Source organism: Corylus avellana, chromosome ca1 (genome assembly GCF_901000735.1).
Source record: "Corylus avellana chromosome ca1, CavTom2PMs-1.0".
Taxonomy (NCBI): Eukaryota; Viridiplantae; Streptophyta; class Magnoliopsida; order Fagales; family Betulaceae; genus Corylus; species Corylus avellana.
The window spans coordinates 20,506,320-20,577,305 of record NC_081541.1 but is presented as its reverse complement, the minus strand read 5'-3'; the positions used below and the strand labels follow the sequence as shown (position 1 = coordinate 20,577,305).

The 70,986-nt window shown below is 36.7% G+C and overlaps 2 protein-coding genes across 2 annotated transcripts; one reads left to right on the top strand and one right to left on the bottom strand.

Moving 5' to 3' along the window:
* Positions 1 to 22,696: 22,696 nt before the first annotated feature.
* On the top strand, positions 22,697 to 31,420 carry LOC132167087 (uncharacterized). Its single transcript, XM_059577983.1, has 6 exons — positions 22,697 to 22,837; positions 22,936 to 22,975; positions 23,487 to 23,567; positions 25,623 to 25,809; positions 30,022 to 30,289; positions 30,890 to 31,420. The coding sequence occupies exons 1-6, from the start codon at positions 22,781 to 22,783 to the stop codon at positions 31,094 to 31,096; spliced, it is 840 nt and encodes a 279-aa protein (XP_059433966.1). The 5' UTR covers positions 22,697 to 22,780; the 3' UTR covers positions 31,097 to 31,420.
* A 3,653-nt stretch (positions 31,421 to 35,073) lies between these two features.
* LOC132175205 (tobamovirus multiplication protein 3) lies at positions 35,074 to 48,722 on the bottom strand. Its single transcript, XM_059587079.1, has 11 exons — positions 48,356 to 48,722; positions 48,111 to 48,201; positions 47,956 to 48,008; positions 47,756 to 47,848; positions 47,555 to 47,626; positions 38,152 to 38,224; positions 38,014 to 38,059; positions 36,492 to 36,555; positions 36,350 to 36,403; positions 35,919 to 35,996; positions 35,074 to 35,619 (listed from the first exon to the last, which is right to left on the bottom strand). Exons 1-11 carry the CDS (start codon positions 48,518 to 48,520, stop codon positions 35,527 to 35,529), a joined length of 882 nt encoding a protein of 293 aa, XP_059443062.1. The 5' UTR covers positions 48,521 to 48,722; the 3' UTR covers positions 35,074 to 35,526.
* Between the last annotated feature and the right edge of the window lie 22,264 nt (positions 48,723 to 70,986).

The following is a 70,986-nucleotide window of genomic DNA, read 5'->3' as shown; positions in this document are numbered from 1 at the left end:
AGAAGTGAAGTTGAGCGAGAGGGAGATTGTGAAATTACAGAAGAGAGAGAATTGGGCTGAGAAGTGAAGTTGAGCGAGAGGGAGAGAAGTGAGAACCAGAGTTGAGAGAGAAAAAAACGAGACAGAGGGATAGAGTTTGGGCGTGTTATACTTGTGAAGCCTTTCCTTGTCCCACATCGAAAAAGAAGCAAACACTATATCATCTCACTTCTATAAATTGAATGGCCCAAGTGCCCAATGTTTTCTAAGCCAACCATCTAAGTCTTTGCCACCTAGTGGGTTGTGAGTAAATAACTAAAATGTCCTGGGTGTTCAACCATTTGAATTTTAAATGGTGAAAAGAAATCAATTTTTTAAGTAAAGTTGATTTATTAAAAATAAAATTTTCAAGCCAGCTTATTAGCCAAGCTTGAGCTTGCATGAGGTTCTTACCTAACAAGAATGAGGTGCGAGCCCAGTCGAGCTATTCAAGGGCTCGGCTCGCTCGAAATCAAATTTGAATCGATCTTGAGCTCGATCCTGAGCACAAGATTTTTCCAATGAGCTGGTCTTGAGCCAAGGGTTCTCAGCTCGGCTCGAACTCGAGATTGGCTCGATTAAATATTTTCTTAAATGAGCCAAGCCGAGTTTGTTAATACTCGGCTCGTCTCATTTACAGGCCTAGAAGAGCTACCAAGGATACTTCCGAACAGGGAGATCGAATTCACCATTGACTTATTACCAGACACCGCACCCATATCCAAGGCTTCGTACAGAATGGCACCACTGGAACTCAAGGATTAGTTACAAGAACTTCTGGACAAGGGTTTTATCAGCCCTAGTGTTTCTCCATGGGGAGCACCGGTCCTATTCGTGAAGAAAAAGGATGGGTCGATGAGACTATGTATCGACTATCGAGAACTGAATAAGGTGACAATCAAGAATAGATATCAATTGCCGAGGATTGATGACCTCTTTGACTAGTTCCAAGGGTCACAGGTGTTCTCTAAGATTGACCTTCGCTCTGGCTATCACCAACTCAAGATTCAGAAGAAGGATGTGCAAAAGACGGCATTCCGAACAAGGTATGGGCATTATGACTTCTTAGTAATGCCTTTTGGGCTAACTAATGCTCCGGTAGCTTTCATGGATATTATGAACCGAATTTTTATAAAGCTTGTCGATCGGTGTGTAGTGGTATTTATCGATGACATCTTAATCTACTCAAAGAGTTGGAAGGAGCATGAGGAGCATTTGCGGACAGTGTTGAGCGTCTTGAGGAAACACCAACTTTACGTGAAATTCAAGAAATGCAAATTCTGGTTAGACAATGTGGCATTCTTAGGGAACGTTGTTACCAAGGATGGAATTGCAGTAGACCAAGGTAAAGTGGAAGCAGAAGTCAATTGGGTGAGGCCGTCGAATGCCCACGAGGTGCGAAGTTTTTTGGGTCTTGCTGGCTATTATAGGAGGTTCGTTGAAGGATTTTCTCAATTGGCGGCACCATTGACCAGACTTACAAGGAAGAACAAGAAATTCCAGTGGTCGGACGAGTGTGAACAAAGTTTCCAAGAATTGAAGCAACGTTTAGTCACCGCACCGGTCTTCACTCTCCCATCAAGATCGGATGGATTTGTAATTTATAATGACGTCTCACACAAAGGGTTGGGTTGCGTACTAATGCAGCAAGGGAAAGTAATTGTCTATGCCTCGAGACAGTTGAAGACTTACGAGCGCAATTATCCAACTCATGACCTTGAGCTTGCTGCGGTAGTCTTTGCTCTTAATATATGGCGACACTACTTATACGGGGAGCGTTGTGAAATCTACACAGATCATAAAAGCCTGAAATACTTCTTCTCCCAGAAAGAGCTCAATATGCGCCAAAGACGTTAGCTGGAACTCCTAAAGGACTACAACTATACGATCAACTACCACCCAGGGAAGGCGAATGTAGTTGCTGATGCTCTCAGTAGAAAAACCATAGCTAGTGGCGTATCTACCATGCTCACTATGCAAAAGGAACTACTCCTTGACCTGGAAAGGGCCGGAGTAGAGATGATGGTGGCGGAAATCCAGTCTTACATGAGTAGCCTAACCTTGGAGCCGACCTTAATGGAGCAAATTAGAACCGCCCAGTTATCGAACAACGAATTTATTAGAAGCCATGAAGAAGTGGAAAAAGGGGTACAATCGGATTTTCACATAGGTGGAGATGGGATATTAAAGTTTTGCAACCAAGTGTGCATTCCCAAGGACACAGAACTGAAGAGAGTCATCTTGTCAGAAGCCCATCAGTCCCTATATACAGTCCATCCTAGTAACACCAAGATGTATCGGGATTTACGTAGAAATTATTGGTGGAAAGGAATGAAGAAGGATATCGTACGGTATGTAGAACAGTGCCTCACTTGTCAGCAAGTCAAGGCATAGCACCAGAGACTTGCAGGACCTTTGCAACCCCTACCTATTCCTGAGTGGAAATGAGAACGTATTTCGATGGATTTTGTGTCAGGCTTTCCTCGAGCTCTTAGTGGCCAAGATGCAGTATGGGTCATTGTTGATCGGTTAACTAAGAGTGCGAACTTCCTACCCATCAAGATGACCACCGACTTACCAAGCTTTACATCAAGGAGATCGTACAATTACATGAGATTCCTATGTCGATTGTATCAGATAGTGATCCAAGATTTACCTCTAGATTTTGGCAGAGTTTACAGGAAGCATTGGGAACAAAGCTAACCTTCAGCATAGCGTTTCACCCTCAAATTGACGGACAGACTAAACTGATGATTCAAACCTTGGAAGACATGTTGCAACTATGTGTTTTGGACTTCAAAGGAAGCTGGATTCAGTACATTCCGTTGATAAAGTTTGCTTACAACAACAGCTATAACGCTAGCATCGAGATGGCACCCTATGAAGCCTTGTACGGGAGGCGGTGTAGGTCGCCATTATTCTGGGACGAAGTAGGGGAGAAAAAACTACTTGGACCAGAGATCATTCAAGACACCTGTGAGAAGATAGCAGTGATTAAGCAAAGATTAGCAGCAGCTCAAAGTCAACAGAAGAGCTATGCCGACGTCAGACGACGAGAACTGGAGTTCGAAGTCGGTACAAAGGTCTTTCTCAAGGTCGCCCATATGAAAGGAGTAATGAGGTTTGGAAGAAGAGGGAAGCTGAGCCCCAGATTTGTGGGTCCCTTTGAGATTCTCGAGAAGATTGGCACGGTGGCATATCGTTTGGCACTACCACCAAACTTGATAGGAATTCACAATGTATTTCATATATCCATGCTAAGGAAGTACGTACCGGACCCCACGCATGTATTAGAAAGCGAGCCCTTGCAGATTCAATCCAACATGACTTATGAGGAGACACTGACAAGAATACTGTATAGAAGGGAACAAGTCCTCAGGAACAAGACTATCTCATTATTGAAAGTCCTATGGAGTAATCACTCCGTGGAAGAAGCATCATGGGAATTGGAGGAGAGCATGCAAGAGAAGTACCCATATCTATTTGAGTGAAAGCTGACAAGGATAGCGAGGTGGACGGGTCTCAAAGCAACTCTGGCACATTAGGTACATTCCATAGTCGGTTGGCTAGTTTGTTTACCAAATTTCGGGGATGAAATTGTTATAAGGGGGGAGGATTGTGACAATCCTAATGTGTCATTTTTGTGTCCAAAAATATCAATAATAAAAATAACCACTCGCAATAGTATGAATCCTGTAGGATAGGGCTATATTGAGGGTGTCGACCCTCAAGGACTGCAGGGGTTTTGTTATCAAATTCGAAAGATTAAATTTAACTTAATTAAAAATATATTTGATTTGATTTTCTTTAAAAGTAAAGTGCATGAAAATAAAAGAGATCTTAAATAAGAGAGAGAGTGTAGGGTATTGACTTCACCTCTATCCGCACAATAATGGCTAATCATAATTAATCCCAGAAATTCATTCTATGCATGTTATAAATAAACAAGAAACTACCTTATTAAAGAATAAGCATAATCTATCTTCGGTTGGCACGGATCGTCCACCTAACCACTAAGATATGGTACGACCCGTCTTTCCTAGGTATAAATTATCAAATTCTTTAACAGGATACATACAACCAATGAATAAGTGTAACCCATCTTCGGTTGGTACAGATTGTTTACCTAAATTACACTAAACTAGGGTGTAGTACAATCCGTTTTCCCTAGGCATGGCTTATCAAATCCTATTGATCATATGTCAATTAAACCCATTGTATAACCATCATCCTCATAATCACATAAAACAAGAATGATTTGAGATCAACAAAAGTAAAATACTTTCTAAGACAAGAGAAGAATTTCACAAATATTGATTTTGGAATTCAAGAACAATTGCATTTAATATGAAGAACATAAATCAATTGTAGCAATCCTCATAGTTATACAATCAACATCCATAAATTGAAAATCTTGAAATTAAATACAATCAAACCATTGTGCTTGGATAGGGTTACATCAACACCCTACAAAGGGGTTTAGCCGTTCATGATTTTCTAAGCTCCAAAGACAATTTACTGAATTTTTACTCTAGAAAGCGGTGTGTCTGTTTACAATGTTTAGAGCCCTATTTATAGGGAATTGGAAAACCCTAAAACCATAAAAATCCTCAGAAAGTCGGAAGTCAGTCTCCTAGTCCAATTGGGAGACTGAAATTCAAGTCCATGCTGGAGAAGAAAACCTAAGTCCAAATCGGAATAGGATTCGCCCAGAATTGCATTCCTATCTTGCGGGGCGATTTTATCATTACAGTGCTTCGAATTAGGAAAATACTATTTCATAATGATTTGTATAAATTTGAGTTAGCTTTCTAACGCTGCTTGAATCACCTTAATCGGATATTTGATCTGAAAGTTATGGCCAAAATACCAAGACATATGCAGAATCCAAATTTGAGTCAAATCCGAGTTTGACTTCAATTTGAGAAACTCCGAATTAATCCCTTCCTTTATTTAATTAAACTTAACCACAACATATAGGTCCTCTGTTATGATTGGCTAAGCTTAATCATCTCAAAGTGTGCTTTTAAGCCCAAAATCAATGGAATTAATTGCATCTTTATTTATAACCTGAAAACACAAAAACAAAAGAAAATCAAACAAATAAGAACGCTAAGGAATTAACATATGCAAATTAAGGGGCTTGAATGTGCAACATTCGGCGTTTATCACACCCCTAAACTTACATATTGCTAGTCACTTAGCAATACAAAACAGAAAATAAACTGAAAAACAAAAAGATAAGTCCATCTTTCGTGGGATGTACGAGTGCATTTAGCGTATGCAACAAGCCTTTTAAACCCCTAGGCATTCCCTAGTGGATGAGTGAAGTCTCACGAGGGTTTTCCAGGAATGATACCCACAAACATTGTCATCATTATGTCATTCAAAAGGATAAAGTATCACGAAAATAATGGTTCTCATTCATTAGCAAGCTTAAAATTATAAACTCCATCTTCAAAATTTCAAGGAATTCACAAGTCAAATCACTTACCAATGGCAGATTGAGATACAACAAGTTTCAATTAGTGCAAAGTGAACTAACACATAATCATGAGGCTTCAAAATAATTCCAATATGAATGAATCAATATCTCAGAATTTATTGGACTTCATATGAAACAACCAAGGCATACTTTTTTTTTTTTGTAGGCTTTGCAATGCTTAGCTCCCTTAAGCTTTCTAGTTGACCCATGTATCGAGTATTAGGCCAATGTCTCCCAAATCAAATGGCTTTAGGGCACTAGGTGTAAAGACACCCCTAAGGACATACTAACTCGAGTCAAAAAGGCTACGAAGCTAGGCTAGCCATTTTATTAATCAACCCAAAAATTTCACTTTTTGACGCGAACACTCACTGCTTAATGAAGTAAGAGATCCGGTTACTCAGTGAAAAATTCAAACTTGATTTTTTAAAAAAATAAATAAAAAAAAATAAAAAAAATTTATACATGTATAGCATGCCAAAGTTATTCATCCAATATGTCACCCAACAGAATTCAAGACATTGAAAACAAACATAATTAGTCTCAAAATTCATACCTCACAAACATGTGCTAGTGTACTCAAGATAGATTTAAATTGAAACAAGAAGCATCTCATGTTGCTAAAAGTAAGTAATAAGACTCAAAATTCCTAAGTCATATGATCATGTGTTCATAACTTTAAGCCTATCAATGAAATTTAAACCAAAATCAAAGCTCAACCATATACTTAAGAATGACATAACAACAAAAATGGACCATGTTTTATTTTTCCATACCCCCAAACTTGAATCGTACATTTTCCCCAATGTATGTATAGAACTAAAGAATAAGATCAAGAGTATAGGAATACCTAAATGAGCAGATGGGGGCATATCATACCCCCAAACTTGTATGCAAAAACACATCCCTAAAAAAAAAGTGATACTCCAACCAAATACCAGTCAAGTGCAACACATTGTTGTATAAATATAAACAAAGAATGAAACAACAATGGATAAAGTAAACATGCATGGAGATCATGTACCCTGGTGGAATGAGGAGTCAAGCGCACAGTGCCTGCACTCGATCTTATGAAACTGACTCATCTAGTCAAAATATATGGAATCCGCCAAGTCAACGGAATCCACATCCTTGATGCACGCAGTGTTCTCTGACCCTTAAGTTTAAATTTGAAGCACCAATCTTTTCTTCTCTTGGACCAAAGAGAATAAATTTTACCCACAAATAGGTAATTCCAAATGCCATCATATCGAGGTAGATCCTTCTTGATGGTCTCTTTTTGCTCGTCTAACAGCCCTAATAGACTACCCTCCTGGCCTCTTGGTAAGTCATAAGAAATAATGACTGGGATAGTGTCATCTAGCCCTAAAAATGAAGATTTCAGATTACCTGGAATAGGGGCTTAGGGCTCATATGGCATCTCAGGAATAAGAGGTGATGGTGAAGAAACCTTAGTGCTTGCTTCCTTGCTTTTTTCCCGATGTAGATCCTGCGGGACCTCAATTTGCTCCTCCTTTCGCTCTTTTCGTTTCTTCCACGAGGTTTTCGACCACCTCTCCACTCCTCAGTGTGGTGATAGCTTGCTTATGACAAGAAGTACTTTCTTCCTCCATGTAGTGTCCATCAGGATTGGCCACTAGATGACTTGGAAGCTTTCCTTCATCCCTCCTGTTGAGGGCATTGGCAAGTTGTCCTACTTGAGCTTCTAGCTTGGCAATGGATTGGGAATGTGAGTTTAGTATTTCCTCTCGAGATTTGACCGTCTGCTTTATCTCGCCCGCCAGCTGACTCATCATTTTTAGCATCCGATCCTCAAAATTAGAATCTGAGGGAGGTGGTGCGGCCTGGTATTGTTGCAGTGGAGTTGCTTGATATTGAGGGGAATATGATTGATCATTGAACTGTGGATAGGCCTGATGGTACAATTCATGACGTTGTGGAGCATAATTCCCAGGAGCTTGAGCTTGCCACAAGAGATTGGACTGGTTGCTCCATGCCGGGTTATAGGGATCAGAATAAAGGTCATTCCCCAGTCTAGAGAACAGTTTGTTCATATGCTCATAAGAATAACTAGAAAATTGTCCGGCTGTAAGACAATCTCTACCATGATGATAAGGACTATAGCAATATGAACATGGTCCATGGGGTGTTGGAATGCCTCCCCACATGAACTAACTAATAGAATTAACATAAAATAACAACAAAAAAATAAAAATTAATAAAAATAAAAACTCACAAACGGCCCTTAGGTGTGTTGGAAATTTGGATGCCAACTACTACTATTGCGCTCGATCGCACGGCAGGGTACGCTCGAGTGTACTGCCATCGATGGGTGCGAGCGTAGGCATGGAAGGATCGAGCGCAGAAGATGGAGTGCATACGCGCGCTCGATCGCATGCGGGCTGCGCTCGATCCCAGTCACAGAGATGGGCAGCTACAGACCTGTTTGAGAATTCTAAAAAATTAAAAAAAAAAACACAAAAACATAATTAAAGTTAGCAACGAAAAACAGGAAATTAGATTATTAAGCTAAAATTAATCCTTAAAATTTGACAATAAAACTGTTAAGTAGTCCCCGGCAACGGCGCCAAAAATTGATGTGGCATTTTTGTGTCCAAAAATATCAATAATAAAAATAACCACTCGTAATAGTACGAATCCTGTAGGATAGGGCTATATTGAGCGTGTCGAACCTCAAGGACTGCAGGGGTTTTGTTATCAAATTCGAAATATTAAAATTAACTTAATTAAAAATATATTTGATTTGATTTTCTTTAAAAGTAAAGTGCATGAAAATAAAAGAGATCTTAAACAAGAGAGAGAGTGTAGGGTATTGACTTCACCTCTATCCGCACAACAATGGCTAATCATAATTAATCCTAGAAATTCATTCTATGCATGTTATAAATAAACAAGAAACTACCTTATTAAAGAATAAGCATAATTTATCTTTGGTTGGCACGGATTGTCCACCTAACCACTAAGATGCGGTACGACCCGTCTTTCTTAGGTATAAATTATCAAATTCTTTAACAGGATACATACAACCAATGAATAAGTGTAACCCATCTTCGGTTGGCACGGATTGTTTACCTAAATTACACTAAACTAGGGTGTTGTACAATCTGTCTTCCCTAGGCATAGCCTATCAAATCCTATTGATCATATGTCAATTAAACCCATTTTATAACCATCATCCTCATAATCACAGAAAACAAGAATGATTTGAGATCAACAAAAGTAAAATACTTTCTAAGACAAGAGAAGAATTTCAGAAATATTGATTTTGGAATTCAAGAACAATTGCATTTAATATGAAGAACATAAATCAATTATAGCAATCCTCATAGTTATACAATCAACATCCACAAATTGAAAATCTAGAAATTAAATACATTCAAACCATTGTGCTTGGATAGGGTTACATCAACACCCCACGAAGGGGTTTAGCCGTTCATGATTTTCTAAGCTCCAAAGACAATTTACTGAATTTTTACTCTAGAAAGCGGTGTGTCTGTTTACAATGTTTAGAGCCCTATTTATAGAGAATTGGAAAACCCTAAAACCCTAAAAATACTCAGAAAGTTGGAAGTCAGTTTGTCAGTCCAATTGGGAGACTGAAATTCAAGTCCATGCTGGAGAAGAAAACCTAAGTCCAAATCGGAATAGGATTTGCCCAGAATTGCGTTCCTATCTTGCGGGGCGATTTTAGCATTGCTATGCTTCGAATTAGGAAAATTCTATTTCACAATGATTTGTATCAATTTGAGTTAGCTTTCCAACGCCGCTTGAATCACCTCAATCGAATATTTGAGCTGAAAGTTATGGCTAAAATACCGAGACATATGCAGAATCCAAATTTGAATCCAATCCGATTTTGACTCCAATTTGAGAAATTCCGAATTAATCCCTTCCTTTATTTAATTAAACTTAACCACAACATATAGGTCCTCTATTATGATTGGCTAAGCTTAATCATCTCAAAGTGTGCTTTTAAGCCCAAAATCAATGGAATTAATTGCATCTTTATTTACAACCTGAAAACACAAAAACAAAACAAAATCAAACAAATAACAACGCTAAGGAATTAACATATGCAAATTAAGGGGCTTGAATGTGCAACATTCGGCGCTTATCAAATCCTAAGTCTTTTTAGGGTATTTTTAGTTGACTAATAGGTGGTAATACTAATAAATAATAATAATAATAATAATAATAATAATAATAATTTTTTTTTTTTTAAAAAAAAAAAACTCTAAAGCCTAAGCGCCGCCTACCCTTTGAAAACCTTTCCTATCTTCTTTTTCTCCACTTGCCAAGCCTATTTAACCAAATAAGAAAAACTCTTACCACACACCGAAAACAAAATTTTTGTCTCTCCACTTTATCTCCACACGTCGCTCTCCCTGCATTGCATTCATTCAATTCTCAGTGTGCGTCAGGTATGGTTTCTTTTGCCTCACAATTTGCTTTTACTTCTCCTTATATGTATATATATAATAATAATAATTTGTAGTATTTTTTATATACGTATATTTGGATTGCTTCAAAATATGTAGATATATAATGTTTTGAAGGATTTATAAATATATACATGAGGACTACTTTAAAGTGTATATATAATGATGGAAGTATTTATAAATACACGTACATCTGGAATTTTTAAAGATATATAGATATATATATGATGATTCAAAGTATTCATATATATACAGATGTAGTACCTCGGTGTGTATATATAGGCACAACAAGGTTTAGCTATATATATATATATATATAGAATAAATGAGAGTAATTTTTATAAACAAAATAATTTAAAGTACATTAAGATATATTATATAAATATATGTATATGAATCCTAAGGAATAAAATAATTTCTGGAAATTATTGGGAAGCATACCTAAATGCCTAAGTAAGTTCATTCTCAATTGATTAGCAAGCCAACTCATAATAGTAATAGAATGCTTTGATGTGACGTGTATGAGGGTAGTAACATGCATGTATTTCCTTTAGGAGATTAGTTAGCAGTCAAAGGAAATTTTTACTGCAGTCAAGAGGTAAGCGAATTTACTATCCCTTCCAGAAAAATTATCATTTCATGCTATTTATGCAATTTCGTTTCAAACTGCAAATGATTATTTTGTTTATATTATGGAATTATGTTGCATGCATGACAAGTTAGAAAAAAAGAAACATTGGGAAAATATTGATGTTTATAAAGAGAATTTTGAGAAAATGATAATAAACTCTCCTACATGTTGCCCTAAGACGTACCTAGAAAAGTACAAGAAATGAGAAAAGAGTGTTATAAAATGAGGGCACATGTAGGGAGGAGTGTGTTTCTTTTTTTGCCATGCTGAGTGCACCCAAAGTTAATCAGCTGGCCAGGGGACTGGGTTGCGGCCACAGTATCTCATCCCAGGTCGCAAGGACCACACAACCCTAGTATGAGATAAAGACTATCAAAAATTTTATTGATGATAATATATTTTATGTGCTTTCTGTTTTCTTACAAATATACTGGGAACATATGTAGTTATGAGTTCCAATTTTCAAAATGGGACAAGGAGTAAAACTACGTATGGTTGTGGATTTCACTTACTGGGCCCCCTTTGGGCTCATCAGTTTTATTTCTTGTTTCAAGTGGTGATCATGTTGCATTAGGAGGCCGGAATAGGGGCTGGCGTATTTAGGATTTCATGTGATTTCATATTAGTCAAGTTAATAAGTGCATTGGCACAGTTTTCTTTCCGAGATTGAAGAATTTATTTTAATAAGGAACGTTATTATCGTTTGTGAGACATATTTTTGTTAAGCATAAATATTTCAGTTTATTTTAAGGACGTGATATTCTAGAGTTTCATGCATTCATTTTATACTAGTCTTTTAAAATTGATAAACCTTATGGATCTTTGCGAGTAAGAAAAAAAAAAGATTAACAAACCTAACCCTAACGGGCTAGGGATGTTACAGCACCCATGACTATCTTTATAAACCACCCACTCTATGTGGGCTTCTTCTCATCTTCTCAATATGGGACCGAGGTCTTACAAACTTTCCCTCTTAAATTCTTGACATCCTCGTTAAGGCCACGTCATATAGTGCTCCAATACCACATGACCTGGCATTACTAGGTGGCTATGATACCATTTTTAACGACCTAAAGAAATGCGCTAGCCACATCTGCGCTATCACCCAAAAAGGACAAGTCAATTTGGAGCTTCCCTAGAATTCATTATAAAACCCAGTTTCATCTAGTAACTAGACAATGTCAGTCTTAGCACCCATGACTATTTTTATAAACCACCCACTCTATATGGACTTCTTCTCAACTTCCCAATATAGGACCGGGGTGTTACAGGTTAACTTTATGGTCAAGTGTGTGTGTGTGTGGGCCTTGGATCCAGTGGTTTTCGTGACCGACGCAGCCATTGCCAAATGGTTGGTCATTATAGTGCCAACCCTATTGAGAAGAGGTAATATCTCGGGTAGACCATACTGTTGAACTATGACATGATTCTCATATTACAACATATATTATATCTATATTGCATTTTTTTATAAACAGTCATCTCATACTATTGCATGTGTTAATAAACAACCGAGTTCACCATTTAATGACGAGTACGTCATGTGCATTTATACTCACTAAGTTGTCGGATTTACCCATGTATTCTTTCCCCTTTTTCTCCATATGTACAACTGCTGTTATAAATAGTTTAGCAGAAGATGGATACCATGAAGCATTTGGTTATTTTGGAGGACTTGATCCGAGTGACGCTTGAAGACTTATTGCGAGATTAGGCGGGTGCTCATGGTAACTAGTACTTTTGGGTTATACTATGGACTTAGGAGCTTTTATGCATACTTGCATATTAAGATATAGCATGGATCCCTTCTAAAAATGACTTGTATAGTATGATTTAGCTATTTTGATGATCATTGGTAGATGCTCTAGCTATAATGATTAATGTTTATAGAATCTTGATATTTCCGCTGCTTAGTATCGTCTCTTTTCGAGGAGTAGAAATCCCTGAGTCTTGTTTCTCGCGGAATAGGGCTGGGAGACGAATCGTGGAGTTAACTACCAATTAAATAATTTCCGGGGCGTTACAGCTTTGTGGTATCCATATTCTACTAAACTATGTATAACAATGCAAATATACGTATGGGGGAAAAAGAGGAATAGAATACAAGGGTAAGTCCGACGACTTAGTGAGTATAAATGCACATGACGTACCTATTATTAAATGGTAAACTTAGTTGTTTAGAATGCACATGCAGCATTATGAGATGATAGTTTATTATGGATGCGATATAAATATAATATATGTTGTAATATGAGAATCATGTCATAGTTCAAATAGTATGGTTTACTCGAGATATTACCCCTTCCCGGCAAGGTTGGCACTGTTCCAATGGACTTGTAATATAATACTGGTGCCCCAAATATTATACGCTACCATCCATCACTAGCAGCTCGACCGAGTCCGACGTCGGGTGGCCTACTAATGATGTTCGTCCTATAGTGATCATCAAATCAAACATGGCTGCGCCGATCACAAATAACCATTGGATCCAAGACCCATATAAACACACACATTTGACCATAGAGTTAACCTGTATAATAAGCCCGTAGCCATTATCCCGCTGGTACTGTTATTCCATGTCATACGATACAATTAATCTTATTCGTCTTTTACATGCATGCTTTTTCAAGCTTCATCATTTGATTATCTTGTTAATCAACATATGTTTTCACAAAATAGAGTTCATAGTAATCCAAAATGTATTTCATGAGAGTTGTAAATATGCATTTTTGATATATATAAATTAGTTGTGCAATGTGGGAAAAGTAACAACAAGTATTCATGTGAGTTTGTACTCAACTAGATCGTAAGGCTCCTCCATAAAATCCTCGTGAAGCTTGATAAGCGCGAATATTGCACATTCAAACCCCTTAACTTGCATATGTTAATTCTTTAGCATTGTTATTTATTTGATTTTGTTTTGTTTTATTGTTTTCAGGCTTTAAATACAGATGCAAGAAATTCCATTGATTTTGGGCTTAAAGCACTCTTTGAGAAGACCTAAAAGATATGGTTAAGCTTAACCAATCATAATAGAGGACTTATATAATGTGGTTAAATTTAATCAAATCAAGGAAATGATTAAATTGGATTGAATTCAAATTTGGATTCTGCACATGTATCAGTATTTTAACCATAACTTTTGACTCAAGCATCGGATTGAGATGAAACTAGTGGCATTGGAAAGCTAACTCACAATTATATAAATCATTGTGAAATAAGAGTTTTCTAATTTGGATGTTTCTTATACCAAAATTATCCCGATAAGAACGCGAATTTGGACGAATCCTATTCTGATTTGTACTAGGATTGCTTCCTAATTTGACTAGGAGACTGTAGTACGATTTTTTATTTTTTATTTTTTATTTTTTGATTCCTATAGCTTCTATGGTTTGTTTCACACCCTATAAATAGGCCTCTATGCCTTGAAGAGACGTGTGCTTGGTTTTAAAGAAATAATTCAAACAAAGTTCTTCTTAGAGGCTTGAAGAGTTGAAGAGCAGATGAACATGGCAAGAGGCCATCCCAGCACTAGCATGAGCAACTAAATTCGTAATAGGGTGTTGATATAGCCATTTCCAAGTAACAATAGTTTAATTGTATTTTGATTTGGAATTTTCTATATGCATGATAGTTGTATAACTATGAGAATTGACCTTAATGTTTATATTCAATCATTATGAAATTCTTCTCTTGTCTTAGAAATCTTTTTATATTGATTGAATTCAATCCTTCGTATTTTTTGTGATTATATGAATGATTGTTATACAATGATTTTAATTGACATATGATCAATAAGATTTGATAAGCCATGTCTAGGGGGAAGACAAATTTGTCTACACCCTAGTTTAGTGTAATTTAGGTAGATATTTCATACTAACCTAAGATGAGTTATGCTTATCTATTAATTGTGTGTAACTAATTAAGATATTTGATAGTCTATACCTAGGGAAGACAGACCGTACCGGATCTAGAGGTTAGGCAGACGGTTCATGCCAACCGAAGATAGATTATACTTATGTCTTAATTATTGTATGTTCTTGATTACTCGAGTGAAACGAGCCCTATATCATACATAATATATGAATTTTCCTTGTTAATTTATGATTAACCATTGTTATGCGGTTTGTGGTGAAATCAATTCCCTATTCTTTTTCTCATCACAATCTACTTTTGCTTTATTTTATGCCTTTACTTTATAAATCCAAAAACAGACAATCATCTTTTAATTAAGTTATATTTAATTCAGAAAAACTTGACAACAACACCAGTGTAGTCCTTGACAACAACAACAACTTGACAATAACAACACTCGACACCCTCGATATAGCCCTATCCTACAAGGATTCATCCTATTACGAGTGGTCATTTTATTATTGATTATTTTTGTACACAAAAAAAACTACATCAAGGCTCCACAACCTTGAATAGTGAGAAAATACCTATCATTAGTTCTAAACTTAAGCTAAAACAAGCCCTAGACTTAAAAATGTCCAAAACAAAGTTCCTGCCTGGCTAGCAAAAATTCTACCAAACAAAGCGAACGTTTGGCCAAAAATGTGTGAACATTCTCTCATAGGTAGAAAACTCATTTCGAACCAAACAGCCTTCTAATCACTTATAAGCAAGTTCTACGGATACAACAAGGTTCCTAATATATTCCAAGCCCAAAATAACATCTACATGCAGAATAAAATACGTCCAACAAAAATGAAATGCTAACCCAAGCTTAAAGCAAGATCATGGGCAATAATATAACTAGAAACTCAAAACTACCAACCAAACTAACTATGAAAAACACTTAAACATCATAATAACTAAGAAAGGAACAAGCTAGGCTTAAAAGATTACCTCCTTGAAGCAAAACCTCCAAAAAAATCTCTCATTCTCCTTCAAAAACTCTTACAACTCATAAAATCACTCAAGCAGAGGTTATGGAGGGAAACATGGGCAGAATGAGGCTTAAAGGTCGAGTGGGGAAGGTATTTATAGGGTAGGAAAATCTGTGGGCGCTGCTATGATAGTTCTACACGTCACCGAACGTTCGATACTTATGGGCGAACGTTCAGGTACTATGCACAGCTTTTGTCAGGCGTTTGGTTAATATCCAGCTGTCCAAAATTGGTCAGCAAACATTCAGGTGGTCCCACAGCAAACGTCCGGTGTACTTTTAGACTTAGGCTGAAAATCTCGTATGTACCTTCCTGACACACTGTCAGTGAACGTTCACAGTTGACTTTTTTAGTAGTTTGACCGATTGTGCAGTATTTAGTAAAACAACCATAACTTTTGCCACTGGTCTCAAAATTGCGTGTACGACCGCATTTCGGAAAGCTCTTTCCGATATGAACGTCATGGTATTCATTTCAATATTACTGAGTGTCTTCTTAATATTAAAAAATTTAAGATTTCTCTCTTAAGACGGTGTTTGCAATGCTTTCTCGTCCTTTTGGACTTATGCCTAAAAATCTTGTATGTACCTTCTTGACACACTGTCAGCGAATGTTTGCAATTGACTTTTTCAGCAGTTTGACTGATTGCGTAGTGTTCAGTAAAACAACCATAACTTTTGCTACAGGTCTCGAAATTGTGCGTACGACCCCATTTCGGAAAACTCTTTTCGATACGAACGTCATGGTATCCATTCTAATATTATTGAGTATCTTCTTAATATTTGAAAATCTAAGATTTCTCTCTTAAGACAATGTTTGCAATGCTTTCTTGTCCTTTAGGAATTATTGCTTAACCTTGACACTGTAATTGATCCCATACCCATTATCCTAAGCATTTCCATTTGGTTACTATGTATAAGTTGATTCTTAAGTATTTATTACAGGCATCGAACATTCAGTATCTTTGTTGAACGTTCGATGCAACAGTAAATTCTTAAAAAAATTTAAGGTTTTACACTTTACCAAATAAGAATCAACCTTAGCATCATAATTAGTGTACTTAACCCTAATCCATTTTTGGGGTATTACAAACTACCCTTTTAGGAAGCTTCTCACAAGCATCATTTTGTGGGAAGACAGTCATAGGGATTAGGTTGATAAACAAAAGGATCTCTCTAGAAAACTGTAAAAGTTCTACAAGAATCACTCATATGTGTTAGAAGCTTCTATTTGGATTTGGATTTTCCTTCATTGACATGATCCTGTACAAACCTAAGAAAATTTAGAACATTCACATATAGGCAAGTGAAATCTCAAATTCACCTTTGAGGTTTCTAGAAAACAAACGAATACATTTTTTGGTTTCAATGAACTTGAAAGAAATATTTGTAAAACTCAGTAAACCTAATATAACTCTTTACATTTTCCTTTATTCTCTCTCTCTCTCTCTGTGAAAATTAAGTGCCTGTTGGATTTAAAATGTGTAAAAGCCCTGCTCAAATAAATATTTTTAATGCAATTTATACACTCAACAAAAATTTAGAAATGTAATAAAAGCCAATTAGAAAATGCACCTCAAAATGTGGATCATTGAATTTACAAAATATATCTTCAAAAGAGAATTCATATATATATATATATATATATTTTCCATTTTGCTCAGCAAATTCAAATCTAATACCTATGATCAGATACAACTCTAACTTCTGACTGCCCATCCCAAAACAAGGTATAAATCAAGGAAGCTTACAAGTCATTTTGATTGGAACCTCTACCTAGGAAGTATACAAAAGAACCTTAATGTATAGAAAAAGAAGAACAAAACTCATAAAATTTAGAGAAATTATAAGCAGGCAAGCTGTTGAACACTATTATGCATGAGTAAGGGAATTGGAATAACAACTTCAACTCTAATATTGAAGTCTCATAGTATTCAAATTTCCTTGCGTGGTTCTCTCCAAAGACACCACATTAAACACAAAAGAGCCAACCTCCACACTTCCAAAGTAGTACAGTGTCTGAATTATCCACTCGAACTCACCAACAACTCTCTCATCCATTTGAGGCATAACCCATACAACGCCAAACAATTAGAAAAGTTAACTCCTTATCCTCCTGCTAAGAAAGAGGTGATTAATAAATTCCCCACTTTTCTTGCACACACAACATCATTCCACCACAACAACATTCTATTGGGAATATGATTGCAAATTAAAATATTTGAGCAACAAAATAATCAAAATTCTCATGCCAAAAATCATTTATGAAGAATATGTGAAGAAAAATTGTTATTTGAAATTAAATTGCAACAATGAAAAACACTTACTTGGATATCAACAGCTACTCCTGACTTTGAGTAAAAATCATTTTACTTCTTCAAGAACATGTTCTTTCTTGTTCAAGAACATGAAGAACAAGTTCTTCATTTTGTAAGAACACGAAGTACAAATTCTTCTTTTCTCAAGAACAAGTTCTTCGTTCTTCTGGAACACGACAGATCTCAGGGATGAAGAGACCTCTAGATCTTCTCACTAATGATTAATAATAACCAAGAGAGTGTGGACTCTTACTTGGCTCTTCAAATCTTAACTTTTGTTCTTCATAAGTTAACACAAGTACTATTAATTCTCAAAGAGTTTTTAAAAATTATTCATCAAGAGAACTTGATGGGAAGAGTGAGTGATTTGAGAGCTCACGCTCTTCTCTATTTATAGGCTTAACAGGGAAGCAAAGATTTAGATTTAAGCAATGTGAGACTAGGATTTAAAAAACAAATCCAAGGGTAGCTAGGAGAGTAACATGGGCGGCTATGATTAAATCCTAGCCTCCATGTTGCCGTGAGCCTTGGCCTTGGCCGCATGGGCCAGGAAGAATCTTCCCTAGGCCATGCATTCCCATCCTTGAGAATTGGGCCTGGGTTTTACCCTAGGCCTTTCTCCTTGTCTCCAACACATAGGCCCAGTGAATATTCCATGGCCTTAATTATGTGTTCCCCTTATACTCATTGGGCCTCTAGGTTTTATCCCATGCCCAGCTGCACCATATCTTTTTAGCCCATGTTTTAAATAAATAAAACATTTAGCCCAATAAATAAGAAAGTCTTATTATGGTTAAATAACATAAGCTTGGTGATGGACCTAAAGAAAAAATATTATTGGCTTAAATATGTTCGTAACCATGTCTTCTTGACATTTATTATGCAACAATATTTTAATCACAATTAATTTCACTAAATAATTGTAAATGCACTTCAATAAATATTTTTAATTAAACAATTAATCATTTTTACTTGCTTAACGTTGACTTATGATTCCTCCATGAAATATTCTGTAGCATAATTAAGGCTAAGGATACGGCTACTTAATTCTCTACTTCTTTATCCTTAAGTCACTGATTTTAGGTTATACTCATACTTGTGCAAAGCACATGTATATATTTTACCATTTTGGTATGCCAACCAAATGTTTCGATCGAAGACTTTAAGAATAATATCAATAAAATCTAAAATAAGGGAAAATTTCTAATATCTTTGTTCTCCAACAAAAGATTTGGATTCCTTCTTGAAAAAATGATTTCCCACAATGTTTCATGCGATTACCCAATGTATTTAGGTTAGTCACCGCTTCGCCTAATCAAGCCAGATCATCAACATTCGATGTGTAACAGTCTTACTCTAAATGGAATGCCAAGTTCCATTTACCGAATGCAAACTTTATACATTTAAGGATGTTGGGTAATGGATCAGTTAAAGACCAATAAAACACCCCCAAAGCAAGAATATTTGTGCAAGTCCATAAGGACACGGCCCATATAAAATATTTATGCTAGCCCATAAGGACACGGCCCATATATCCTGTTGTCCGCAAAATATAGGCCACGTGTTGCAAGAACGTGACCAAGCTTCTCAAGCCACTATCACAAGAATTCCCCATGATGACCATAATCCACGATCTAATAGCATTCGCACTGGACTCCTTAGGAACATGGGTGCCAAGAATTTAAGGATGACACCTGAAGATAACCATCATCTAGGCCTATAAAAAGGAAGCTCTGTAACGACTCCGATGGAAAAATCAATTAACTGGTAATTGACCCTACAGTTCATTTCCCAGCCGTATCCTTCATGGGACAAGACTCAAGGGTCACAACCTCTCCTATACGAGAGACCTCAGCGGAAAACTTTTAAACTATAGGAACAGAAAGCAGTAACTAAAATAACAACACATTCATACACAAGAGTAAACATAATACCTCATAATATAAAGATAAGTCACCAAATGTATCGGTCATTAGACCATCATCAAAACAAAATCTTACATTCCCAAATCATAATTGTCTCACAAAAGATCCACAAATCAAATCTTAAGCTTAAGTAGGGCTAAGGAGATAATAATCTCGATCATGTCTGCTCAGGCGGTACCTCCATCATCCCACATGGACTTCAACCACTTAGAGTCCATATCTTCAAAAATGACTCGGATCAGGTCCAGTGTAATCACCCATGTCAGATCCGAAGGCATCCTCGTCTAGGCTGGCTAAACCGAGCAATTAGTCATAGTGGAGGAGGAAAATCATAAAAACATGGGGTAAGTCTAAAGACTTAGTGAATGTTAATGCACATAATACCCATTCCAGTTTAGTGATGAATTCTATTTGATAAAGTATGCAACAATTTAATCATGACGATTTTCCATAAGTGCGATATAGATATAATACATGCTTATAATCATGAGTAACTGTGATAGTTCAACAATATGGTCTACTCAAGATATTACTCATTCTCAGCAGGGTTGGCGCACTCTCGAGGGACCTGTAATACAATATCAGTGCCCCAGTTATGGTACGCTACCGTCCATAACATTAGTTGCATGACCGAGTCCGACTTCGAGTGGCCCAGACCACCAATGATGTTCATTCTGTAGTGACTACCCGTTAAGGCTGCACCGATCACGAAACAACCATTGGATCCAAGGCTAATATATCACACACACATTTGACTATAAAGTTAACATGTATAGTAAGCCCATGGCCGTCATCTCACACGTACCGGTGTACTATGTCATACGATGCAATTTATCATATCCTTACTTTACATGCATGCTTTTTCAAGTCTCACTTTCGTTAACTTGTTAAGTACAACGTTTTTCACAAATGCTAGAGTTCATGTGTAGCGAAAAATATGTTTTCATGAGAGTTGCAAATATGCATGTTTTGGTATACAAAATAGACGTGCAAATGTGAGAAAATAAATTGTGAGCATTATGTGAATTAAAACTCACCCGAGTCGATTAAATCCTCCGAGTAATACTCCAACAAGTTTGGGTTCTCCAAATCTGTGGAAAATCCTCCCATTAGTCCTAAGTTCATTTAAACAACCCTAGCTTAAAAACAGGAGGCGTTGAGTGCTTAACCAAAGAGGCCATCTCCTAGATGTCCATTGGCAAGAGCTCGTGGTACTACGGGGAGCGAGCGCTTGTGTACTGTTGCTTAGAGGGGTCAGGTGCCTGGTGACACAGGCGAATAAAAACCAGCGGTCAACAAAAGGTCAACAAACACTTGACCTGGTCCCCACATGAGTGTTCGTCTACTATAGCTCCGAGATCCAAAAATTTCAAAAATGCCCCTTCAGGTGTTCCTAGTGACCCAAAGCTCAATTAACCTTCTAATTAAGCTGTCTTGAGCCTAATTGATTATTTGGGTCACCACAAGCTTCTATCAAGTATCCAGGTTGATTTTTTTAAGAGAGAAATTCTACTTAATCTTCGTAAAACCCCTACTAACTTAAGCATCAGCACTATCCCAAGTCAAAATTTTCCCTAAAGGTGTCGTCCACACAAAAATCGCCACTCTCAATAACTTTTCTAAGGAAGAGGAAAACTTACCAAAGTGGATAACACATGATAGTAAGACTTCACTTCAAACAATTTCCTTTTAGAAGGATACTACCAATTTTATCCCCACTTCTTTTCGCACTCAACCAAAATCAAGATGCTCAAGCCATAAAGAAACCATATACAGTGGCTGTGTTACACAAGACATTGTGGCCTTCCCCTTCTTATAACCCCCCTCCCCCACTTCTTCCAGTCCTTGGTGTGATCAGGACTCTATTCAGGTCTCAAGTACAACATCTAGGGACTTTATGAGCTCAGCTAGCTAGCATACACTAAAGATATCGTATTAGATACAAATCATTAATACCCTTGTTCGCTCTAAGTACATGTTTGGGATTATGTTATGAAGTAGAGCTTTTAAAGTAAAAAAAGAGCTTTTTTTTAGAAAAAGATTCAATTTTAAACTTTTTCCGAAAGCGTGTTTTAGCCATTTTTAGAGTAAAAGGTGTAAAAAAAAAAAAAAAAAAAAACTTTCGAAATTTTTTACTAAACATGCCAGCTTTTTGTTTAGCACAACTATCTTGGTATTAAAAGTACTTTTTACCCTCCCTCACGCAATCACGAAAAGGCTCTAAGTTATGCATCATAAACAAACTAAAATCAAGAAACTATTTTATAATAAAAATCTCATAACCAAACGTTCAATTAAAAGGTCAAAATTCTTATTTTCAATGAACCCTAATGAACTTAGCAAACCCATTAGCCTTTCTTAAGCTAACCACAGCCTCAATAAACACTTGGGGGTACTACATACATAGCCAACTCGTTTTTCGCCTCCTATAGACCTATTATACACTCACAAGTCACAACACAGAGTAGAGCTTTCTTTTTGGCAAAAGAAGCTCAAGTCTTTTCCATAAACTCTTCCTAATCTTTCAATACTTAACACAAATACAATAAAGTATTTGCTAACTGACTCACATACATTGCTCCCAAAATAACACATGCACACACCCTATTTAACTTCTTAACAACAAGAGGAAAACTAAGCTTATTTGGATGCTAATTATTTTCTTTGTTTTTTTTTTTTTTTTTTGGAAATCATGTTTGGAAGTCAAATGGGCTCACTCGATTTTTTTCAACCCAATATCCAACCCGACTCAAAAAATCCCAATCCGATTAAAGCATGACATTCTCCAAATAACCCAAACTATTATTTCTTGATGGGGTATATGGGGAAGTTGCCAAATCACATGGTCCGAGAAGCCCAGGTGAGCCCAAATGACGTTGTGTTGGGGCAGTTCATCTCAGCCCATGTCTGTATCAATCACTTGACACTGACGTCACGTCTCTCCCATCACGACCAAATGTGAAAAAAACACACTCGCACGCGTATACGTACACACAGGGGAAGAGGGAGAGGGAGAGGGAGAGGGAGAGGAGGCAGACAAGGGAGAGAAAAGATGATGTCAGGCAAGTACACAAGCATAGACAACCAGAAGGTCTCAGGATCTGTAGCCGTGAGTAATTTTGAGCTCTTTCTTGATCCTCAATTGGCTAAGTGCTATGTGTATGTAGCATTTCAGATCTCAATTTTTCCTTTCTTTTCATCTTGCAGTCTGTGCCAGATCCAGGCCACCTCACCGTCAACTTCGCCGGTATTTTTTTTTTCTTTTTCTCGCCAATTCCTTTTCCCTTGTTTGGTTCCCGAGAAAATGCCCAAGAAGGAAAAAAAAAATCTTGTATTTAATCTCATGTGTGATTATTCTTTTGCGTTAGTCCATTGTTCGTTTAGTTCGGCGAACTGATTGTTTACCAGGTGGTAATTATTTGTGGATCTAGGGTTTGCAATACTGTTTGGTTTTGGTTCCTGAGTTTTTCTCTGCAACCAAACATAGCCTGTTGATTAAGGCAAGGAAAGAAAAAGAAGGATTGGATTTCTTTAATTTCAGCTCCTCTCTCTCTTTTTCTTTTCGGAAGCAACATTTTGTTTCTGAAACTCAAATATGTAGAAAAGAAGAAGAGAAATGGGATCACAGTGTTGAGTCTTGGAGTCTTAGGTATTTCATTTTAAAAAATGCATCAAGATTGTACTATTTTTTCATTATTTGTTACTATTTGCTTTTCCTCATTGTTTTCAAATAACAGTTCATGAATCTATTATTGTAGATTCCACTCTTCAGACGTTTCCTCCACCCGAAGCGCAAGGGAAGATCTCAGGTGTTTCTCGCCCTCCTCGAGATGCCGACGGTAAATGCAATTTGAATCTGCTTTGTTTGAATTAACTTATTTTATTTTAGTTATGGATATGGGAATGTTAATTTTGTTAATCGTTTTTTTTATAGCCAGAAATTGCATTAGACATTTGTCATCCAATGCATATGAGTTGTCAATCACATGCCTATGGTATCCAATTATGAATTGCCTTTCTTAGTATAATTTTGTTCAAATATAATTGAATGGGATTTAGATGCTTGTGCCAATGGTTTTTGAACCAAATGGCACCTTCTCCTGCATAAATAAGGGGTTGCATTTGCGTTCATGATCTCATTGCTGTAAAGGTGCTTGAGTTGTAATTATTTGTGAAGAAAATGAAGAAGCTAGAAGCACAAACATGAACAGAACACAAACATAGAACTAGGACATGGCAGACATCCACGGTGGGGGGGACTCTGTCAATCATTTCTTGATTCATAATCTATGTAAACTCTCTGTTATTCATCACTTACAAAATGAAGACATGATAAACCACAAATACAAAGCAAACTTCACTTAAATAACCATTAGTTAAGTGGCTTATTGATGTTAGGAGTGTGTTCTGACCATGTTTAAGGATGGTTGCTATGTTCAGCTCATTTTCAAAATTTCATCTTTATTTTAGGGTGTGTCTGCATAGTTTTCGACTAGGGTCATACATGGGACATGGTACCTTTATGAAGTGGGCAACGCTTCAATGGAAAAAGGTTTAGATGGTTGGGTTTCACCTTGTAGAACCTATTGCTAATTGTTCTTTATAGTAGCAACTGCTTTTTAGAAGCATTTAGATGTTCTGTTTCTTTGTTTAGGAATATAATTACAATCATTGAGCTGGATCTGTGTGGGAATGGGAAGAAAACTCTTACATGCAATTAAAATGCTTCATGTTAGCCAACAATAGGTTGAAATGGAAAGAATAATTTTTCAATGTTCTAGCTCAAAAAGCACCTTCTCACCCTGTAAGAATGGGAAGGAGGGTGAAGCTATGGGTCCAAAACCACTGAGGGCATGGCTAACCTACCAATAAGAAAAATAGGGACACTAAATCCGGAGAAACAGAGGGCCGGTTGTTGAAAAACCATTCTATGATGTCCTTATAATATAGGATGTCAGTGGGAATTCTAGGGTTCATGAAATTAAGGTTAGAGTTTAAATAGATTTTTTTGCTAGGAAGGTTATAGCATATTGCCGTAAGGTATGACATATTTAGAAGAAATAAAGTCTATTCAGATCTGATTATGCTTATTGAAATTGTGAATGAAATTGAAGGATGAGGAAAAGTGAGAAATAACCACTAGCGTCATGCCAAGGTCTTGCTCCTAGAAAAGAATCATTGGGTTTTCAGGGATTTTTTCTTTTGTGGGCAACACCCTATTGAAATCCAATCTGGAGCTCAAAGTAACATATCTGGACCATACATTACTAACTAAATAGGCCATCAATAAATACAGAGAAGTCCCTAATTAGCCAGACATGCAGCATTGTGCTTGCTATAGTTTTGTGAAGCAGTAATGCTACTGTATCATTATTATTAAATGTATTAAAATTTAATTTAATTTCCACATTGGGCATTCCTCACCATCTTTCCCCAGTATTGGAACTTAAGTCTGACTGGATATGATTAAGATCAATCCATAATGTGTATTGGAATAACAAATCTCTCATAGCAGTAGTGAGATTGTTGTCAACAAGCTGATTAAAAAAACAGGGTAGAAGTTGTGATTTTTTGCTTTTAATGTAACAAACCAATGAAGAAATAACCTTAAATGGTGTAGGTGTACAGAATAATCTCTTGCAATTAATCCTGGAAAACTATGACTGTGATGACAGTGACGGCCTTGTTTCCTTTCATAATTCTTCCATGCATAATTTACATGCATCTTCTACTTCAGTGCGAAGTTAATAATACTTTTGTGTAAGAGGTGTTAAAATGGTTGATTATATCTTCTCATAGACTTTACAAATTTAATTCAATTTATGAAATCGAAACAACTTGTAAATATTGCATTTGTTGTCATAGTGGCTAATAACTTGATTCAACTGGTGCAGATACATTTTCAAAACCTGTATCTGGTTCTGATGAACCCCAGCAGAGTGGTTGGTTTCGGACATTCACGGTTGCTGCTTACAAGCCATACTTTGATGTTGACACTTCAGATGTTTTAGAGAGGATTAAAGATTCACTCTTTCCATTTAGGGGAACTTTTAATGAAAAAACTGCTAGCAATCCAGATTTGTAAGTAGATTTTTCTGTAACTTATTTGATGCTAATGAATTATCTGTGAAAAACAATCTGAGTTGGAATCTAATGCTTAATTTCTTGGTGAAGATGTGGGGTATTGTTAAAATAATTATTAATTCCATGAAACAATGAATATATAGAGGATCTTGTTCTATAATTTTGTGAATTCGTTAAATGTTTAAGTTATATTGGAGTTATTAGGGGCTTCTTTACACATTGATGGGTATATATACAATGCTGCAAGATTATGATATGGGATTTTCCAAATATATGTGATTCTTGCACATACTTTTTATGGGTAGAATTTTTCTTGGGGCCAGCCCGCCAGCTAAGCCGAAGTATTACCCGATCCATGTGGAGGGGGTGTTTTTCACTGGTCCAAGATTTACCTGAAACGGGTGGGTACACGAAGTGCCCTACCTTAGAGGGGTTACTCGTCATAAAAAACAAAAAACAAAAAACAAAAAAATTATGGGTAGAATTGGGATTGATTTTAAGTTCTATTTAGTGATCTGGTCAAGAATTTATAATCCGATGAAATGAGATGGTTTGGAGGTTAAAAATATGATTCAGTTTAATTGAGCTCTTTTTGGAAAATGGTTGTGGTTATATGCCAAGGAGAGAGAGGCTTTTTGGTGATAGATACTAAATACGGTTGTCTAAAGGGAGGTTGGTGTTCTAAGGAGGTAATGAGGCCATTTAGAGTGGGCGCATGGAAATTTATAAGAAGGGGGTGGGAAATGTATTCAAAATTTGTTAGATATGAGGTGGGCAATGGGTCAAAGGTTAGCTTTTGGCATGATGTGTGGTGTGGGAATCGACCATTGAAGCCCCTCTTTGGTTCTCTTTTGAGTGGAGTGGGTGGCAGTATGGCGGTAATAAAAGACCAGGCTTCAATTGAGGTAACCAAAAAAGGTTGTATGCGGAGGCTCTGCGAGGGTTGGGGCGAGCTTCAGTATTTGAAACAGTGTGTAGGGGCAGTGTTGGTACTTCAGGTGTCAGCGGAGGGAGAAAGCTTGGGGCAGCATTGCAGTTTTCCAGAATTCACGCTGACCATCAGATCAGAAGGTACTAGACATTTTGGGTGAAAACTTGGACTTTTACAATCTCAGGAACATGTTGCTCCTAAAAATTTTACCCATCTAGCCTAACAGTTTCTTTAGATTAGGTGGTTCTGAAAGTTAAGAGTTTCTATCATGTTGTGGGGCTATCTTGTGAGGGGTTTGAGGATGATGCCTTTGTTCTCGGCCATTGAGGCAATTTGACACCAAAATGGTCTGGCTAGCTCTCCTAGCTCTCTTTTTAAGTCAGTGAACAGAGGGCATTGTGTACTTAACAGATTAGTTTGCTCCAATTATGATATTCAGGGAGGTCTTTCTAGCAGAGGCAAAGGCAAAGGGAGGGAGGGGAGGGCAGGAATCTTTTTCAAGGTTGGAAAGTTGACATTGTCTGTTAATAAGAAACTAAACTGGAGATTGTCTCTAGGGCTGTTGTGCACAGTTTATAGGGCTCTCAACATGTGGATTGGTGTTATTTGGGTTTGAGAGGAGCATTTGAAAGGATTTTGTTAATGTGGGATAGGAGGGTCGTGGAAAAGATTTGAGTGTGTGGGCATTTTCTGTTCCTTGCTCATTTAGAAGTGTAGACGATAATTTTGATTGGGTTTCTGCGGCAGTTTATGGTTGTAATGTAAACAATGACAGAAGAATGTTTTGGGATGAATTGGCTAGGTTGATTAGTTGGTGGGACTTACAATGGTGTATTGATCTGTTGAGGAGATGTAGTTTTGGGGAGAAATTGTGCGATTGGATTGCTCATTGTGGCTACACGAAGTGGCCAACGAGATTAAATATGATAGCATGTGGGGAGGGTGGTGCTCCAATGAGATTGTTGGGCCCTTTGGGGTTGGGGTGTGGAAAAACATTAGAAGGGGGTGGAGAGTCTTCTCTAGATTTGTCATATTTGAGGTAGGAGCTGGTCTAAGATTAAGTTTTAGCACAATTTGCAGTGTGGGGGTCAGACCTTAAAGACAATTTTTTCAGAATTGTTTAATATTGCTCTTTGTAAGGAGGCTTTGGTGGTTGATCATGTGCTGTTTTCCAACAACATTCTATAGTGGAATATTACCTTTACAAGATTAGTGCATGATTGGGAGGTGAAGTTGGTCACTTTGTTCTTTATTCGCTTGTACTCTCTCAAGTTGAGATGAGGTGGCGAAGATAAAATCTGTTGGATCCCTTCCAAAATTAGGATGTTCGAGATTAGATATTCTTATCATGCTCTCCCCACGGGTGCGCTAGTTCTCTATTTCCTTGGAAAAGTATTTGGAGAGTTAGAGCTCCTTTGAGAGTGGCGTTCTGTGCAGATTGAGGCATTGGGGAAGATTTCAACTTTAGATAATCTGAGAAAGAGGCATGTAATAGTAATGGATTAGTGTTGCATGTGCAAGTAGAGTGGGGAGACCATAGATCATCTTTTGCTTCACTGCGAAGTGGCTAGAGAGTTGTGGGTATCAATTTTTCATCATTTTAGTGTAGAGTGGGTCATGGCCCAAAGGGTAGTAGAGTTGTTGGCTAGCTGGAAATGTCAATTTGAAAGTATGGAGGATGGCTCTTTTGTGGTACATTTGGAGAGAGTGTATTGTGCCAAATTTTGAAGATTGTGGAAGTTTGGCGTCAAAGTTAAAGGCTATCATGTTCAAAACTCTTTATGTTTGGACGGTGGCTTATAATAGTTCTCGCTCTCGCTCTTGGACGGAGACTTCTCAAACGGGGGTTTCTTAATCCTAGTTCGTCAATGAAAGGTACTCCGTCCCCATCGACTGAGTCGCCGGTCAAGTCGTCGTCAACTATGGTGGTTGCTGAAAAGGGGTGGGATTCCAGTTTGAATGGGTTGACCCAATCCCAGAATTGACCGGTAGGCTTTGGTCCGTCCTGGGAAATCATCGTTAGGGATCAAGGAAGCGAGCTTTGGGATGGTGTGGACGGTGATTCCCCCATACCTCTTAATGTTTACCCTCCTACGGGAATTAGCTTGGCTGAGGCAATTGTTGAGTGGGACGACGGGGCAGATGGCATGTTTTCTGACCCTCCATATTGGATATATAGTGATGAAGATGAGGAGCCGACTTTGGCGTTGCTGAAGGCCATTGACAAGGACCTTCAGTGGGAAATTAAGGTTGCTCGGCCCAAGTCTAAAGGCAAAAGGAAGTTGTTCAATTTGAAGAGCTCCGTTAATTATGGCGATGCACACACCTCCAATCGGCGAAGGAAAAGGCAAGGCCTGTGAGCGGTAGCGCTGGGCTCCCTTTTGGGTTTCGGGTGGGAGGATTTCTGGTTTAGTCCTTGTGGGGTTGCGGGTTTATGTGGGTTAGGTTGGCAGTTGCGGCATTCTTGTTGGTGTTGGGTTCCACGGGTTCTTCTCTTTGTTCTTTCTTTTTTTTTTGTTTTATTGTTCTTTTTGCTTTTTATATACTTCCTGTATGCGTAGGGTGCCTACGCTTTCTATAAAGCTTTCTTGATTTTACCTACCAAAAAAAAAAAATTGCTAGAATTTCTAGCCTTGTACACTTCTAATTCTCCCTAATTGGGGTTCTCTCTTGTATATTTCTTATGCAGTTGGGACCCCTTTGTGCTTTCTAATAAGATTGAATTACTAAAAAAAAAAAATTCCATATTTTTGCTCTATTACATTTTTAGTTTTGATTTCCATGTATGCTATCAGTTTTATATATCAAAAATTAACACAAGATACTTTATTCATAGACAGCTAGTTGTGGACTTTTGTTGGATATCGTACATTAGTTGATCTAGTTCCTTTGGTTCGGAGATTTAAGATTTTTTACATTCTGATATAAACTTTTGATGAGAGCAGACCCCTCTTTCTTACCTCAATTATGTAAGTTTTGGAAAATCATGTATTTGTCTTGCTTAGTTTATCCTTAACACGTCCATATGTTCCCTTTTACCTAATAGTTGTCAAATTCAACTTCTTTTGCAATTTGCTCTATGATTTATGGTATTGGTGCCTTGGTGGTAATGGGTGTGTTTTCACTTAAAAAGTGGATTGGAAGTTGCATGTTGTTATTGGTATTAGACGTGATCTTTAAGAGTTGAGATTAACTTTTGTGAATGGCTTAAATTAAGAGCTAGTTTCTTATGATCAAGAGGCTCCTGTTTTGTAATTTTAAGTTCAATTGCCGTGCAGGTATGGACCATTTTGGATATGCACTACCCTAATATTTGTAGCAGCTTCTATTGGCACTTTTGTGACCTACGTAGCACACAAGCTGAAGAAAAAAGAATGGGAGTATGACATAAATTTGGTGACTTGGTCTGCTGGATTGTTCTATGGCTTTGTCACTATTGTACCTCTTGGATTATATGTAATCCTCAAATACTTTTCAGCTCCATCTGGCCTTGTTCAGCTGTTTTGTCTCTACGGCTACTCCTTATTTGTCTTTATTCCAGCTCTGGTAAGTTCCTGGTTTTCATGTTTTGTCCTTTGAACCGTGAACTATGACTATGAATTACTTCTTACAAGAAAAACCCCAAGTTTAAAGAGGGACCTTTTTCCACAAAGCCATTGGAAGAGATCTCAAGATTGGCACTGAACTTAATAAATGTACATTGACAAGGGGGAAAACAAAAGCCAGAAATTTTTCTAGAGAGCATTTTCGTGATGCTAAACTAATCAGGAAAAAAAAAACTCTGCAAAATTGTCTTGTAAAATTATTAGTAAAATAAATTCTATTTTTATTTTATTTTGTATAAGGTGGTTATTAAATCTCTGACATCTAAAAGTCACTATAGCAACTCCCTAGTCATGCCACTCCAGTGATCCCCACAGGAAATGGGTTTTGTATGACAGGTTTGAGCAATAAATGAGATTAATTATTTATGGACTTAGAACTTTAGGATGGTATAGTGTTCAGGGGAATCCTTACAAATTTCTTGACAAGTTTTGCCAATAACATCCATGTACCATATTGATGTTGTCTTTAAGTAATATGTTGTTGTATATATTCAGGTAAATAATTGGTAGGATGATGAAAATCCTTACTTTTTTGTTATAGTGCCTCTCTGTTGTGCCGGTGGAAATCTTCAGATGGGTGGTTGCAGGTGTAGCTGGGCTCATGTCGGCAACATTTGTGGCACTTAACCTCCGAGCCCACATTAAGTCAGCCGGTGAAAGGTGGTTCTTCATTGTGGCTGTCATCTTTCTATTGCAGCTGGCTCTGTCCGTCGTACTAAAGCTCTACCTCTTCACTGTAACAGTATAAGAGTAAATAAATAAAACTGGTTTATACCAATTGTCCTTTTAGCTTTCTATTCTGAGCAGAAATATGATTCCCGGATCAAAACCTTATCCCTATTCAATGTATTCATTCATTTGCGGCAACAAAAATTGGAGTGACGATTCTTCTTTTACAATTGTGATCCATTTTCGCCCGAACTGGATTGAAAGGTAAGAAATGAAGGGCTAAGAGTAGGTTAGTGGGGGGAGCAACCCTTTTTAGGTATATATGTGTTATTGAATATGATTCTAAGCTCTACAATTTTGCATTTCTTATATCATTTTGTTGATAAATGGGTTGGCTCTTTTACTGTTTGTTAATTTATAGATTATGTGATAGTGTTGATTTAACTACTTTTTTGGCTGCTGGAATCTGATTTTCGGCCATTTTGGTTTCTTCAAGTGATAGTGGATGAAGCTATAATCAATCATTTTGTAGTTCGAGATCGTTACTGGCTGTTCAAAGTCATGTGCCCCCTGGGATTGCTCTCATACCTTGTATGTTTTGCCCCGATTCTTTTTAGCTCCTCGATTTCTTTTTTATTTATTTTTATTTTATTTTATTGACATGTTTTGTGTTTTTTGACTTTTGTAATTAAAGACTTCAGTCTTGCTTTTGTTTATTTTGCTAAAAAAAATTCCACGCATTCTCTCTCTCTCTCTCGCTCTCTCTCTCAATCGACAGCCACCCACACCAAACCAAAAAATTCTAAGAAAAGGGCCTCCGTTTCTCATCTTCTATGATGATCACTAATCAGCGTAAACCAAACATTACAGAGCTGAAGAGAAAAGAAGTGCGAACAGCCCAATTCATATAATCCACCTAAAAGCCAACCTAAGGAGGAAATCATACGTAATTCAATAACAACAAAATTAGCACAAAACCCACGTTACAAAAGCAAGAAAGAAAATGTATGAGTGAGGAATGCTAGAATCACATTTTTATTCCACAATGCTAGTATAGATAGGCTCTTTTGTTATACATGTAGAAGAACTATATTATGTTGTTCCTCACCATCAAGATTTGAAGAACCATTCCTGGTATCTTGAAAAGATGACCCATTGATCCATAGTTGTAATATCTATTATAGAGGATCAGAGGTTACACAGGCTAATCCAAGAAAGAAAGAGAATTACTTGAACAAGTTGCGAATTATTAACTATATCTGAGGCACTCCTAAGAGTGGTCGAACTTGGTCTTCATTCTATCTGATCTTATTCTTTGCTCTTTTAAGTATACGTAGGTTACGTTTAGTAAGCGGAATGACTATTCTATTAAAAAAAAGAATAGCCTTTATTAAGAATGAAAGGTGGGATGGAATAACCATACTATTGGCCTATGAGAGAATGACTATTTCTTAAATTTGAGAAGAATAGCTATTCGTCAATTTAAGGAATAGTTATTCCTTCATGGGCCATGAGAATAAATGGCTATTCCAAGTGTTCATATATGTATACTTTTAACACCAAAGCTATTTTATTCCAACTTCTTTCATTTTTTTGATAAAATAGTCATTCCGCGTACCAAACATACCGTTATTGTATGACAACTCAAGTGGTTTGTTTTGGTGAGGAAAGCAAAATTTGTTTTATAATATTTACATGTTGTAATTTGGACCCAGCAATAATTACTCATCTAAATTATACCTCATAAGACAACCTAACATCGTCTTCATACCATTAAGTAATTTGATTTAGAGGAGAATCAACAGTCCACCATCGATGCTTCATCAGTTTTGTTAATAAACTGGCAAGCCTCTTTTTGTTCTGTTGCATTAAGGCTCTCTAATGTGCTATATATCATTTAACTAAATATTATCCTTTTTCTTTTTTGACGCTATTTTTGGTATTTATACTGGATGATAACTCCCCATTTTCCCACGCATTCTTCCTTTCTTTTATTACTCGTTCATAATTTATATTCATAAAATCTAGGGAGTTCTATCGTGTGTACCATTTTCTTGATAGAACCCAGAAACCAGAATTTTCAAAATGGGTTAAATTCACATTTTGCCCATCAAAACCTAACGATATAAGCGTTTTATTTTTTTTAATAAAAAGGCTGGTTGGGTTAACCAGCCTGACTTTCTTTTCATTTGAAATTTTTGTTAGATGCTAACAAGGAAGAGAGAAGAGATATTTCTTTTCATTTTAAAATGCTTGCCACGTACGTTTTGATGAGCAAAATGTGGAGGTTTGATTATATTGTAGTATTTCTCTTTCCGCTCTTGTAGTTTGATAACTTTATTTTTTGTTTCCTTAATTTTATTTTGTATTACAAATAGTACTTTGATAATGACTAAAAACGAATACGGTACTTCTGTTAATCTATCATTCAAAAACTTAACGGAAATCTACGTGACCAAAGGATGAAGTGAAATGTGGCTATATGCTTATTAAAAATTAAAAAACTAAAAATTTAATAAATAAAAAATATTTGAAAACAAAAAATTTAAAATTTAAAAGGAAGAAAATGAAAAAATTTCCCCACTTTCTCTTTTTGCCTTCTTTCCTCTCTCCCGGTCTCCCCTCTGTTTCTCAAGTAACCCATTTCATTTTTGGTTTGAATCATCTAACGACCTAAGCAACAATCTTTTTCCCAAAAACTCAACAAATTCAAAGACTCACATGGAGGAACTGAGAGAGATAGAGTCCATGGAAGAGATAAACCAACTGTTACCTCAATTTTCTTTTTCTTGCTCCAGTTGCTGTGTAGAGAGAGAGAGAGATGAGAGAACAAGAGAAAATTTCGAAGAGACAGAGAGAAAGAGAGACAAAATAGGTAATTTTTTGTTCTGGAAAGAAAGAAGAAATTTTCTGAGAGCAATTTTCTCTTTGGAACCCGCATCTGCATTACACTCTCGATCCTCTGCCACTACTACACTCTCGATCCTATGCCACTACTACCCTCTCGTTTCTGAATATCTGCTCTATGTTTTCTCGAGCCCAAATTTTTCTTTCTTCCTCATACCCTTTCGGGCAAGGCAGCAAAGAAATACCTAAAAAAAATCCAGCTCCTTCACCTACCCATTTGGAGATGGCAGGAGAAATTCCAAAAACTTTCTTCTTCTTCATCTACCCACACGGCCATTGCAGAGAAAATATCGCCATGGCCTCACCCACTTTTTTAGATTTTTTTTTTTAAAAAAAAACTTTTTAATGTTTTTAATAATTTTAGTTTGAAATTTTTCTATTTATTTATTTTTAATTAGTATAGAGACACATGTTGACTTTTTAAAAGGGTTTACGTAAATTTTCGTTAATTTTTGAACGAAAATTTGACAAAATTATCATCTCCGTTTTAACCATTATTAAAGTACTATTTGTGATACAAAATAAAATTGATCAGGTAAAAAATAAAGTTGTTAAACTACGAAGAACAAAAAAATATTTAACCCTTTAAAAATTATAGTGTCATCAAATCCTAATTTGGGTGCCGGAACCACCTCTCATGGCTAAGGGTTGTTTCAGCCACCATTTATTTATTATTTTTTGTAAATAAAAAAAAAAATTGTATTTGTTTGTCTTTAATGATGTTTAGAGGCATTTTAGAAAATTGAAGAAAATATATTTTTTTTTCTAATTAATTTCAGTATATATATATATATATATAATATAAAAAGAACAACCTCCATCAACTAGTTTTGCCGCCTTCATCATCCTTCCATCGGTTGTAGAAAACCTACCATTCCAAATGCTGAGGGTTGACCGTAAGACTGGTAGGAGGAGAATGGAGGACACAGCATCAACCCTTGTCAACCATCCTTCCATCTCCCCAAATCCATAACAAACACATCTCTTTTCCTTCTTCCACAGCCATTACACAAATCCAAAGCAAAACTCCCTCCAAGGTATGCTTCCTTTGATCTCACAACTCTATACTTTTACCTTCTCATCTCTATTCAACATACTTGCAATCCAAATAGAACAACTCTTTTTAGTATAATCTTTCTGAAACATGCATTCACCAATATTCTAACACAATTTCATAAAATCTGGCAGAGATCACATTTTCACTAGTTTCACAAATTCATTATCCTCAAGCATACGAGAAAGCTCTCTTTTCTCACATCCTTTTCTTTTCCTTAAAATCATAGCATGCATGGATGCTCACAAAGTTGTATCGCGTGGAACCAAAAAGAACACTGATTACACGATGTCGAGAGTTGAGACATACAAAGCAAAGATCATGACACTAAATGTCTAACAGAGTCGCAACATATTTCACTATCTTTAGAAATTCTTTTCAACAAATCTACAACCCCCAGAGGAGCAAGCACATATTTTTTTTTTTTTTTTTTTAAATAGAGCTCTTGTTCTTTTTAGAGGCTAGATAAGCATATCTCAAAAGTTGACTCATCCATTACTCCCCTTTCTCTAGCTCTGTTTTTCATCATCTGTTGATCTTCAATCCTCTTAGCGAATAGGGTGATATTGAGTGATCCCACGTTTTGGAGGCAACTTCCTCAGAATGAAAAGGACCAAAGAAGAAGGTATTATCTCCACCGACTGTAGACAAAAACCGGGGGGAGAGAAAAATGTCAACCATATGAACCATTAGATAAACAAACTACATATGAAATAAAATCAAAATCTTAGAACATTAAGACAATGATATCCAATCAACATAGCTACAGCTCAAGAATAACACCCTCCCCATATGGCTCTTGTCCCAAAACGCAAAGTTTAAGGAATCAGAAACCAATAAGACAAACCAGAAAAAAAACACCTATGAATATATCAATCAATTTCACTATATCTATAAATGCATTATATGTCAATGAGCATCCGCATAAACCAAAACTTACCACATAATATATTAAGTTTAGAACAGGATGATCCAAAACATCAAGGTTTGCTGCTTTATCAAATGCATTAAAACACATCTGCAGGAAGAGAAAAAAAAAAAAAAAAAAAGTTGCATTTATTAGTGGAGATCAAAAATCTTGAACAGCAACACAGGTATGACATTGTCATTTGTCACCATTAATTGATCAACTTAAAGGCCTCAAAAGGGAATGGCCAAACCGCAGGTACAGGATCCGGTGTAAATAGTCTAGTTTGGTGACAAAAATCATGTACACACCAGAATAATACGAAAACAACCACCCTTGTAGCTCCATTGGTATTATAGTAGGTAAACATTAACTGCTTTGGAAGCTTTGTTGGTTTAAGAAACTAGGCAAGGGTTAAGCGACAGTAAAGTGAAGGTGGAAAGAATACAAGTGGACTTACTTACCATAATGCATCTAACAAGGAAACATGTAAAACATATAGTTGTCACATAGCCAACCTGCCCAAGATGAGACACCCATAACAATTAACAAAGCAATATGAACAAAAATAAATTACAAATGATTATTTCTGAAAAAAGTACGTGCCTCTTGCAGCTTTTTACGTCGTCCTTTGGATTCTACAGGGAAGCGCTGCAACATCAAGAAGAGTCTGCCAGAAGATGACAGTTGTAAATGTTAGAACATTCCACTGAATGTAAAAGCTTTAAAGTTACAAACAAACAGGTATGTACCAAAATTCATTATCATTCCACAACCATGCAACCACATTACTAACTGACTGAAGGTAACACAGATGCCAATGAGTAGAGTTGTAATTAGGAGAATGATTCACCAAACTAGATAATCAACGTAAAGGAAATCACATAGTCAAAATTTCTACCACAATTTGTAGAACAAGCCCTAGGAAACCGAGACCTAAACTCAACCTACTGCACACAGCCATGCTCAGTACCACAGCGGTAAAAATTTAAGCCAGATCTTTACCCAACAGTCAGACTAGCTACAATGTGCACATTTCAAATGATACATGAAAATTCTAATATGTCTACCACCTTGGCCTACACACACTCACACAGCTTCATTAGTATTATTTTTTTACACAGAGTAAGGCTCCAAATCCAAAATTATAGTAAAGGGCATTTAGAGAATATACACTCCAAGAAGGCAAGGAGTAAAGCAGCAGATAGCAGTTCAGCATTGACCAAAGCATATGTTACGCCATGTTGCAAGCTGCCCATGTATATTGACTACCACTTAGCATTATATAATACACACCTATCAACTGTGATATGTTTAAGCAACAATCTCCTCCCTGAACGCCAGAAGAATTAAATGCTCCAGAATACATCAAGTAAGAACGCAAGGACCAACTAGTCACATTTGGACCTTGCACTCTTAAGTATATACTTGCACTTTAAAGTATAGATTTACAGTGCTGATAAGCATGGCTCACTATAAATATTCAACTTTTTACTAAGTTCTCCAATTTCCTCATACCACAAAGGGAAATATCAAACTTTCCATTCAATCACTCTTAATTCATTGGCAGGAATAGGACACAACCCTGAAGTTAACAATGTCGAAACTGAGAGAGAAACTCTGAACGGCAGCAAAATTTTCACATAATTGTGATCATGCATCTGGACCATAGTGCATAAGTAGACTAGTTTTTGAAGTCTAAAAGCAAATTATTTGTCAAGTTAAAATTGAAAATCATTGCAAATTAAAGCCCACAAACCCATTGAATATGTGTGCTCAGGTTAATAAAGCAAGTAGCTAGAATGATATAACTACCTCCAATGATATAAAAAATTTACATGCTTCACTTTTCTTTGTATGTGTTTAAACTATTTGGTCTTCCAGAGTGAGAGGCCTGCACGGACTCAAGCCCAAATGTGCATGAGTGTATATATCATCTCATATGTGTTAGTGTATGAGTTAGCCATTTGGAGCAGTATGAAATCTAGCTGACCAAAAACTTTGTGGGAGGATAAATGAATTCCGGTTTGTGACTCTTGTATACACTAATTTATACATGCTGCAACCTTGATGAATTCATGTTGATCCAAAAGCAAATGGAGCAGAAAAACAGACGCAGAAAAGTTACCTTCCACCATATAGGAGAAACCCAAGGGCTGCAAACAAAGAGACACCTGCCAAAATATGTGTCAGGACCTATAATTCATTATCTCAATAAACTATTTAGCTTTACAAAAAATGTACCCAGTGTCTGGTAGAAATAAACCTGCAAAGAACATCTTTGATAGGATGACCACAATTCGTATAGGCTTCCACCATAATATCAGCCACATAGCAATCTGGAAGGAATTGAACCATAATAAGAAGAGAAAGAATCGTTGCTCAATGAAATCCACATAGATTTCTGAACATGAAACAGTAGATTTTCAGGTAAAAATATCCATGCTTAAAACATGAACTCGGATATGATACTAATTCTACAATACACCCAGTATAATTGTCGTTTTAAGTAACAAACAGTGAGTACACAACATTTCCAGGACAATCACAAACAAAACCTACATGAAGAATGATTGATGTAGATAGAAAATAAGCCTAAGGCCCAAGACCTAGTCAAATTAAAGGTCCATTCTCACAATAGCCCAAAAAGCCCCAAGGGAGCCTATAATAAAAGACCCCTCCTCTCATAAACTCAGGTCCGTCTCCTCTCTCAGAAGAATTCTCTCACACTTTTTCTCTCCTTGAGGCAAAAATACTAACTTGACCGTCAGAGGCTCCCCTGTTGACCATAGGCCAACGCCACTCCAATGGTTCTCTTCTTATTTTGCAGGTGACTCGCAACCTAGTCCGGACATGCAAAATTTGGTATCATCAACCGGGGCGTATGTGAGAACGATGTTCCTCATTTCCATAAGCGTACAGCTTGGGCTGGGTTGGTGGTTCCCTTTCTCTCCTTTGGATCTGTTCATATGCAACAGATTTGTTTTCTATCACAACTCTGCATCCATTCATAGCCACTCTCAAACCTCCCTCTCCCTCTATGTTTCAACCCTCAAAGAAGAGGCCCAATAGGTGCCACTTTGGCTACAGCTTTGAAGAACTTTGACCATCCACTACCACTGCAGCTGTGTATTTGCAAACACCCGTCGATGAATGTAGATGTCCGCTCAATCAAATCCAATGAAAAAAAATCCAACATGATTGCAACTCTCCGGGATAAAAAAAAAAAAAAAAAAAAATAGAGAAAGGCAGATAGAAACATCCTCTCCCTCAGGAAAAAGAAGGGCGAAAGATATCAGCGTCTAGGTCTTCTTTCTCGAAGATTCGACTTTGAGGTTTCTCCATCAATTGGATTGAATTCTTCTTCTTCTTCACTCTTAGTATTGCTTGGTTCAATGGCCTCAACACAACCAGAACTGCCCCAAGAAGAAAAAAATCCCAAGAACATTCAGGAGGAGAAATCCAGCTGTGAAGAAGAACGACGTGGAACTCGGCGAATTGTGAAACATCCCAGTTTGCGTGGTTTCTTATGTGCCTGATAGGATAGTCCAGATGTGGCCCGAAATCCAGAAAGACGTGGAAGCCATAATCTACAAGTGCATGAACAATGATGAAGCATTCAACTTTTCTCTTGGTTCGTTGAAATTCAAGATGTTGAAGCAGTGAGCTGAGCAGATACCCCAACTTTCTCTGCCCCAACTTGACTGAACAGATCCACTAGTCAAGGGCCAAACCTTTCACTGCCGAACTACCAAACCAAGCTACCACGTCGACAGGTAGTGTTTGAGCTACTAGCACCCGAGGTGCATGCTTTAAAAGCATTCATGCAAAGCAGAGGGGCCAACACTTCAGTCCCGTCTGTAGCAAAGGAGTTTGCAGGCACAACCACCTCGGACCACGCCTACTGCCAGGTAACCCTGCCACTCGGCAGAGGACCAATGCCTATGCTCGACTGGTACAAGGGCACCACCTTAACCCACGTCAAGCAGAGGACCAGCACCTCTGCCCATGGCAGGCAGAGGGCACCCACCTCTACCCATGCTGGGCAGACGTCCAGCACCACTACCCAAGTCAGGCAAAGGGCCCTACCTCTGCCCATGTTGAGCAGGGGACCAGTACCTTTTCCCTATACAGGCAGAGGGCCGGTGTTCCATGACCGGGTAGGCGTCAACTACCTTGGTTGTGCAACTTCGAAAGAGCCCTCCGCCCTACGCGAGTAGAGGACTAGCATCTCTGCCCTTGAGGATTAGAGGGGCACCACCTTTGCCTGTATAGGGCAAAGGGCCGTTGTGCATGAGACAACCACCTCGCCCATGCAACTTCGAAAGAGCCTCCATTTCGAGAACTATGCCACTGCCTAGCTAGTGGCGGAATTCCCTAGGATCAACTTATTTGTGACTAAGGATGAAACTCCATACGACCCAGCTGATCTACCACAATATCCTGGACCTCCTACTGCTAATTTCATTAACAAAGCTAGTGTATAGGGCCAAGACTTAAAAAGGCATCGATAAAGAACTCTTGCACCTTGAAACGAACGTGACTGAAGTCCAAGAAGGTAGCATGGATAAAGAGCCATGTGCAGGGCACCCCAACACCCAGCACTCAGCAATGTCCGACTGGGTACCAAAGCCGCTTTTCAGTGCACCCAACACTCAACATGGACGGACTAGGCTCCAAAGCCGCTTTTAAGTGCACCCAACATTAGCCTTGTCCGACTAGGCAACAAAGTCGCTTTTCAGTGCACCCAGCACTCGGGCTTGACCAACTAGGATCCAAAGCCACTTTTCAGCACACCTAGCACTTGGCCTTGTTCGACTGGCAACAAAGTCGCTTTTCAATGCACCTAGCACTTGGCCTCATCCAACTGGGCAACAAAGCCTCTTTTTAGGCACCCAACACTTGGCCTCTTCCAACTGGGCAACAAAGGCACTTTTCAGCACACCCAACACTCAACCTCGTCCAACTGGGCAACAAAGCCGCTTTTCAATGCACCTAGCATTCAACATGGACTGACTGGGGCTCCAAAGCCACTTTTTAGTGCACCCAGCGCTCGGCCTTGTCTGACTAGGCAACAAAGCTGTTGAAAAAAAAAATTGTGTTAAGAAAGCAAAACCTATTTCCAAGGAATTGGCAACAGGCGTCTAAGAGTGTAGCAAGGTGGCTTCCCACTTACATCAAGGTGGGAGTAATCCCATCCTCCGGGTCGCGAATTTAGTCAAAGTGGCTTCCTCAAACTTTCTATAGCAAAAGGAAAACTAGAGTTCCTCTACAACGATCAATCCTAGACATAATAGCTCCAATCCCTCTTAGTGCCTCGATGTCTTGAACATGTAGTTACACTGAGAATGCAAGGGGACACCTGTTTTCACAACCACCAGCAATGCCACTGGTTTAGATGTCTCGCTCCCTCGCCGCCTCGTCAAGTGACACACAACACTATCTCGCATAGTTAAGGGCTTCACCCTAGAGGCACCGCTTCTAACGCACCTAGCCTCAGCCCAACCAGGGGCCAGCCTTTGAAAGATGAGTTGTAACCCGCACACCCAACCTTGTCCCAACCCGAGGCTAGGCCTTGAAAGTCGCGGCCTAAGCTGTGCACCTAGCCTAGAGTTAGGTGAGGCTAGCCCTTGAAAGAGGCCTAACCCATGCACTAAACCTCAGCCCAACCCAAGGCTTGCCCGTGAAAGACGCAACCTAACCCACGCACTTAGTCCCAACTCTTGGGTTAAGTGGGAATCACAATCCTTTTCAAAAACCAAAAGTATTCTATTATCATTGAGGTTTTTAAAAGTTGGGAAAAGTCCTTTGCCCTTAGTATTCCAGGCAAGGGGCAACCCCAGTTACAAAATAAAGCAATATTTCCAACACTCTAACAGATGCACAAGTCGACCATGGGAATGAAGGACTACTGGTGTGGATAGAAAACAAGACTTCAGCCAAGGCTAGAGACCCAATCAAATTAAAGGTCCACTCTCACAAGAGCCTAAACAGCCGCAAGGGAGCCTATAATAAAAGACCCCTCCTCTCAGAAAGCCTGGTACGTCTCATCTCTCAGAAGAATTCTCTCCACCCTCTTTCTCTCCTTGAAGCAAAAATGCTTACTTGACCGTCGGAGGCTGTCTCACTGGCCATAGGCCAGCACCACTCCAGTAGTTCTCTTCTTAAGGTAACCCACAACCCAATCCGAGCATGAGAAATTTGGTGTCATCAATGATCAAACAAACAAAATTGAGACAATAATTCAGGTGGGTGCTGAAGAGTGCACTGAAAATGGGGAGCATAATTTAAAATCTAAGACCTAATTTATGGAGACTATCAAAATGTACATACAACACAAACGTGCATACCCACAGCTTCCATTTACATGATCAAGTTTTGGCATGATTTATGGTGTGGAGATCATCCATTGAAGGCAATTTTTCCAAAATTGTTTAGTATTGCTCACTGCAAAAAGGCTTTGAAGTCAGATAATGTGCAGTTTTCTAACGGAAATCAAAAGTGGAATATTTCTTTTACAAGGCCAATTCATGATTGGGAGGTGGACTTGGTCACTTCATTCTTTGATATCTTGTAATCTGAGGTTGAGACAAGTTGGTGTGGATAAAATCTATTGGATCCCTTTCAAAAGGCAAACGTTTGAGGTCAGATCCTTTTATCATGCCCTTTAGAATCCTATCGGCTCCCTAGTTCCTTGGAAGAGCATTTGGAGAAACAAGGCTCCTTTGAGAGCAGCGTTCTTTGTGTAGAATGTGGCATTAGGGAAAATTTTAATTTTTAATAACTAGAGAAAAAAGCACGTACAGTGGCGGATGTGTAAGAGTAGGAGGCCATAGATCATCTTCTTCTTCACTGTGAAGTGGCTAAAGAACTGTAGGTTTCGATCTTCGGTCCTTTTTGGTGTAGAGTGGGTCATGACTAGTAGGGTGGTGGAGTTATTAGCTAGATGGAGAGGTCAGTTGGGAAGCCGGTGCATTTTTAGAAGCTTAGATGGGGGCTCCTATGTGCTTAATGTGGTTCATTTGAAGAGGAACAAAGTTTTCCTCCAAACTGAGTTGAAGGAAATTTCTCCAACCTAATCTATAAAAATGACATGTGTTCTTGAACATGTGAAAAACACATGCTTTTTTAATAGCAGGGACAATGTTGGAATAAATTGTATTAAAAACTCATGTGCATCTCACATGCTATTAAAAAAATGGATACATGTCATATTTATAGATTAGGTTGGAGAAAATTCCTCTAAGCCAGTTTGGAGGAAAACTTTGTCCTCTGAAGAGAATGGAATGCATGGAGCTTTGAAGATTTTGAGAAAACCTGTGTTAAAAGCTGATATGTTCAAATCTCCTTATGCTTGGATGGTTGCGTACAATAGTCCTCGTTTTTCTAGTTTAACTGAATTTTTGGACTTTTGTTCTTCTTTCTCTTCTAAGTTTGGATTTCTCTTGTATTCTTCATGTGTACTTGGGTTGCACCCCTCTATGCTTTCTAATGAGATTAATTTTCTTATCAAAAAAAGAATTCCAATAATCATCCCCTTTAACGTTTCCCTTTCAGAAAGAAAACTTTTTTCACAATGTTGATCACATTCAAAGAGAGAGGAGAAAGAGAGGGGGAGTGCTAGAGAGAAAGATAGCAGGGGAGAGACTTCTGAAAATCAGATATCGCTCAACCTAGACTTGAGGAAGTGACACTCAAGTCAAAAGCAAAAGAAAGCTTATTTAAATCAAACTCGAAATTTAGTCAAAAGGAAGTTGCTAATCAGCTTAGAAAGCAAAGTAGGTTCCCTACATGATATTAAAACAAGTTTGAAAAGCAATTTGAAATAACATATTGATGAAGAAACTGAAATGATAAGGAATTTCATTGAAACTATACAAAGATGATATTGAAGTTTATAAAGATAATCAAATACCAAGAGGGGGAATATATATATATGTTCATGACAATTTGTTCTATGGCAGCGGAGGAGAGCCCGTATAAGACACAATCACGAAGATGGCACTCATTGGGGAAGGATTTGGAGTGTGATGTTCATGACCTTGATCTACCATTTGATCTCATCCTTGAGATGGCATATGCAGCCATTTTTTTTATAAGTAATCACAATTCATTGGAAAGCACAAAGGCGCAACCCAAGTACAACGAAAGTATAAACACCTAACTAGTAGTAGAAAAAGGATCTAAAAAACATGAAAGTTTGTAATATTAGAGTCAAAAGCTTAAGCCTAATCAAAAAGTCTTAAAAAATAAAACCTTCAATTCCAGCAAGCAAAGAGATCTACCACCCGACTAGGCATAACCCTAAGCCAATCCTCCACTGTTGAAGATAGTATTCCAAAGAACACTGGCAATCTCACAATAGAGAAAACGATGACCCACTAACTCCCCATTGTTCTTGCATATGCAACACCACTTAACCACAATGACATATCGTTTCCTTAGATTGTCCATGGTGAGGATCTTCTCTAATGCTACCGTCCAAGCGAAGAACGCCACCATTAAGGGAAATTCTACCAAATACCCCTCCAAGGGAAAGTAGTACTATCATGGGGAATAAAAGCATTATAGTATTATTTGACATCAAACAACCCTCTCTCAGAGGTACCCAACAAAGCAATCATGAGCCACTTAGAGAAAGTAAAAATTCCACTAGTGAGAGGTGGTACTAAAGAGCTCCAAATGGTCAATTCCACTAGTGAGAGGTACTAAAGAGCCCCAAATGGTCTGCCATAACAGCTTCCTTAAAATGGGTTTATTCTATACGATTCCAGAAAAGCTATCTTAAGGGTTTGGTCCTCGCACAAAACGTCATGCCAAAACTGAACTTTAGAGCTATCACCAATCTAGTATCGTTAGACAACTTCCCACAACCCCTCCTAATTTTTTTCCAAAGCTCCACCCCATATGACTCATGGACCTCATTGGAACACCACCCTCCCCAAGCACTGCCATATTTAGAGTCCACAACTAACCTCCAAAAGGCCTCTCTCTCATGAGCATAGTGCCAAGCCACTTTCTTGAAAGAGCTCGATTGAACGCAAGCAAATTTTGAACCGCCAACCCTCCTTTTGAGATTGGAGTGCACACCTTAGTCTAGCTAACCAAGTCATATTTGAAATCTTCACCCATGTCACCCAACAAAAAATCTTGCTGCAACTTTAAGCAATTGGCAACACCAACCGAGAGGGAAAAAAAGGCACATTAGAGAAGTGCTTTTAATCTGAATAACTCTCCCACCCTTTGACAAGTATATCTTTTTCCAACCAACCAACCAAATGGCGATCTATCTTCTCAATGATATCATCCCAAATAGATTTGGTCTTAAACGAAGCTCCCAATAGAAGACCGAGATATTTCACAAAGAAAGGATACCCTACAACCCAAAATACTAGCCAAGCCTTCAACATTCATGACATTACCAACAGAACCAACTATGATTTAGCCAAGTTTATTAGTCAAACCCTAAACCGCTTCAAAGCATAAAAACAAAGAACGCAAATTATGAAGTTGATAAGGATTTGCCCCGCTAAATATCAAGGTGTCGCCCACAAACAAAAGAGGAGAAATATTGTTAGCTCCACCACCTCCAAGGCCACACTATAAATCATGTTAAAAGATCCCCCATTCACTAACATGAAGATCATTTTACTTAACACCATTACATCCACCATTCGATCTCGTTCTCAAGGTCCATTCAAAGTGGCCCAATGTTCAATTTGCGGTCATTCCTTGATCAGCAGTCACCACCGACCAGCCAAATTAAAATTGATCAATTGCTATCAACTCAACTCAATTTGGTCACCTAGTTTAATCAACGTAGGGTTCATGTATATATACTGTAACACTCTATTCCCACATTGAGTAGATGAGTAGCCCACATAAAATGGGTAGTTTATAAAGAAACTTATGTGTTAAGTCCCACATTACTTACTTACTAAGTAAAACGAGCTTAATAAGTAATTCTAGGAAAGCTTCAAATTGACTAGTTTTTTTAGGATAACAGTGCAGATGTGGCTAGCGCTTTTCATGGGTCATTACAAGTGGTATTAGAACCGCTAAGTAACGTCATGTAGTAGTAGAGCACTGCATAATGTGGTCATGATGAGGACATTAGGAGTTTAAGGAAGAGAGATTGTAACACCCTGACCCCACATTGGGTAGGTGAGTAGCCCACAAAAAGTGAGTGGTTTATAAAAACTCATGAGTACTAAGTCTCACATTACTTGCTTACTTACTAGGTGAAGCTTGGCTTTATAAGTGATTTTAGGAAAGCTCCAATTTGACTAATTATTTTAGAGCGATAGATGTGACTAGTACTTTCCATGGTCATTACAACCATCTACCAACCCTAATGGTTTGGCAGGGTTTTATCAACACAAGGGGTCAATGCTCACCCCTAACCAAAATAGCACACATAGCACGCGCATGAAACAATAATCTTTTGTAACATAAATAAGACAAGACACCACCAAAGGGGGAAATGGCCATATTACCCATTATTGATCCCATCTAAGCAAGGCCTTTGAGGTAGTTTCCTAACCTTGAGGTCACATGAAACATCAAAATTTTAAAGACCGCACTTGAGCTTAAAAGCCCAAGACCATTACTCACCAACAATGGCCCAAATAATCTTCCTTCTTTTTTCTTTTTTTTCTTTTTTTTTTTAAACCCTGTTACATTGTTTGCCTAGATCATTGTGTTATAAAACTAAAACACACCATTCTTTCCCTATAAAATCAATAATTTAATCCATTTCCATGATCCCTTTAGTATTAAGAGAGAAGCCAGACAAGGACCAAAATGTGAACCAATATCTAGGTGATGAAATCAATAATATGGAAATTTTCAAAGCCCAAACTTCAGAGACCATAATTGCGTATGGGCAACCAATGGCAGCTTAATCATTCAAATATGTATGTGGGTCCACGTAAAAGTACATTCTCTAAGTGTTAACGGCACCCAATGTTTATATTCTGAAATCTGTCCAATTCAAAAATAACTAGCCCCATTGCAGAAGGTAACCTACCAAGAAACCGCAGAAATCTCCATTCATTACTTGTTCTCAATTTCTTTTATATTGATATCTAGAAATAAAATTGTCCTGAAGCCCCAAGGTCCTTCATACACAATCAAAGCCCAAACTTCTCAATAAAAGAAATTGTCATGATTCAAAAAGTTCTCAAACTTCTGAATTGATGATGTGGCATATGGTTACATAAAATTTCTTGATACACAACCTCTTAGAAAATTAAAGAATCAAGTAGAAATATAAAAAGACAGAAGGTTTCTTAGATTTTTCTCACTCAAAATGGAAGAGATATAAATACACCAGATGGTCATTTATAGATTCATAGAGTCTCAAAGGTTCCCCAACATCAAAAAAAAAAAAAAAAAAAAAGATTCATAGAGTCTCAACTACACTATAGATAAAACCCCCAAATGTTGAGCTAAAATGCTAACTCATGGAATAGAATATCCACAACTTGCCTCCACAGTTCTAATATATCTTTACATTCATTAACCACAAAAAGTAATGAAGGTCAGAAGAAAAGAAATGTCAACGCTCAATTTATGAAACAGAACTAGCTCCCTCATAGAAGGAACCCAACTTCGAAGACCTCCCATTTGCCGGGACTTAAAGTGAAACAATGAGCGAGAAATTTCACCTGAACAGCATAAACCACTGCATTAACTGAAAAGAAACTTGGTCTAAGTCCATCTGTAGATGCAGCACGTGCCTGTTTTACATTCAGGTCAAGCGTTGTTATTAGCAGACCACCTTTTGAACTTGTTATTAAAGCGTAATCATACACACTCATACCACAACAAACCAAAAGAAAGCAAACAACCTCAAATTGAACCCTAACCTGATAGTAAATCTCTGCCCAGAAAAGAACCAAAAGCGCATATGTCGTGAAGAAAGCAAGACTTGGCATATCAAGCAAGACATGTTGGACAATCTAATTGACATACCCAAACAACATTCACGTTAGAAATAAAAATCCAACAATACGGATTACAGATTAAAACTTCGAAAAAGGCATAAACCATCAAATTGAAATTAAACCTCTGGTTGTATCTTCTGCACCTCCCGACGAAACACAAAAACCAATGACCGAACTGTAAAACACTGATTTTGCTCAGTAAGAATAATATACTAACGCTTAGAATGCACAAAACGAAGATAAAATCAGAAATCCTTTGGTGCAAAATGATACAAACCCCCATTCACCAAGAAATTGAGAAAGTGGAAGACCTTCTGCGTGGTCCATCCATACTCTGGCACTCTCAATTGTATTCGAACCAGTTGAACCTTCAATAATAATAAAAAAAATCAAAAAAAAAAAAAAATCAAAATCAAAATCAACGATCTCATAATTAACAATTCAAGAGGTCCTTTTCAATTTACTCCGACTGGGCATCATAGACAGATACATATACGTATAAAAGATATGAAATAGACATACAAGAGCAACGGCGGCGACGACGCCGTAGAGAGCAGTGAGGACGTGAAAGATTCGATCCTGCCAGACCCGAGATTCGTTAATTTGTTCCCACCAACTGGAGGCGTCTTTGAGCCCGTGCGCCATCACCGCTGTCGGTAGTCCTGCTACGCTTCCGCCGCGCACCATCACCGTTTATGATCCCTCACTTTCACGGCGAAATTTCGCCCCGGCACCACCTTTTTCTCCGGGAAAAGTAACACACCGATTAATTGAACAAAAGAAAAGGAAATTAAATCCGATTATCGTCTTCTTTTTCCTTATTTTAAATTCTCGGGTAATTTGGGAGTCCGAAGCAGGCCGGCATAAAAGAGAAGCGAGGGTGATTATGAGGCTCACGGGGCCTCTCTCAAAGGTCGAAGCTACCGGCTATAGCCAGTCCATTCTGGCTGACATCTTTCTACGCGTCTCTGAGGTGACCGATACTCCACGCGCCCATGCATCTCCACGTTCTTATATGATTCTTGGTATAAAAATTATTTTACGGATCTTTGTGGTAATGTCCTTTTTTTTCTTTTCTTTTTTCTTTTTTTTTTTTACATGTCACATAAAATAAGAGATGGAATTCAAACTAGTGACCTTCACTCCGCTTATTAAATTAATCTTGCATACAATTTTTGTCCATTTTTTATGAAATTATAATTTTATACTAAAATAAAAAAAAAATGGGGAAAGATCACATACTCCCTCACATTACCATTCAATTGACAATGTCCTCCCAAACTTTCAGGCCTTATTTGTTAAACAACATGGCAACATGGTACTGTTCACCAATTTTAAATAAAAATAAATAAAATAATAATTTGTATAGAAAAGTGAAAAAGTAGTATTGAAAAGTCGAAAAATTTTGTTGTGTAGTAATTTTTTTATTTGAATAGTAATAAAAAGTAAATGATGTAATATAAAAAGTGAAAATGTTTTAATGTTGATTTTTTTGAAAAAATACCACCTCAATAGCAACAGTATTCTCCCAAACTATAAAAAATTGTCAATATCTCTCCTAATGGCAAAAATATCCTTAATAAAGTTAAAAGAAAAGGAAAAAAAAATCGTTTCTTTTAAGAAAAAATTAAATTCTTTTTTTTTTTTTTTTAATTTATGGGGTATTTTTCTATTTTTGACAAAAAAAATTATGGTCATTTTTGTTTTTTTGCAGCCTTAAGGAATATTGAGTCATTGACTCAATTAAAAGTTTGAGAGAAACATTGATAAGTTGGTAGTAATTTGTAAAAAATATGTAAATTTTTTTCTAAAAAAAATAATTAAAATGAAAAGATGACTTGGGACTTTGGAACTGACAGCAGCCACAGATGGTGGATTTCGTAATGGTTTTGTTAGACAAATAATTAATGTTTTTTTAGGAAATAAACAATTTAATACAAAAGGCCTTACTACAGTGAACTCGAAACTAACTTTTGTAGTAGGATACTAGGATGTCCACTCTGGTACAAAAGCTTAGACTTGAAAAGACTTTAAAGCTTACTACAGGGACCTTAATAATTTTTCCATTCGTTTTTAGTACGTGTCAAATCAAATGTCTAGGACAATGACATTATGGCTATGTTGGCCAATGGCCTTGAAAAATAGAATCGGATTCTCGCTATTTTAAATAAAATAAATAGTATTTATTTAGTACAATTAAAAAAATATACTTATTTAAAATATCTTATTCAAAATATAAATGGACAATATTACTTTCATAAATACACTAAATAAATCATTTCAAATGAAATAGAGAGGATTAAAAAACTTTGTAAAAGGTATATTCAAAGTTGATAATTTTTACAATTACATTGGTGTAATATATATACAACTTGACATAAGACACAGCTAACCCTAAAATAAGAATCTTCAACAAATCAATTTACTACAAGGAAAAGGAGATCTTCTCATTGGTTAGCTTAGTCTCCAAGTCTTTCAATTCTTGAGCATCTTTCCTTTACAAACGATTTGATTACAGCCAGTTGACACTCCCAAACCTACTTTACATGCTGTCATAGGAGGTTGAGGAATATAGAGAAACTTTCCATATTGATTTTCAGCTTTCCTACAGTTGTGAGATTGCTTTGAACGCCTATCTGTGCTCGATCGCATCAGGCTTGCAATCGATCGCAGTTTAATCTGATTCTAACCTTGAGCTTCTAATACTGCAACCGATCCTGCGATCGATCGCATATTACCCTGATTCTCACCTTGAGCTTCTAATACTGCAACCGATCCTGCGATCGATCGCATATTACCCTGATTCTCAACTAGAGCTTCTGGTACTGCGACCGATCCTGCGATCGATCGCACTCGACCTGCGCTCGATCTCCTGAGAGCATTACATGCTTTAACAAGGATCATTTTCCTTAAAAAATAAAAGTGGTTTAGAATTATAGTAGATTTAATTGATGTGAGAAAAAAAAGTAAGAATATTTATATGAAAAAATAAATAAATTGTTCGTAGTAAATTGTTTATTTAAATAGTAATAAAAAATTATTAATATGATATAAAAGATAAGAATGTTAGGAATTGGTTTTGAGAGGAATATATTGTGACTTTTTCATTGGCAAACATAGCCTATGTCACTTTTGGAAGAACAGGGTTTGTATAATTAATTTTTAATAAAAAAAAAATACTTATCATTAGGTCGATACACTTGTTAATGTCCAAATGAAAATAAATAAGATACTTACATATTATCATTCATGTGAGCAGATTTATATTTATATGAAAGTAAGTTTTAATTCCTTGTACAAAAAGAAGATAAATGTAAGTTGAGCTCCATAAAAAAGATTCAGTAAAAAAAAAAAAAAAAAAAAACTCACACTTAGCCTTATATAATTTGGTTCAAAATTGCATAACGGTTGGTGAAAAATAAACCTATAATAATAAATTTAATGAAATTGAATTGGAGAACAAGAACTAAAGTAAAAGTGGGTAATTTTGAAGGATCGGGATCCCAGTAATGAGGAAAAATTGCCCATAAGAAATTCTAGTAATCCTGGCCCTTCAATGTCATTTAAGGGCTTATAAGCCGCTATATGTCCCACTAATAATAAAATATTATTTAAATTTTAAAAATAAACATAAAACAAAATAATAAAATAAAATAATAATAAATATGGGGTGGCCAAAGCCACCCCATGGCTGGCCGGTTGGGGGTGGCTTCGGCCACAATCGGCCCACCATATGGCCCTAGGGGTAGCCAAACCACTTATAGGGCAAAATAAAAAAGTAAAAAAAAAAAAAAAAAAGATTTATGGGTTTGGTCCTAAGGGGTAGTTCGGCCACCCCCAACCAATATTAGGGGTGGCTTTGGCCACCCCTGAGGCCCTAGGGGTGGCTTCGGCCACCCTCTAGGGCTAAACTCATAAATTGTTTTTTTTTTTGTTGGTTTGGCCCTATGGGGTGGCCGAACCACCCCCAACCAGATTTTGGGGGTAGCTTTCATAACTCAACTAGGGTAGCCGTATTTATTATTATTTTATTTGATTTTTTTTTATTATTTTTATTTTTATTTATTTTTAAAATTTAAAAAATATTTTATTATTTTATTATTAATGCGACACATTTCAGGTTGTAAACCCTTGAATGACATTAAAGAGTCAGAATTACTAAAATTTCTGATGGGCAATTTTTTCCCCATTACTAGGGATCCGGATCCGATTTTGAAATAGGAAAAGATGGAGAGAATAGTGAGGAAGCGCGTGCGGGAAAGGTCTCAAGTCGTCCTGGACGGACACCTTCCTAGTTCAGATAACGCCACGAGGGTTGCCAGCTTGGGTCTTCTGATGCTCACACGCAAGGGACCTGCATCAGCGCTCACATACAAGAAAACAAAATAAAACTTGTGCAACTATATAACTAAATCCAAAATCGGGCTTATCAAATATCACACTCTAGAATGGAAAATTTATTCATTACTAGACTAGACCACCACCGCTTTTGTTTTTTTTTTTTTTTTGTCTTTTTTGTTTTGTTTTCTTGTTTTTTTATTTTTTTTTAATTTTTATAACAATTCCATGAAGCCCACTTGGATCCTCTATACCCATGAAGGTCTGTTAATATTAATACCTATTTGCAATACGCTCTATGTATTTGGGACAATTATTATCCCGTAACGAAAAGAGCATTATACTATTAACATAGTGTACAAACAATTCTTCATTACTGAATATTATTAAAAAAAAAATTAAAAAAATGGGGTAAATTTCACAAAACTTGACGGCATATATGGGGCTGTGGCACAAACCCATTATTTAGTGTCTACCAATAAAGAGTTGACACATAAGCTTGGAACAACTTTAAAACACAACGTTAAATATATTATTAGTATTTGGGTTTTCACGACTTTTTTTTTTTTTTTTCGTATCACATATGGTACTTATGTTATCGATAAAGACCGGTTTAGTACATCCGTCAATTAAACTAACAGACTGACACATGTCCTAACAAAAATAAACAAATCATAAAAATAATTAAAAAAACTAAATTTTAAAAAATATATATATGGGGTGGCCTGGCCACCCTATATTGGCCAACAGGGATGGTTGAGCCACCCTAAAGGCGGGGGGTGGTCTGGCCACACCTAATGGCCAAAAAGGGGTAGCCGAAACCACCCCCGAAGGGCGGCCACCCTCAGAGGCCATGTGGAGGTTTTGGCCACCCCCTTGTGGCCGGTTTGGGGGGTGGTTTAGGCTACCTCTTTTTTGCCCAAAATGGGAGTGGTTAGATTGTTGAAAATGGTGTCCAAAACTCCAATTGATTAAATAATATTTTGATTATTATTATAAAACAATAGACATATACACTTATATTCTTGCATGACAAATACATGTGATTGTGTATTGTCTAATTATATGCATATAAGATTCTTAAGATTAGGAGTGTAAAGCCGGTCGATTATAATTGGCCATCAACCGGTAACCAGTTCCCTAGGCAAGAGAACATATGGACCATGAAGATTTTCTCCCTGGCCCATGCGGTAACAAGCATGGAGCCATGCACTCTCCTTGTCCCCCCTGGTTTGTGTTTTCAGCCTCTTAGTGCCACATGGTCTAAATGTCAACCTCTGCAAGCCTATTAAGCCTATAATAGAGAAGAGCCTAAACTCTCAAATCATTTATCAAGTTCTTTTGATAATAAAGTTTCAGAAACACTATGAGAATTAATAGTTCTCGTATTAATTCACGAAAAATAAAAGTTTAAGATTTGAAGAGCGAAGTAAGAGCATACACTCTCTTGGTTATTATCGCTCATTAAAGAGAAGATCTAGAGGTCTCTCTATCCCTGAGATCTGTCATGTTCTTAGAGAAGAAGGAGCAAAAAGATTTTGCCAAAAGCCAGGTGTGGCCATAGATTTCCAAGTAAGTTTTCTTTGCTTTTTGCGATTTAATTTTAAATAATAATTGTTCTTCACATGTTTTTCTTAAAGTTGTTCCTAGGCATGAGAATTTGAAATTTTTGGTGTGCGATTTCTGATTTGTATGCCTATTCCCAGCAAGGATCCCCTAGAATTTTAAAGAATTTGTTAGCTCTAGAATTACGAAATTTTAGGCTGTTCTTTACATCAAATGGCTTTGAAAATGTCACCTATTAAAAAGGTGGACTAAGACCTTGTTTGATATTTGTTATCAAACAAAAGAATAAAATTTTGTAATTTTAGATTATGAACTATGAGCTTGAGTAATAACCCCGCCACTTACACCCATAGACTTTCATATGCACAACATATATACCTTGTAAGAAGCATTTAAGGATACTATATGCCATACGCTCAAATAATTTAATCAATGAATAACAACTTATATTCATTACAAACTTTGAGTGTCAATCATAGATCAAAATTCTTTGGGATTTATGGCCTTATCCGCAACAATGATTTATAGACTTTTGTTAACAACTGAGTTCACTACATAAATAACGTTTCATTCATATGTATTATTCACTTACTAGGTCGTGGATTTACTCTTGTATCTTTTCAGTTGTAAAACATGTGTTGTTTTATAGTTGAGCCTTTTGAGGATGATGGAAATGGTAGTGGAGGACCCCTTTTTCTTGATACCCTTGGAGAATTTGGCCCGGGTTATTTTTGAGGAGTCTGACCCTGAATTATCAAAAATTGTGATGACCGAGCATATATAGGAAAAAAACGTTGATCGTTTCTTAGATTATCTTAATGGTATTTTTCTTATTCAGTATATTTAGAGTAAAGCTCCTCAGATTAACTATGAACCTGTGGTTGAAGTTATTCAGGATTGTAATATGACCTATGAGGACTATGATGAACTTAACTTTTGGTTTAGTTGAACATGTTTAATGCTTAGTACTTTAAATCCTGGGTTGTAAAATTTAACTTTAGCACCTTGATGATCGGTCTTATATTATAATAGAATGTAATTGGCTTTGGTACCTTACCATAACATAGGTTAAGGTGTTGTAATTATAAAGAGATGATTACAAGAGTTTGAGTTTGATAGAAACTCAACTTCATAAGATATATCAAAATACAGAGTGATTATCTTATCTATGCATGAAAGTTTAAAATACAAGATCACAAGATAACTATCTATCCTTATCAAGTTGTTTATCTTCATCATCACTTGATATGTGAGCAGGTTTGAATTGGTCTCTAACACGCCCCCTCAAGCTTAGCGGTATAGGAAGAACATTAAGCTTGGTATGAAGAGAGCCAAACCGGGAGGATGAGAGTGGCTTGGTGAAGATGTCCGCAAGTTGATCTTTGCTAGAGATGAATTTAATGGAGAGTCGATTCTTTGCAACTAGATCACGGACGAAATGGAAATCAATTTCCACATGTTTTGTCCGTGCATGAAACACAGGATTTGCGGAAACATATGTAGCCCCAATATTGTCACACCATAAGGTTGGAGGTTGAGAGAACTTTAGGCCAATTTCAGAGCACAAAGACATTAGCCAAGAAATTTCCACAGCAGTGTTTGCTAATGCTTTATACTCGGCCTCGGTGTGTGATCTAGCGACTGTGTTTTGTTTGCGACAACTCCAAGAAATTAAATTGTTGCCAATAAAAATGCAATAACCACCTGTGGACCGTTGGTCGTCTCGGCTACCTGATCAATCGGCATCAGTGAATGCTTGAATGCTAGATGTGGACAATTTTTGAAACATAAGGCCATGCTGGATCATGTGCTTTAAATATCGTAAGGGCCGTTTTACAGATTGCCAATATGTAGCTGTAGGTTTGTGCATGAATTGTGCATGAATTGTGCAAGTTTGTTGACATAAAACGAGATGTCTGGACGTGTGATGCAGAGATATTGTAGAGCTCCAACTGTACTTCTATAAAGAGTTGGGTCAGAAAATAATTCACCTTCAAATGCCGAAAGATGAGTAGATGTAGCCATTGGGAATGTGACCGGTTTAGCCTCAACCATTTTTGTGCGTTTGAGGATGTCCATTATGTATCGTTGTTGAGATAAAATGACCCCATGAGCACATGGTAGTACTTCAATGCCTAAGAAAAAATTTAATGGACACACATCCTTGACAGCAAAGTCATTGTGTAGTGCTGTGAGCAAGGATTGAATTGCACTAGAACTTGAGCAAGTTATTAATATATCATCCACATAAATTAAGACCAGCATAATATATTCAGAAGTTTGATGAATGAATAGAGAAGTGTCAGATTGAGAGCTATGAAAACTCAATGTAAGTAACTTGGAACTTAATCTTGAAAACCATGCCCGAGGGGCTTGTTTAAGGCCATAGAGTACCTTTTGCAGTTTGCAAATGTGTGTAGGATGTTGAGGGTGAGCAAAACCTGGAGGCTGGGTCATGTAGACCACTTCGGATAGGGTGCCATGAAGGAAGGCATTTTGAATATCAATCTAATGAATATGCCATCCATGTGAAATAGCTAAAGATAGTGCAAGTCGTACCGTTGTAGGTTTAACCACAGGGCTGTATGTCTCACCATAGTCAATGCCGGATTGCTGATGGAATCCTTTTGCAACTAAGCGAGCTTTGTAGCGGTCAGTAGAACCATCCGCTTTCCTCTTCAACCGAAATACCCATTTGCATCCAATAACATTAGAAGATGCAGAATGGGGAGCTAAAGTCCAGGCTTGATTTTTTAACAATGCATCAAATTCAATATTCATAGCTTGCCTCCAATTTTGATCTTTCATGGCTGATGTGTAGCATGTGGGTTCTATGGTTTGGGGAGTAGATTCAGCAATAAGGGCTTTTGGTAAAGGGTATCGGATGGTGCCATCATAAAACTACTTGGGTTTGGTGATATGGTTCTTTGCACGTGTGATCATGTGGTGAGGTGTAGGGGATGATGTGGGTGATGCTGCATCAAATATATGTATAGAAGATAATAAAGGAGAATTTGAAAATGAGTTTGTCGTATTACTTGGTGGAGTTACGGGTTGGGATGAAGATTCGGTTGGTGTGGGAAGAATGCAGGGTGTCTCATTGTCTCTTGAGGTTGAGTTCGATGAAGATGCTACTGCCTCGAGTAAATATTCATGAAGTCGTGGAATGGAGAAAGAACTTGGGACTGCAGTGGGCTGTGTCGTGGGACTGAGTATACCTCAAGGGTGTAAAGGCGGTTACGGTTAGCGGTTAGTGGCAATAACCGCTAACCGTAACCGCCTTAGCGGTTAGTAGATTTCACTAACCGCAACCGCTAACCGCTAGCGGATAGCGAAATAGATAACCGCCCGTTAACCGTTTTTTTAAAATTGGGTTTTTTTTTACCCTCATTTTTTTTCTTGTATTTTTAATATCTTCTTGGGCCCCCAATTGCTATAAAAAGGAGCCCATATTGAAAAATAAAAAATGTTTGACCCAAAATTTACATTTACTTGTACTTTAAAAAAATTTCCTTAAATATTAAATCATAACCGATTAACTTTTTTTTTAAAAAAAAAAAAAAAAAAAAAAAAATCAACGCAACATACAAAAAAAAGTTCAGAATTCAAACAACTGTCACAACACATAAAAAAATATATAAAAAAAGTTCAACACAAAGCATATAAAATAAGTTCAAATAAAACATTAAATGATATAAATAAAACATTAAAACTTTATCAATCCTTTAATTTGGTCCTCTAGCAAATCCTGTGGACATCAAAAGAAGAAAAATTATAATATTAAACATAATAATATTAAGGCACAAGCATGTACACATATCAAAACGTGCTTAGTATAATTGTATTGTAATTAAAATACTATGACAATTCAAAAAATAATAACCTTCGTTACTAACAAACCTCTAGGCAAAAGATGAAGCAGCACTTGAACTTGAAGGTTGAGTCACATCTATGAATAAATAATTAGAATAAATTAATAAGTAATGAAAACTAAATGAAGTTGCAAATAACTAATTTATAAACATTTACCTAGCTCATCAAATTCTGTCAAAAACTCCTCCAACTCGGCATCACTTAGGCGGTTCTTTATCCAGTCGTGTGTACAAATCAAGGCTTCAGTGGTAAGTGGAGACAATGAACTCCTAAAGCAATCCAATACACGTCCACTGGTGCTAAATGCGGATTCAAAAGTAACAGTGGAAATAGGAATGACAAATACATCACGAGCTATCTCTGCGAGGATAGGGTATTTGGACGTATTAACCTTCCACCAACCTAAAATATCAAAATCTTTTATTGTTTTTTCACACTCATCCAATGAATACCGATCAAACTCTGACTTACATGCCAAATCATCCTCTTCCTCAACGTGTTGGGAAAACATCTTCCTAAATTGGTAGTCGTTATCTTCCAAGACATCACAACCAACATTCAAATTACCACTTGAACTTCCTACATTTGCCTGAATGGTAGACGACTCACTAGCATTAAACTTATTGTATTGGTCCATCAAACGTTTTATGAGGGATTTCACTATTTTCACTATGCCTTCCGCCCGCTCAAGCCCAAGGCATTTTATCAACCAATACGTTAACGCCCTTATCTTGGAACGTGGGTCAAGAACAAACGCAACAAATATCAAGTAGTTGACGTTCGTATTATTCTCTATATTCCTCCAATACTTTTCATACTTCTCTTTCATACTAAGACTCATACTCCTCATGAAAGGATCAAAACTAAGACACCCATCACTCAATGTATGTTGAATAATACAAAGTTGTATGAAATATGAATTAGAAGTGACACAATTTGAACCTAAAACGTAATATAACTAAAATGAATTAATACATAATAAAAAGTAAAGTGAATTTGAAAATAACTAATTTATAAACATTTACCTGAAAACTTCAACGTGGCATCATAAAAAGTTTTCAAAAACTTCACAAATGCCATAGCATTTTCCCAATCAATCATAGAAGGAACAACAAACTGATGATCTTCTTCACCAGTAGCTCAAAAGCTTTTTCGTATTTCTCAGCGGTACACAACATTAGGTATGTAGAGTTTCATCTAGTTTTAACATCTAGACACACCATCTTCGTACATGTAATATTTTTCCACTGTATACAATCTTTAAACTTTGCCATCCTAGACGGTGAAGACCTTACATATTTTATTGCATCACTTATATTATCTATACAATCACCCAACTCATCAAAGCCTTCTTGCACAACAAGATTTAAAATGTGAGCAGCACACCGCATATGAAGAAATTCAGCTCCCAAAATAGTATAATTCTTATCCTTCAACCTCTTCTTTAAATAATCAATCCCCAATTTATTGGCCGAGGCATTATCAACTGTAATAGTGTAAACACCACCAATCCCCCACTCTCGCAATGTACTCTCCAACATTTTTCCAATTTCCTCACCCGAATGATTAGAAATTAGACAAAATTTAATTATTTTCTTATGTAGTAACCAATCTCTATCTATGAAGTGAGCAGTAACACACATGTAGATAAAATTTTGAATAGATGTCCATGTGTCAGTAGTGATGCAAATCCTTTTACCACGCAAAACACTCTTCAACGCAAGTTTTTCTCTTTCACACACTTTCATGCAATCTTTTTGTAGAGTAGTACGACTTGGTACATTGAACCTAAGTTCAACTAAATTCATCAATTTTCTAAACGAATGACTCTCCACATGCCTAAAAGGCAGCTAACTCGCAATGAAATACTCAACCAACCCATTCCTTAAAATTTCCGGATCATACTTCTTGAATCCCAATTGGTTGCTAGTAGTGCCTTCGACCAGTTTTTTAAGTGACATTTGCAACAGAGTTTGGCCTTTGGGTAATTTTGATTTCAAAAGTGGAGATGTTGGGCAACCATGGGTAAGTTGGGTCATCATGGGTGAAGTACCATTTCTCTTATAGTGACACCCTATCAACTTGTTACAATGATTACACTTAGCTTTAGGGTTATCCTTGTCAATTGGTTCTACTTTCTTGAAGTGCTCCCGCACAATAGATTGATTTGTGGGTTTTTTGGTTTGTTGGGAAGGTGAGGAACTTCTAACATTTTCAGAGGAATGTGTTTCAACATCTTGCACTTCCATAACAGGGGGAGGGCTACTAGTTGGCGAGATACTTGCATCACTCAAAGTGCCCTCCATCTAATACAATTGATAAACACCAGTAGGCAATTTAATATACATACTTCTATTTGTAAAACCTACTTAAATGTAATTTATTGAAGAAGAAAATGTAATTTATCCCTATATATTGAATGATTCAAGCAATCATAGCCTTTTGGCTATATATATATCTGTTCTGTGTGTTCATTGAAACACACAGAACAGAGCTATATATGCACTGTTCTTAGTGTGGACATATATATATATATATATATATATCTGTTCTGTGTGTTCGTTAAAGACACACAAAACACATATATATAGCTCTGTTCTGTGTGTGCGTTGAAGACACACAGAACACATAGAACAGAGTCACAGAGATATATATAAAAACCAAATCAGCCGTTGATAGTCTTCAACGCACACAGAACAGAGCTATATATATGTATAAAAAAAACCAAATCAACCCCTACGACTACCATGGTCTTCAACGCACACACAAAGCTATATATATAAACTAAATTGTAACGACCTAGATTTTAAAAACTCTCATATAAACAATATTAAATAGATTAAAAGAATAAATGAATAAATTAGATCAATGATATGTGGATTAATGATATTGAATAAACTATTTAGTGTTACAGGTATATTACATTGATTTTTGACATCTTTTGTATATCCATTCAATTCTAAAATTTAGCTTCACTAATATGTTTATGGGCATAATTAAACACAATCTAGTAAATAAATTATTTATATTGGTGTTTAGTGAAGTTAGAAATTAATTTGAAGCTTTGTAGTTTTTGGCCTAAAAAGCAGTGTCTTAATTTTCATACTGTCTAAATGGGATTAAAACTGCTAAAGAAAGATACCAAGGCTAGCCACCTTTGTTGAAAGCTTAAAGTCTTCTAGTAATGATGATTATAGTAAATATCATGATTATAATGATTTAATAAGGCAAGTGGCCAAGTGGGAATGCAAATAGTTAAAGCCTAAGTTGAATTAGAAACCTTGTATAGGCCAAAAATAGACTCAAACGAACTCGGATGTAGTCGATCCAAAAATATAAAATGTTTGTCTCGAAGTCCTCTATCTACTCTCAAAATTTCATGTCAATCAGAGTACGTTTGGACATTGAAAAATGGATCGGAATGCACTGCCCTCATTTTGGACGAAAATACTATTTGGTATAGAGTATGAAATATGGACTAGGTTCATTCTTATGGTTAAATACATCTCAACCCTTAGATCAAAGGTTTAAAAATAAATCCTAACCATTCATTCTCTTATAAATAGAGCCTAAACTATAGTCACTTTCACTTGCTTTTTATTTACAATCTTAGAACAAATAAAATTGTTTGCTCATCCTTTCATTTTATTTCTTAGTTCTAGTCAAATACCATATATCCTAGATCTTTCTTGTAGTGTTCAAGTGTTTTTCTAAAACTAGCTACCTAGAGAAGATTTGGTGGAGTTTTACTTCTAAGGATTATTGGGTAAGTGTTTCATGTATAAATATCATGATTTATTGCTTTTATTACTTGTCCTCATTTAATTGTTTAAAGACCCAATAAAGTGTATATTGTAAAATAAAGTAATGGATACAAGTGAATTTATAATAAAGAGCTAGTGGACAAAATCAATTAAGGACTTATAATATTATCTATATATTATTTACTTTACAGTATTTAACATTTACATTCAGTCATTTCTTTTATGTCATTTAAATTTCTGTTCATATTTCTGGCGGTAAGGACCATTTGATCTCATCCCCGAAATATGCATTTAACATTTACATTCAGTCATTTCTTTTATGTCATTTAAATTTCTGTTCATATTTCTGGCGGTAAGGACCATTTGATCTCATCCCCGAAATATGCATTTAACATTTACATTCAGTCATTTAACTAGTTATAAATGACTATCTTAGATTAATATAATAAAATGAGTAAATAAAGATGAAGTGACGGATAATAAATAAATATAAAAAGATGAGGGTCTTTAAACAATTTTATTATTGGAGGATGAACTAAGTATTGTTTGTATGTATGTATTATGTGCAGAAGTGGAGCAGAATACTACACTAAGGAGAGTAAGTATGGATATACTTACTGAGTACTAGCTTTGTTTTATTGTTATAGGAATTCTTATTTTGTCTTATTGATATAATTTTGCAATACAACTGCTGCATAATGTGTCTAATAAAATGGGCTGATAAGATAGCCACCTTAAGAACAAGCTGGGTGGATTGCCGCGAGGAACTGTCGGTATCTCAGTGGATGGGGGTATATAACCGTCCAACAGGCCTAATATATAACTAAGCTGGGGCGGTGTAGTTGCCAGCACCAAACAGGTAAACCTCTAAAGTGTGAGGGACATAACGGACGTAAGCGGGCTGAGAGCTCATGAGAAGAGGTCTGAAGAAAGATTATCATAAAACACAAACTAATCTGTCATTACGCTGCATTCACAACTCATTCATTATTATATATTTTAGTCTTTAATCTTATTTGTTCAAATTAGTCTTTTTAGTCTTTATATCTAGGAAAATAGATTACTCACTTGTTTGCCTATGTAAATATGATAACGTCATCTTTACATAGATCTTGATGCAGGGATAGAAAGTGAGGACGATGGTCCTTTTACTGGTTTTGATGGTTGATAGACCATCTGCTGCAGGATTTATGCTTACTCTATGGATCAAGTCTCATTTATGTTAATCGCTTTTATTATGTATGGTGATGTGTGTAAACTTAATAGATATTACTATGTTAATTTAGGTGCCGTCTGTGGCATATATTTGGTACACCTAGTGTGTACATATGTTGTAATGAAAACCATGTTTCTATTTTATTTAATAATATATCACCTCGAGGTATTTCAGTCAGCTCAACTGTGTTGTGTAAGTTATTCCTAGGTCATAGAAAAAGAAAAAAATATACATACTCCGCTGTAAGATTGTATTTTCTAAAGTTGCAGCGTCACGACTTCGATATTTGTTAGTCTAAATATCGGGGTGTTACATAAATCAACCCCCAATACCCCATACGGCTGCCATACACAATATAATCCAAAACTCATTCCGATCATACCCCAATAATCAACAAATACACAATAAATGAGCCAAAATCATTGGAAAGAATTGTAAAATAGTAGGAAATCAAAAATCAAAGTAGCTCGGGAAAAACTCCAAGAAAATGAACCCAAAATCACTGACCTTAGCTATCTAATTTGGGAAAGAAACTACCTAGTATTTTCGTTGAGCCGATCGTGAGCAGCGGGTGAGTTTGAGAGAGTTGAGAGACGAGAGTTGAGACTTGAGACGGTGCCACAGACTCATAGTGAGAGATTGAGAGTTTGAGACTTGAGAGAGGCTGCTCAGCAACTTTGTCTTTGAGTGATTTTGAGCGTGAGATTTAGGGTTGGGAATAAAAAAGAGATGAATATATACAGGTGCAAAACGACGTAGTTTTGCCTTCTATATAATTTTTTTTTTTTTTTAAAAAAAAAGTTAAAGGATAAAACTATTAAGTTATTAACTATCAATAATTCAATTTAAAAAAAAATGTTACAAATGGTTCAAAAAATTCAAAATTGTTCAAAAAATGGTTTTTTTTTTTTTTTTTTTTTTCAAAAAATGGTTAAATTTCTTTTTCTAAAAAATGTTCAAAAAATACATTAATACTTCAATTGTGATTATAAGTAACACATTGTTGAATCTAATGTCAATTACTTAATTTGATATTATATAATCATATAGTCTCATTAAATTATATCATATGATTAATTATTTAAATTCTTATCATATTTACTTATAATATTTTTTCTTTGAATTGAACTTAATATCTAATGGTAAATGGTAATGTTCAAACTCCTAAATCCTAAATTCCTAAAGTATCTAATAATGCTTTAATTAAATTGTAGACTTGTAGTTATAAGTAATATATTGTTTAATTGAATTGAATCAATTGTGATTATTATTGTACATGAATCATATGATTAACTTGTAGACTTATGACTTATGAGTTATGTCATATTATATATGTATTATTTATTATTATATAATCATATGATTTAATGATCAAGTCATCATGTGATATAATCATATCAATTATAGTGATAATATATAAATTACTAAAATTATAATGATAATACATTAATACTTAAATTGTGTTTATAAGTAACACCTTGGTCATTGTTTAATCCAATGTCAATTACTTAATTTGATATTATACGAATTATATCATCATTGTACATTAATAATATGGTTCACTTGAAGTCTTAAATAAAGTATTTGAATTGCCATTGAATCATATGATTAAGTATTGATATTATACATTTATATTATTCATATGCATATATAGACTTATATAGACTTATAACATATATAGACTTATAAGTTTATAACATACATTGAAAGTAAGTCTCTAGATATTTAATTGTTGTATTAGTATGAATTGGTATACTTATGAGTTATGTCATATTATATATGTATAATTTATTATTATATAATCAAATGATTTAATGATCAATTGATCAATTGATCATGTGATATAATCATAAAAATTATAGTGATAATATATTAATACTCAAATTGTGATTTAATTATTTTTTTAAAAAATTGTGATTTAATGATCAAGTGATTATATGATATAATCATATAAATTATAGTGATAATATATTAATACTCAAATTGTGATTTAATTATTTTTTTAAAAAAATTGTGATTTAATGATCAAGTGATTATGTTATATGTATAAATATTTTTATAATTATAATTATAAAAATATATTATATAAAAAGGCGGTTAGCGGTTACGGTTAGTAGACCCAATAACCGCTAGGCAGTTATAGCGGTTAGGCAGTTAGCGGTTAATGCGGTTAATGCGGTTAGCGGTTATAACGGTTAGCGGTTAGCAGGCGGTTTTTAACCGCCCGCCTTTTCACCCCTATATACCTGGAGATCTTTCAGCAGTATAAGGAAAAATGTTTTCATTGAAAATAACATCTCTTGAAATATAGAGTCTATTGGTGGAGAGATTGAGACACTTATAGCCTTTATGAAGAGGGTTATAGCCAAGAAAGAGACACTGTGATGAGTGGGGCTGAAGTTTATTGGAATTATATGGTCGTAAGTTGGGCCAACAAGCACAGCCAAAGGTACGTAAAAAATTGTAATCGGGCGCACATTTGAAGAGTTTTTCATATGGGGATTTATTTTTAAGCAATGGCGTTGGCATGCGATTGATGAGATAGCATGTGGTGGTGAAGGCATCATCCCAAAATTGGAGTGGAATATGAGCATGAGAAAGGAGTGCAAGGCCGGTTTCAACAATGTGACAGTGCTTACGTTCAATGGCACCGTTTTGTTGGTGGGTGTGAGGACAAGAGACTCTATGAGTTATTCCACGGGTTTGAAGAAGTTTGTCGAGGGGGATGATATTCGCCTCCCCAATCTGATTGAACTGCACGTATTTTGGAATTAAAGAAATACTCAACATTGTTTCGAAATTTTATAAAAATATTAGTTACATCACATTTGCATGAAATGGGATACAACCAAATATACCTTCTGAATGCATCTAGAAAGGAAACATAATACCTAGAGCTAGACCTGGAACAACTTGGAGCAGGATACTTAGCAAGAAAACTTGAAGGGGAAAACGGCAATTGCTTGACTTTGGAGCTGAGACAAGCCGAACATGGGACTGAGTCCTTATTGGAAGAAACTGGAAGCTGAAAAAATGAGAGCACTCTAAGAACCACCTTGAATGCAGGGTGACCAAGCCGTGAGTGCCATTGAGGAAAAGAAACACATTCACCAACCAAAGTAGAAGGAGGCGATTTATTTGCTGAAAGGGGAAATTGGTAGAGTCCATGACAACGGTGAATAGATAAAAGGTTCTTGGCAATTTTTGGAACATGCAGCACATTGAATAAATCAAATTTAAAGTGAGGGGAAGAGAGACGGGTTTGTCCAATGTGATGAATGGATAACCCTGTTCCATTTCCAATTTTGATCTGTTCGGATCCAGTGAACTCCTCAGCCTTGATGTTAAGGTTTTGCAGATCTGATGTTAAGTGGTGGGTTGCTCTAGAATCCGGATACCATGTAAGACCAGTGTTGTGAGACGGAGTAGAGTAGTATGCATGGGGCTGTGCAATGGACTCACGGGGAAAAGCTTCATTGAACCGGTTAAAGCAATCAAAGGCAATGTGGCCAGGGCGGTTGCATACCTGGCAAACTGGATGTGAAGACGAGGCATAGTTGTGATGAGGACCACGATTGGAGTTTGTAGAAGGACCACGTCCCCTGCCATGTTTTGCTTTGGAGAAATTAGAATTAAACCCACGCCCAGATGGGTGATTTGCAGAAGAGGGGCCTCGCCCAACTCTGGGGCCACGGTGGAAGGATCCACGAGCTGCATAGTTTGCGCTTGCGACAGAGAGATCCATGGCAAAATTGTGCTGCTCTAACCTTGATTCATGGGAGAGCAAGTGGCCATATAATTCTTCGACGGAGAGAGGTTCCACGCGTGTAGTGACTGACGTGACAAATGGGTCAAATTCTGGACCCAATCCAGCAAAGAGAAAATACACACTCTCAAAGGCGTTGAGAGGCTGATCAACGGCAGCAAGTGAATCTGTGAGGGATTTAAATTTCTGGTAGTAGTATGCAATTGTGGAATTACCCTTTTTGAGCGTGGCCAATTGGTAATGTACTTGCATGGTGCGTGCATGAGAATGAGACGTGAAGAGGGTCTCCAAAGTTTTCCAGGCAGATTTGGATGTTTGGCATCGTGCAACATGAGAAATCATGTTTTCGGAGAGGGCTGTGGTGATGGCGCCTAGGATAATTTGATCTTGCTTATTCCAATGCAAGTATGCTGGATTTAATGAGGTAGTGGTGACACCATCTGTATCAGTGACATCAATGTTGGGTTCCGGTTTAGGAATAGTGCCATCCACATATCCAAACAGATTTCCTCCGCGGAGATGTGGAACAATTTGAGGAAGCCAAAGAGAATAATTATCATTGGTAAGCTTGATAGGGTTGAAGTTGGAAAAGGTAACAAGCGCAGGAGTTTGGGGTTGGTTGGGAATAATAGCAGCCATGAGGAAAAAAAAAATTTGGATTGGAAAGAGACGTAAGTCAGATTGGCTCTGATACCATATAATAGAATGTAATTGGCTTTGCTATCTTACCATAACACAGGTTAAGGTGTTGTATTTATAAAGAGATGATTACAAGAGTTTGAGTTTGATAGAAACTCAACTTCATGAGATATATCAAAATACAGAGTGATTATCTTATCTATACATGAAAGTTTAAAATACAAGATCACAAGATAATTATCTATCCTTATCAGGTTGTTTATCTTCATCATCACTTGATATGTGAGTAGGTTTGAATTGACACATTGGATGAATATTTATGTTATCTTTTGATACTTTAGTTTAACTCTGATGATTTTCTGTTATGGATTAATTAGTGGCTATCTTGGTTGTCAGCTATTGTTTTATCATAAAACAAAATCCATTTTAAATGTCATGCCTTCATGAATGAAAACCACCTTCTTTAAAAGTAGTTCATCATACTTAGTTTTTGATATTTGAGAAAATAGCTAGGCTCCGTTTGTTTCGGTATAAAATATTTTCCATCGTAAAATATTTTCACGAAAGTAATTTTACAGGAAAATATTTTACGAAGAAAATATTTTTCGGCGTTTGGTGCGCACGGAAAATCACAAATATTTTTTATATTCACAACATAAAAATACTAATATACAATAAATTAAAAACTAAAATATAAAAATACCCACTCGGGACTTGACCGGGAGCTGCCTGAGACCTCGTCGGGAGCTGCCCAGGACTTGACCGAGACCCAACCAGGATCCGACCGGACTTGACTAGGACCTGCCCGCACTTGACCGGGGCATGACTGGGACCCGACCGAGTTGGTCTCGGGCAAGTTCTAGCGGAGTCCTGGTCAAGTCCCTGATACATCCCGTTCAAGTCCAGGGCGAGTCCCGTGCGGGTCTTGGGCAGGTCCCAGTGAGTTCCAGGCAGGTCCTGGGCGGGTCCCGGTCAAGTCTCTGATGGTTTCGGGCGGGTTCCAAGCAGTTCCCGACGAGGTCCCGGGTGGGTCCTGGGAAGGTCCCGGTTAGGTCCCAGGTGGGTCCCAGTCAAGTCTCGAGCGAGTCCTGGGTAGGTCCTGAGTGGGTCTCGGGCAGGGCCCGGGCGAGTCCCGGTAAGGTCCTTGGCGGGTCTCGATCAAGTTCCTGCAGTGTCCTGGGCTGGTCCCAGTCAGGTCTCGGGTGGGTCCTAGTTAGTTCCCGATGAGGTCCTGGGCGGGTCCTAGTCAGGTTCCGGGCTACTCCCGGTCAAGTCCCGGGCAGATGCTAGGCGGGTCTTGGCACGGTCCGCCGATTTTAGAATGAGATGCTCAAAGTCAGAAACTGGTTTACGGTTTTGAAAACCGTAAACCATTTTCCTAAAATTAAAGTAGAATTTTCGGTCAAAGGAAAAATATTTTTCGTTGACTATTATTTTACGTCGCACCAAACACCCGTAAATACGTAAAAGATTTTTCGTAAATCATTTTACGGCGAAACAAACCCCTAAGAATAAACAAATACGAATTCAAATGGTAAAATCATGCTAAAAAATGAAGGACTAAAGGTCATGACAAGCTTTTTACCTTAAGGTAGAAGGTTTCCAAACTTCGAGGGACAAAAGCCTCCCTCCCTCTCTCTCAATTTTTATTTATTTTTTATTTATTTATTTATTATTATTATTTTCACTATGTCTAGGGTCTATGAATGAGGTAAAAATGGGTCTAGGACCACTCCTTACCCTTTAAACAAGACAACCTACACAATAAGGGTTTCCTTAAAGGTGTCATTGAAAAAAAAAAAAAAAAATTGTTTGGGCAATTCGAACGCTCATTGGAAACTTCAAACATTCTAGAATGACTGTTCGAATCCAATTTCGATCTTTCCAAAGTAACGATAGTATGAATTCAACTTCGAATGTTCCCAGGCAACGATCGTTCGCGTCTAACTTCAAACAATCCAATGTTGCAGGTTCTTAAATTAATAAAAATAAAAAATAATAATTTTTAAATTATTTTGAAAGGCATTTTATTTATTAGTGAATTTTGTAACATTTAAACATGCAAGAGATCGAATAATAGGTTACTCGTCATTGTTTCATTTTATTTTTATTAAAATATCAGTGTTAATTATGTGGAGCATTACAAATAAAAAAAACATGGAAAAGTGGAAGAAGAAAAGGGTGTCCCTATCTAATCCATTTTGTTTGTCTTTTTAATCACTTCCACACCAAACCCGTCTTGTCCCTCTCCATAATACCACCACCTTGGATTTCCTTTCTAGAAACCCCTTTAGTAGAACGTGGACTGACAGAGCTTGAGGCTGGAAAAATTGATGACCGAGTGAAGAAGAGCCTTTTGTAATAATCATCTTTCGCTTCCCACTCTTAAAAGCCTTGCGTCTCTCTAGTATGCATGGGACCCTTGAAAACTAACTGCTTTTGTTTTCCTTTTGGTCACTCATAACGTCATGAGAAATATATATATATATATATATATCCTTGAATTAAAGCCCCAAAACTGTAAAATTTCTAAGTTTTTTTTTTTTTTTTTTCTTCGAATTTTTACTTCCTTCCTTGATCAATCAAAAATGCAAAGAAAAATTTATTGTTAGATTTTCCCTAACACTGTCAATCCCAATTAAAAGTACTGTTTTGCTATGTCAGCATATTAATTTTTTTATTAATTTAATTTAAAATTAAATAAAAAATAAAAAATAAAAATTGAAGAGCCACCCCTAACCTCTATGGGTTGGCCGCAAAGAAAATTGTGGGTGCAAAGAAAATTGATGTTGCTTTGCATTAGGGGTAAAGGGAAAAGCTTGCTTGTCGGTTGGCGAATTCTTAGGGATTTGGCGTGTCTAATTGGCATTGTAAGGTGAGTTGACTTCGTGGGACTTCAATTCCAGGATTCTATCACTTTTGTTCCGGTAAAGTTCGAAAAACTCGTGGGGGATTCAAGGGTCTAGGAAATTTCCACGTAATTCGAGCTCAAAAAGGAAGTTGAGAGTTTTGCATTTGATTGAGTTATTGGATTCCATTGCTGTGGGTAGAGAAAAGTTCTTGCTATGATTAAATTTGAAGCTTAAGGTTCTGGTCTGTTTGAATTTGAAGCTTGGGGTTCTTGGTATTGGTATATAAGGAAGTTGAGAGTTTGATTGATTTCTCTTTTTCTCTGTGATTTCGTGGATATTGGGGCGTTTGGGGGTTTAAGGTTCTTGCTTTGATTGAATTTGAAGCTTGCGGTTAAGATAAAAGGGTTTGAGGATTGTTACACATCCTAAATTTTTTACCAAAAATTAGTTTTCAAATAATGTGATACCATCCCATGAGATTTATTATTTTAGGAAATGTACCATTAATTCATGGAATGACACATTATTTAAAAATTAACTTTTGAAAAGAAAATTTAGAAGAAAAATGTTAAAGTTTTTATTTTGGCTGTATCATTCCTCTAGTTTAGAACGTGTAGTATTTCTCAAAAGGTTTTGCGATTGAAATCTTTGTTCGAGGTATACAAGTAAACCGAGAGCTTGATTGATTTATCTTCTCTCTATGATTTTGTGGGTATTTGTGTATTGGGGGTTTAAGGTTTGTGAATTGTGACTAAGAATTTGGGAATAAAGATGGATGAAGCTCAGGGTGGTTCGAATTTGTTGTCCCAGGTGGCTTTCTTGCCACCCCTTCATTTTTATTTTTATATATTTAATTTTTAAATTAAATTAATAAAAAATTAATATGCTGATGTGACAAAACGATGTGTTTAGTTGAGATTGACGGCGTTAGGAAAAATCTAACCGTAGAATTTTTTTTTTTTTTTTTTTTTTTGCATTTTCGATTGACTAAGGGAGTAAAAATTCGAAAAAAAAAAATAAAAAAAATTAGGGATTTTATAGTTTTGATGCATTGCTTTGAGATTTATAATATATTTACCAATTTTTTTTTTTCAAAATTTACTCATCAAATTATGTGTCACAATTTTATGTAATTTATT

Excerpts from the sequence above, each read along its gene's own strand:
- LOC132167087 (XM_059577983.1), top strand. The coding sequence starts at position 22,781 with ATGATGTCAGGCAAGTACACAAGCATAGACAACCAGAAGGTCTCAGGA. Across the intron at positions 23,568-25,622 it reads CCCTCCTCGAGATGCCGACG|ATACATTTTCAAAACCTGTA; the intron begins GTAAATGCAATT and ends CAACTGGTGCAG. Across the intron at positions 30,290-30,889 it reads TTGTCTTTATTCCAGCTCTG|TGCCTCTCTGTTGTGCCGGT; the intron begins GTAAGTTCCTGG and ends TTTTTGTTATAG.
- LOC132175205 (XM_059587079.1), bottom strand. The coding sequence starts at position 48,520 with ATGGTGCGCGGCGGAAGCGTAGCAGGACTACCGACAGCGGTGATGGCG. Across the intron at positions 48,009-48,110 it reads CAATTTCTTGGTGAATGGGG|TTCGGTCATTGGTTTTTGTG; the intron begins GTTTGTATCATT and ends AGTGTTTTACAG. Across the intron at positions 47,849-47,955 it reads TGCAGAAGATACAACCAGAG|ATTGTCCAACATGTCTTGCT; the intron begins GTTTAATTTCAA and ends TATGTCAATTAG.